Raw genomic sequence first — 72,089 nt, 5'->3', positions numbered from 1 at the left:
ACATCTATGATAAAAAATGATTTGATAGTCACCTATATATAGAACGTCATATTTACGAAGAAACTGCAAAACAGAAGCCATACTCTGGTCATTCATGTATAATGTCTATTGATCAGAAGGCCTCGAAATGTTGGACTTCTTTTTAAAAAAAAAAACGGTCAGAAGGACACAGATATCGAAGTATTGTAGGCGTGTGTGAGTATGATAAAGAGCTTGTGCACGTATATTGTACGATGTTGATTATTATGAAATGCACATTGTTTAAACTAAGGACATAAAAAAATTGAATTGCTGCACGCGTGACTTAAAATGAAATTGGAAATTGAAATCGCTGCACACATGACTAAAACAAAGTTAAAAACTCGATTCTCTGTTAGAGTGATCACACAAAGAGCTATGAAAGTGTACTGCACAGTTCTCTGATAGAGAAAAAACTGTAAGTAAACAAACTGTTTCTTTACACATCACTAAAAGTAAACAAACTCATTCTCTACACATATCACTAACACTAAACAAACTTTCACTACACATCACTAAAAGTAAACAAACTGATTCTCTACATATCACTAAAATTAAACAAATTCATTCTCTACACATATCACTAATACTAAACAAACTTTCACTACACATCACTAAAAGTAAACAAACTGATTCTCTACATATCACTAAAATTAAACAAACTCATTCTCTACACATCACTAACAATAAACAAACTTATTCTCTACACATCACTAAAAATAAACAAACTGATTCACTACATATTACTAAAAGTAAACAAACTCATTCTCTACACATCACTAAAATTAAATAAACTGATTCTCTACACATCATTAAAATTAAACAAATTCATTCTCTACATATCACTAACAATAAACAAACTCATTCACTACACATTACTAAAAGTAAACAAACTCATTCACTACACATCACTAACAGTAAACAAACTTTCACTACACATTACTAATAGTAAACAAACTGATTCTCTACACATCATTAAAATTAAACAAACTCATTCTCTACACATCACTAACAGTAAACAAATTTTCACTACACATTACTAACAGTAAACAAACTGATTCACCACACATCACTAACAGTAAACAAACTGATTGTCTACACATCACTAACAGTAAACAAACTCATTCTGTACACATCACTAAAAATAAACAAACTGATTCACCACACATCACTAAAAATAAACAAACTGATTCACCACACATCACTAACAATAAACAAACTCATTCTGTACACATCACTTAAAATAAACAAACTGATTCACCACACATCACTCAAAGTAAACAAACTGATTTTGTGTACACATCCCTGATTCACTATACGTCATTACAAGTAAACAAACTGATTCTCTACACATCACTAAAAGTAAACAAACTGATTTTCTGTACACAACATTGAAAGTAAACAAAATCATTCTCTATACATCACTGAAAGTAAACAAACTGATTCTCTACACGTCACTGAAAGTAAGGAAACTGATTCTCTACACATCACTAACAGTAAACAAACTGTTTCAGTACGCATCACTAAAGTAAACAAACTGATTCTCTACACATCACTAAAGTAAACAAACTGATTCTCTACACATCACTAAAAGTAAGCAAACTGATTCTCTACACATCACTCGAAGTAAACAAACTGATTCTCTACACATCACTCAAAGTAAAAACTCATTCTCTACACATTACTAACAGTAAACAAACTGATTCACTACATATTACTAAAAGTAAACAAACTCATTCTCTACACATCACTAAAATTAAATAAACTGATTCTCTACACATCATTAAAATTAAACAAATTCATTCTCTACATATCACTAACAATAAACAAACTCATTCACTACACATTACTAAAAGTAAACAAACTCATTCACTACACATCACTAACAGTAAACAAACTTTCACTACACATTACTAATAGTAAACAAACTGATTCTCTACACATCATTAAAATTAAACAAACTCATTCTCTACACATCACTAACAGTAAACAAACTTTCACTACACATTACTAACAGTAAACAAACTGATTCACCACACATCACTAACAGTAAACAAACTGATTGTCTACACATCACTAACAGTAAACAAACTCATTCTGTACACATCACTAAAAATAAACAAACTGATTCACCACATATCACTAAAAATAAACAAACTGATTCACCACACATCACTAACAATAAACAAACTCATTCTGTACACATCACTTAAAATAAACAAACTGATTCACCACACATCACTCAAAGTAAACAAACTGATTTTGTGTACACATCCCTGATTCACTATACGTCATTACAAGTAAACAAACTGATTCTCTACACATCACTAAAAGTAAACAAACTGATTTTCTGTACACAACATTGAAAGTAAACAAAATCATTCTCTATACATCACTGAAAGTAAACAAACTGATTCTCTACACGTCACTGAAAGTAAGGAAACTGATTCTCTACACATCACTAACAGTAAACAAACTGTTTCAGTACGCATCACTAAAGTAAACAAACTGATTCTCTACACATCACTAAAGTAAACAAACTGATTCTCTACACATCACTAAAAGTAAGCAAACTGATTCTCTACACATCACTCGAAGTAAACAAACTGATTCTCTACACATCACTCAAAGTAAAAACTCATTCTCTACACATCACTCAAAATAAACAAACTGATTCACTACACATTACTAAAAGTAAACAAACTGATTGTCTACACATCACTAAAAGTAAGCAAACTCATTCTCTACACATCACTAGAAGTAAACAAACTGATTCTCTACACATCACTCAAAGTAAACAAACTGATTCTCTACACATCATTCAAAGTAAATAAACTGATTCTCTACACATCACTCAAAGTAAAGAAAATGTGATTGATTGATTGTATATTGTTTAATGTCCCACTCAAAAATTCTTCACTCTTAAGGAGACGTCACCACTGCCTGTGAAGGGCTGCAAAGTTTAGGCCTATGCTCCACGCTTTCTGACCCGGATACCCTCGAGAGAAAAAATTGTGAAACACTGTACCCGTCACAAGTAGTAGTGACTAACATAGTCACAAGTAGTAGTGACTAACATAGTCACAAGTAGTAGTGAATAACAAAGTCACAAGTAGTAGTGACTAACATAGTCACAAGTAGTAGTGACTAACATAGTCACAAGTAGTAGCGACTAACATAGTCACAAGTAGTAGTGACTAACATAGTCACAAGTAGTAGCGACTATCATAGTCACAAGTAGTAGTGACTAACATAGTCACAAGTAGTAGTGACTAACATAGTCACAAGTAGTAGCGACTATCATAGTCACAAGTAGTAGCGACTAACATAGTCACAAGTAGTAGTGACTAACATAGTCACAAGTAGTAGTGAATAACAAAGTCACAAGTAGTAGTGACTAACATAGTCACAAGTAGTAGTGACTAACATAGTCACAAGTAGTAGCGACTAACATAGTCACAAGTAGTAGTGACTAACATAGTCACAAGTAGTAGCGACTATCATAGTCACAAGTAGTAGTGACTAACATAGTCACAAGTAGTAGTGACTAACATAGTCACAAGTAGTAGCGACTATCATAGTCACAAGTAGTAGCGACTAACATAGTCACAAGTAGTAGCGAATAACATAGTCACAAGTAGTAGTGACTAACATAGTCACAAGTAGTAGTGACTAACATAGTCACAAGTAGTAGTGAATAACAAAGTCACAAGTAGTAGTGACTAACATAGTCACAAGTAGTAGTGACTAACATAGTCACAAGTAGTAGCGACTAACATAGTCACAAGTAGTAGTGACTAACATAGTCACAAGTAGTAGCGACTATCATAGTCACAAGTAGTAGTGACTAACATAGTCACAAGTAGTAGTGACTAACATAGTCACAAGTAGTAGCGACTATCATAGTCACAAGTAGTAGCGACTAACATAGTCACAAGTAGTAGCGAATAACATAGTCACAAGTAGTAGTGACTAACATAGTCACAAGTAGTAGTGAATAACATAGTCACAAGTAGTAGTGACTAACATAGTCACAAGTAGTAGTGACTAACATAGTCACAAGTAGTAGCGACTATCATAGTCACAAGTAGTAGTGAATAACATAGTCACAAGTAGTAGCGACTATCATAGTCACAAGTAGTAGCGACTAACATAGTCACAAGTAGTAGCGAATAACATAGTCACAAGTAGTAGTGACTAACATAGTCACAAGTAGTAGTGAATAACATAGTCACAAGTAGTAGTGAATAACATAGTCACAAGTAGTAGTGACTAACATAGTCACAAGTAGTAGTGAATAACATAGTCACAAGTAGTAGTGACTAACATAGTCACAAGTAGTAGTGAATAACATAGTCACAAGTAGTTGCGACTAACATAGTCACAAATAATAGCGACTAACATAGTCACAAGTCGTAGTGACTAACATAGTCACAAGTAGTAGTGAATAACATAGTCACAAGTAGTAGTGACTAACATAGTCACAAGTAATATCGACTACCATAGTCACAAGTAGTAGTGACTAACATACTTTGTTTTTAATCCTTATAGGACCTATGAGATTGATCATTGTTCGTTATCTTCACCTTTTTATCGTACTGTTTGCGGGAAAAATACCAAGAAAAAAGAAATATTAAAATCACCTCATTGTGTAAGCAAAGGACAGCTGTTAATGTTTGATCCAAAAGGTGTTAGGTAAACATGTCTTGTTTATTACTATGAATCATACAGTTCATAGGTTTAATGTACATACATGAAATAATTAGTACAAACATACATATATGTACATAATCATCTGCAGTGTCACATGTGCACAAAACAAAGCAAGAAAACAAACAAAACCCAAACAAACAAACAAGAAACTAACCATGACTTTTAAAAATCAAGTTGGGTATAATAGTGAGGACACGCTCTTTTGAACATATAATTAATTTTCTGCTCTTAAATCATATAGTATATTAATTTTCTGGTCTTCATTTAAACGTTCATAAAGATATTTTTCCAGTTTACATAATTCTGTAACATTTGTTGATGACAAACGTTGAACGTAAACATATAAGGTGAATGCATCACTGACAGGGCCGTAAATTACATGGAGGCGGAGGAGGCAGCTGCCTCCTCCAACTTTTGAGCCAAAAAAAATTAAAATTTAAAGTTCATTAGAATTTATGTTGTTTCCAATAACTAAGAACATGATACCTCCCTTAAAAAGCATTCCAAATCTTTCTTTTAGAATGAGTTAGTCAAGTAACATCTTAGAAGGCCCTAGAATCAAGGATTTTGCACGAAACGTGTTCAGTGTGCACAAAATGTGCTCAGCGTCTGGGGGCCTGGGCGGCCCCCAGACCCCCGCCTAATTTCCTGCCTCCTCCAAATTGAAGGTTAATTTACGGCCCTGACTGACGTCATTTCTCAACGAGCTCTCTAGAACAGAAAAGTTTATCTAAATGTATCACTTTATGGTCAAACGTGCTTTCTAGAAAACAGACAGAGAATTTTATATAAATGTATAACTTTTAGGTCAAACGTGCTCTCTAGAAAACAGAGGTTTATCTAAACGTGTAACGTGGTCTAGGGCTGTCTCCTTCTAATTAGAACATTAACGTCTCTCTAAAACCGATTATAGAAATCTTCAGAGATCCATAGACGTCATCGACAAAGAAAATGGTTTTATTTTCAAACGAATGCAACTTAGGAGACTATGGGTGCAAGAACTTCTAGATTATGACATGCATGTATACAGCTATTGTTGTAACAGAACTATTTATGGAATTAATGTGAATGTTAATTGTTCACAAATGCTGAATTTCAGACAGCAATATCTCAATTGATTATTAGCGTATGTTTTATAAGTGGGGAAATCTCTCAAACAAAATTGTGAAATAGAAAAAAATTAATTAGAAAATTATCGGTGTTTCAAAGATGAAACTTTTCAACTTTCATATTCATTACAAGAAGATACATTGTATGTTGTACAATGTATATCAAACAATTAATACAAATTTTACGACGTTTTAATCCGTTCATTACTATATTGAGGTGATATAGATGATTTAATTTGGATGAACGTTAACTTATTTGCTTTTAATTTAGTTATCAATATTGAAAAGACGGATAGAGATGAGAAAGCGGAAGTAGACCCTTCAATACTAAAACTTGATATTTTTGGTTTTGTTTGTTTTACTTAACTTCCAGATATTTTCATTCACATATAGACATCACCAGCTTTACGCGAAGTGCCACAAATTCACACCTATACATGGTACTCATGGCCGCAGTATTGAGGGTTCAGTACGCCTGTCTTAAAACGGGATCTCTGTTTTAAGACCCCGTCCGAAAGTCTGGCGATTTTAACTTCTAAATGCCGAGCGTTTGGCAAAGGAGCAATCACTACCCTATATATTTACATCTTGGGTTTGACGCGGGGCTCGAACTCATGATCTCCAGGTTTTTCCACTGAGCTACCTCGATCAAACTTTTACTAAAAGCATGGCTAGAATAGAGCTGCTACACACAATGTAAAGTACAAAATGAAAGTAATATGCAATGTAAAGTACAAAATGAAAGTGATATGCAATGTAAAGTACAAAATGAAAGTGATATGCATTGTAAAGTACGAAATGAAAGTGATATGCAAGTTCAGCCGACTTATTCTAGTAATAGCTTGTTTGTAGCATTCTTTATTTATAATAAACCTATAAAACGTACAACGTGTCAGACTATTCCGTACTGATGCCATCACACTTACACCACACTATCTGTAAACCACGTGACTATCTATCTGTAAACCCAATCGGAACTCCTCGAATGTCTTGTGCACTCGATATAGATCTATGTCGAGTGCGCGAGACATTCGAGGAGTTCCGATTGTCTGTAAACCACGTGAAAAGTATGACGATCGCTTTAACCTTTATGCACTGAGTTTTACATTTTTAATAATCTTTGTGTTATTAACTATGATAATGCATGACCTGACAATAACAATTTTGAAAGAGAAGAAATTCGAAAACCGGTTATATACACAGGTATTTTTCGTTCTAATTACAGTGTTGCGATACGGCGTGGCATTAATTCAATATGTTTTTAATTACACGTTCGTCTTTAATGACAAGGGTGAGTGGTTGATAGATGTCATTACGTACAATGCTGCGAAAAGGACACTCGGGCTAATCAATAACGGACACGATGGACAACACTATGCATTATTCAAACTGATCATTAATACGATAGTGCTCAGCTAATTGTCCGTATCACTATTATTTATAGATCATTCTTATGATAATTAACGACACATAATGACTGGTTGCGGTAGCTAAGTGGTAGAGCGTTCGTTTCGTAACAGGGGGGGGGGGGGGGGGGGTCATGAGTTCAAGCCCCGCTCGTGCCATATACACAGACCTAAAACGTTAAAATAGGTAGTGATTGCTCCTTCGCCAAACGTTCGTCATTTAGATTGATTGATTGATGTTTTCCGCCACACGCAACAATTTTTCAGTTATCTGGTGGCGCCCAGGTTTTATTGATGGAAGAGAGAACCCAGATACAATATACCTGGGAAGAGACCACCGACCTTCCGAAAGTAACTGGGAAACTTTCTCACTTACCGGCGCGAGCGGGATTCGAACCTGCGCCGACAGAGGTGAGAGGCCGTGTGCCATGTGATTTTGAGCGCGATGCTCTAACCACTCGACCACGGACCCCCCCACCCCACCCCACCCCACCCCACCCCCACCCCCACCCCCCGTCATTTAGAAGTGATAATCACGAGTCTTTCGGATATTACCTTAATACACAGGTCCAGTGTCGCAGCAGGCGTTGGCACGATAAAGAACGTTCATTGCTACGTACGTAAACGCTAAACAGACAGGTACATGTAGATCTAAATTTCTGGTACTTCATCTACAACTTGTGATGTCCCGTTTTGTGTGGAAAAATTTCGATGGGACTGAAAACAAACAAATAACCAAATACATACATACGGCACTGAATAGTATTCAGTTAGTAAAGCCGCTCATACTTTATTTGTTATTTCAAATTTGAAAATTATGTATAATGAAAGTACTTCCATTATAAGCAACCATTCAGTATAACCAAGTATTTACTGTAGTTTTACTAGTATTTCCGTTGTAAACAGTCATTCAGTATAACCAGGTATTTACTGTAGTTTTACTAGTATTTCCGTTATAAACAGTCATTCAGTATAACCAGGTATTTACTGTAGTTTTACTAGTATTTCCGTTATAAACAGTCATTCAGTATAACCAGGTATTTACTGTAGGTTTACTAGTATTTCCGTTATAAACAGTCATTCAGTATAACCAGGTATTTACTGGGTTTTTTTTACTTGTACTTGCGTTATAAACAGCCATTCAGTATAACTAGGTGTTTACTGTAGTTTTACTAGTACTTCCGTTATAAACAGTCATTCAGTATAACCAGGTATTCACTACTTTCTATTGTAGGCGGCTCCATTGTCCACGAAACACAGTTCACCTCAATCTGTTCATCGCCTTCATGCTGAGAGCTCTCTTGTCTTTATTGAAAGAAAACCTTCTTGTACAAGGATTGGGTCTGCCATCTGATGTTGAACAGACGCCGTACCAAACTGTCATATTTATAGAGGAGGGACCGGTATGTTCTTTTGTCCACCTGGACCCATCATTACTAGGTTTTATGTCCTTCTCGTCCAATCATTACTAGATTTTATGTCCTTCTCGTCCAATCATTACTAGATTTTATGTCCTTCTAGTCCAATCATTACTAGATTTTATGTCCTTCTCGTCCAATCATTAAGAGATGCTTCACGAAATCCCCAGGCAGTATCTAGTGTCAGATACACGTGATTTGAACAGCGTTTATTTGTCCCAGGTCGATGCGATTTCAATGAAGATTTATTCATCTTTTTTATGAGCATGATTATGATTTTTCTTGAAAACACTATTTCAATTGACATGTTTCTTTTCGTAAGCCCACATGAGCAAAAGCCGAAGGCTCAAGTGAGCTTTTCTGATCAAAATTGTTCCATTTTCTGTCGTTGTCATCAGCCGCTTACAAGTTGTTAAGTTTTGTTTAGAAGTTGAGTAGAATTTAGAATTGTTCTAATGAATGTACACTCCCTCTTCAAACGCTACATGTATAGGCCCCTATACACTGTAATCTAGAAATTAGCATATCATTGGAATAATGAAGAATTTGAGATTTAGTTATGCATTGTACAAATCTTCTCTTTAAGAACCACTGAGTTGATTTCTACCAGACTAAGTACAATGAGGAGTGAAGAAAACTCATATGAAGGACCACATTCTAATCACAGAGGAAATATTGAATGATTACGAAAACAATTGTAACCAAATCTGTCGCAAAACATCTTTGAGTTTAAAGGATGTACATTTCTTCAACAGAAGTACCTCTTCAAAGGGGGTATAAGCTAAAAATTAGGAAACTATAGAAGGGCACTGGGGGATATTTTCCAGAACAGCTTGGCCATTAATTGCTTTATAGACAAGTATCTTGCTTAGTTAAAGTAGCTGTATCAATTTGAGTTCCTTCTAATTGTGGTCCCTGGGGCTATTGTTGTGTCACATATAATAGACATTCAAAGTTACAAATAGGAAAGTTTTTTTTCTTTTAAGAACAGCATATAGTTAAGAACAACATGTATTTTGATTTGGTCAAATAGATATAGAGGTATCGGGGTATTATCATAAGAAAACTAGTTCAATGGGATATAACAGAAAACTTTGGGCGGGGGGGGGGGGGGGGGGGGGGGCAGAGGGGGACATCTTTAGTATTTGTGACTTGCCGTAAACAGTACGTTATTCAGGTGAGCGATACAAGCGCTCATCCCTTCAATCAGATAATTTTATTGATGATAAGGTACATGTATATTGAAATGTTATCTGACATGTGTTGGTAATTATTTCAGCATTGGTAGTGTAAGCTGTTGATTATTAAACATTGAGAGTGTAAGATGTTGATTATTAAACATTGGGGGTGTAAGATGTTGATTATTTAACATTGGTAGTGTAAGATGTTGATTATTAAACATTGGGGGTGTAAGATGTTGATTATTTAGCATTTGAAGTATAATATATTGATTACTTTTTAACATTGGGAGTGTAAGATGTCGATTATTTAACATTGGGAGTGTAAGATGTTGATTATTTAGCATTTGAAGTATAATATATTGATTACTTTTAACATTGGGAGTGTAAGATGTCGATTATTTAACATTGGGAGTGTAAGATGTTGATAATTTAACATTGGGAATGTAAGATGTTGATTATTTAACATTGGGAGTGTAAGATGTTGTGATTATTTAACATTGAGAGTGTAAGATGTTGAATATTTAACATTGGGAGTGTAAGATGTTGATTATTTAACATTGAGAGTGTAAGATGTCGATTATTTAACATTGGGAGTGTAAGGTGTTGATGATTTAACATTGAGAGTGTAAGATGTTGTGATTATTTAACATTGGGAGTGTAAGGTGTTGATAATTTAACATTGAGAGTGCAAGATGTTGTGATTATTTAACATTGGGAGTGTAAGATGTTGTGATTATTTAACATTGGGAGTGTAAGGTGTTGATAATTTAACATTGGAAGTGTAAGATGTTGATTATTTAACATTGGGAGTGTAAGATGTTGACTATTTAACATTGGGAGTATAAGATGTTGATTATTTAACATTGGGAGTGTAAGATGTTGTGATTATTTAAGATTAAAGGGAACGTAGGGTCAAAAATCAAATTTTGATATGTGAAAACTAGTACCATGCAGACAACAAAATCTAGCATAGAAAAAATAATTGCTGCTGATAACAAGATTTAATCTGTCATTTACACTGAAAACTGAGCTGAATGGGAGAATCTCTTATCATGGCGGCTGATGACGTGTATGCGGCAATTCATTACAACTGCTGTGCCTAGTACTAAATGGGTTACAGAGTATCTATGATCTAAATGTCGGGAGTTCAAGCGAAATTTTGCACTGTGGTCAAAGGAAAAGGAATACATGTATCTACCTTTTAGCATCCCTGATCTCCCCCCAAAACTATGAACATTGTGCAATAATTGGATACATAACCTTGGAAATGAATCTTTTGTTTCTGAACGGCATTTTGAGAAAGAGTCTTTTAAAGAGGATATCAGGGTAAGTATACCAGTTATATTTGCTTTTTACTTAGTAAATACTAATAATTCTTAATGTGTATAACCAGAGTTTATTTACAACAAACTTTTACTTATATAATAATTTTCTAATTTAATCTATCCTTATCCAGTGAACATTTTGTACAGGCTAAATATGAAGGGATGGGTAAACACTGCTTTTTAAATATTCAAAGTTAAATTAATATCTATTTAAGTTAAGATATTGGGATACACACCAAAACCTATTAAAAAGAAGATGCAGTAACTGAAATATTTGATGGCAGCAAGTCTAAGAAATAAGAGAAAATAGCTCAAAAAGATGAGGAAAAGGAAAAGCAGGATACATGTAATACTTTCAAAAATCATCACAGCACTAGCACATTTTGTATTATACTATTGTTTTTAAAGAAATTGAAAATGTACAAGTAAACAAATGAAGTATAGTATATATGAAGTAAGTATATATAATTAATTAGTCATTATTTTTCAGCTAATTCATTTTCTTTTGGAAACCAATGAAAACTCATATGCAGAACCTATTGACCAACCTGGACTATCAGCATCTAAGGAAACAGGTAATTTGATGCACTTCTCTATTAAATGATTAACAAAGTTTTACAACCAAGGTCATTTTAATTCCCCCTGTGCAGTTAATCTTTCAAGTCTTGACATTTATACGTGGCAATTACTGCAGGGGTGTAGTGATAATCAACTGATTTGTGCTGTATACAGATTCACATTGTAAGATTCTCTTGTAAACAGATGTACTAATAAATCAGAAAGAGAGAAAACTACTATGAAAAATAAACTCTTTGTTGTGTGAAATACATGTACATGTACATGCACTTTCATGAAAATTTATTACTAAAGTTATAAATTAATAGTTTGATTTCATTTTTATATTTTCAGCTCAATGAAGACATGAATAGTGACAAAAATATCCCACTCTCAATCCATATTGAAGAATAAATCAACTTTGTGCAACATATACAGATAGAATTGCCCAGTCATTGTCCATCATATGTGCTAAGGAATGTTCAAGTGAAGAATGAAGAAGTGAAGATAATGAACAATCCTGTATAAAGAATACAAAATTAAAAGTTTAAGAATTAAGAGTGTCGTTTTCATCAATTTATCCCAATGCACTAGTGTTTTCATTTGAATCTGCTAATAATTCCTCTTCATTATAATCAGGCTCATATTGATATCCTTTGCATTCAGACATGATCAGATGCTTTCACTGAGAGGCAATTGCCCAGTATACGTCATAAACAGATGGGATTGTGGGAAATATCTTAAAGAGTGATAACTTTATCTTGCAAAATGGCAGCCTCCAGCAGATGGTGTGTAGCTATATTTAATAGCCGATTTCTACACAACAGATTACAATCAAATGGAAATAACCAGTGGACTTAATTACTAAATATTTAGTATTTGAAATGTGAAAATATTTTTTTATACCCTACGTTCCCTTTAAGAGTGTAAGATGTTGTGATTATTTAACATTGAGAGTGTAAGATGTTGATTATTTAACATTGGGAGTGTAAGATGTTGATTATTTAACATGGGGAGTGTAAGATGTTGATAATTTAACATTGGGAGTATAAGATGTTGATTATTTAACATTGAGAGTGTAAGATGTTGATAATTTAACATTGAGAGTGTAAGATGTTGATTATTTAACATGGGGAGTGTAAGATGTTGATAATTTAACATTGGGAGTATAAGATGTTGATTATTTAACATTGAGAGTGTAAGATGTTGATAATTTAACATTGAGAGTGTAAGATGTTGATAATTTAACATTGAGAGTGTAAGATGTTGATAATTTAATATTGGGGGTGTAAGATGTTGATAATTTAACATTGGGAGTGTAAGATGGTGAATATTTAACATTGAGAGTGTAAGATGTTGATTATTTAACATTGGGAGTATAAGATGTTGATTATTTAACATTGAGAGTGTAAGATGTTGATAATTTAACATTGAGAGTGTAAGATGTTGATAATTTAATATTGGGAGTGTAAGATGTTGATTATTTAACATTGGGAGTGTAAGATGTTGATTATTTAACATTGGGAATGTAAGATGTTGATTATTTAACATTGGGAGTGTAAGATGTTGATAATTTAACATTGGGAGTGTAAGATGTTGATAATTTAACATTGGGAATATAAGATGTTCATTATTTAACATTGTGAGTGTAAGATGTTGATTATTTAACATTGAGAGTGTAAGATGTTGACTATTGCACATTGAGAGTGTAAGATGGTGAATATTTAACATTGGGAGTGTAAGATGTTGATAATTTAATATTGGGAGTGTAAGATGTTGTGATTATTTAACATTGGGAGTGTAAGATGTTGATTATTTAACATTGGGAGTGTAAGATGTTGATAATTTAACATTGGGAGTGTAAGATGTTGATAATTTAACATTGGGAGTATAAGATGTTGATTATTTAACATTGTGAGTGTAAGATGTTGATTATTTAACATTGAGAGTGTAAGCTGTTGATAATTTAACATTGAGAGTGTAAGCTGTTGATAATTTAACATTGGGAGTGTAAGATGTTGATAATTTAACATTGAGAGTGTAAGATGTTGATAATTTAACATTGAGAGTGTAAGATGTTGATAATTTAACATTGGGAGTGTAAGATGTTGATAATTTAACATTGAGAGTGTAAGATGTTGATAATTTAACATTGAGAGTGTAAGATGTTGTGATTATTTAACATTGAGAGTGTAAGGTGTTGATTATTTAACATTGGGAGTATAAGATGTTGATTATTTAACATTGGGAGTATAAGATGTTAATTATTTAACATTGGGAGTGTAAGATGTTGATAATTTAACATTGGGAGTGTAAGATGGTGAATATTTAACATTGGGAGTGTAAGATGTTGATAATTTAACATTGGGAGTGTATAAGATGTTGATAATTTAACATTGGGAGTGTAAGATGTTGATAATTTAACATTGGGAGTGTAAGATGTTGACTATTTAACATTGGGAGTATAAGATGTTGATTATTTAACATTGGGAGTGTAAGATGTTGATAATTTAACATTGGGAGTGTAAGATGTCGATTATTTAACATTGGGAGTGTAAGATATTGGTTATTTAACATCAGGAGTGTAAGGTGTTGATTATTTAGCATTTGAAGTGTAATATATTGATTACTTTTTAACATTGGGAGTGTAAGAAATGATTATCTAACATTGGGAGTGTAAGATGTTGTGATTATTTAACATTGGGAGTGTAAGATGTTGTGATTATTTAACATTAGTAGTGTAGCATGTTGATTACTATTTCAGCATTGGGAGTGTAAGATGTTGATTATTTAGCATTAGGAGTGTAAGATGTTGATTATTCAGCATTAGGAGTGTAGCATGTTGATTACTATTTCAGCATTGGGAGTGTAAGATGTTGATTACTATTTCAGCATTGGGAGTGTAGCATGTTGATTACTATTTCAGCATTGGGAGTGTAAGATGCTCTTCACTATCTTCTATTACGTCCTGATGGCCAGCTACATGTGGATATTTGTGGAGGGTCTTCACTTGCACACTCTAATAATGGTGTCTGTGTTCTCGGAACGAAGCAGCGTTAAATGGTATCTGTGCATAGGATGGGGTGAGTTGTCCCCTCTAATATCAGTCTATGTCATGGATTTTTTTTTTTTGATTTTTTTTTTTGCGGATTTTATGTCCTTTCGAGAATTCCTCATTCATACAGTGACGTCACCATCTTTAAAATGTAAGAGCTCCTCTCTTTGACCAGTGAATGTTCTAATTTTAATCGCTTAGTGTAGCAGTGGCGGATCCAGGGGCTGGAACCTCCTCCCCCTTTCAACAGAAAACTTTGCGTAGAAAAAGGTAAAAATAACACATTTGAGGGTGGAACACCACCCCCCTTTAAAAATCTAAATTAATAGTATACCCCCCCCCCCCCTTCAAAGATTCCTGGATTCGCCCCTGTGTAGGAACATTCTCTACATTTTATTATTGTATTAAAACGTCTTAGATTTGACACAATACCGGGATAGAGAATTTAACCTAGAGAAGGAACAGAGTGAACTAAGAAAGGTAGAACAAATAGAGAATTTAACCTAGAGAAGGAACAGAGTGAACTAAGAAAGGTAGAACAAATAGAGAATTTAACCTAGAGAAGGAACAGAGTGAACTAAGAAAGGTAGAACAAATAGAGAATTTAACCTAGAGAAGGAACAGAGTGAACTAAGAAAGGTAGAACAAATAGAGAATTTAACCTAGAGAAGGAACAGAGTGAACTAAGAAAGGTAGAACAAATAGAGAATTTAACCTAGAGAAGGAACAGAGTGAACTAAGAAAGGTAGAACAAATAGAGAATTTAACCTAGAGAAGGAACAGAGTGAACTAAGAAAGGTAGAACAAATAGAGAATTTAACCTAGAGAAGGAACAGAGTGAACTAAGAAAGGTAGAACAAATAGAGAATTTAACCTAGAGAAGGAACAGAGTGAACTAAGAAAGGTAGAACAAATAGAGAATTTAACCTAGAGAAGGAACAGAGTGAACTAAGAAAGGTAGAACAAATAGAGAATTTAACCTAGAGAAGGAACAGAGTGAACTAAGAAAGGTAGAACAAATAGAGAATTTAACCTAGAGAAGGAACAGAGTGAACTAAGAAAGGTAGAACAAATAGAGAATTTAACCTAGAGAAGGAACAGAGTGAACTAAGAAAGGTAGAACAAATAGAGAATTTAACCTAGAGAAGGAACAGAGTGAACTAAGAAAGGTAGAACAAATAGAGAATTTAACCTAGAGAAGGAACAGAGTGAACTAAGAAAGGTAGAACAAATAGAGGGGTGCCAATTTAACAAGAAAAGACAAGTACTGTGTGTGCATAGTTACAGTGACGAGTCTAGAAATTTCTGAACGGGATGCAGTAAAAGATTGGGGGTCTGAGAGATGTCTTGAAGACCCCAGTAGTCCGGGGGTGGCAGGGGCTGAATCTTCCGAGTTCCAATGAAACAAAACGTATGTACAAGTATATGTTAGTGTTTTTTAAAAAAAAAAAATGGATCAACGTTGTGAACGGGCGGGGTTTGAGCGTTGCCCTTGGATCCGCCACTGAATAAAATCTTATACAACCAGGCACTCATATCAAAATATATGTTTAAAATGTTTTGCCCCCCCCCCCCCCCCCCAATTAATATATGAAATATTTCAACATTGTCTTATCAGTCAAATTATTGTAGGGCTGTCGCAGAGCCAAGCCTTTGTAATTACTCAAATCCTTAAAATGTCTAAATCGCAGATCCGGAAGTGACGTCATCATCAAATATCAAGGTTCAAATATTGAAAGCTTCAAGTTAATCGACCTTGCTGTGCAAAATCTGCTCTCTTTTTTTTTGCAAAGTGCGTTGACTTGGTCCCAAATGTAATGCACTAGTCTTTTAATGTTTTTCAAAGTGCGTAATTTTTCAAAGTGCTTTGTAACAGCCCATGCATAAGACATGTAGCATTATTTTGTATAGAAATAAAATAAACTAACACGGCGATCTAGGTCGGTATTTGGAGTACCGCCAGACTCCTTTCTCTATTGGCAATTCAAGCTTTTCGTTCAGCATATGGACATGGACATGTAATACACGTAGAAGAGTTTAATTGTGTATTTTTACGTGAATGACATAAGTTAGAAACAGTTTAAAGGGACATGGACACGATTTGACCTGAACATTTTATTTTTCCATTTTTATTGTTCACAATACTTAACTAAAGTATTTCTAATGGTCAACCAAAATTTGAATATCAGTTGTTGAATTACAGGGGAGATAGTTTGAAATGTAAACAAGGCTCGTGTCATGCTTTTGTTTACATTTTACATATAGATGACTTAATAGAAAATAGCATGTTAAAAAGAAAACGAGATGTGCCAAACACTAGAAAATATATGATTGTATTCAGAATTAACTTCTGAATTGAAAAAAAAAATAATCTGCTTTAAACGAACTTTTACTTGTATAGTTAACCTACATGTATGTAATTAAAAACATGACACGAGCCTTGTTTACATAACAAGGAATTGTGAGCTCTGTATCTCTCATGTACCTTGACAACTGACTTTCAAATTTTTGCTAACCATTAGAAATACTTTAGTTAAGCAATCTAAACATAATAAATGGAAAAGTGAAATTTGAAAATTTTCAGCTCAAATCGTGTCCATGTCCCTTTAATATCAATCAAAGTATTTATATTTTCCTGCCAATATACATTCTGTTTGATGTAGATCTGAACTCCTTTTAGCGAACCGTCTTTAAAGGGTTTTTTCCCTTCTTCTTTTCCTAAAACAGTATTAAATCAACAGATTGTAGTACTTGCTTGAATTATCTCTCTTTGATATCCGGGATGGGATATTTATTTTTCAATGATTAAAAAGAGGATTTCAGCTTCAATTGAATAATCCAGTATCTGAAATCTTATATTTCAAACGGCTCTACTCGTTTTATATCTGTTTTGAAATCCAACCATATTGCTTTGATGTCTTTGAATTGCAGTAGAATAATTCTATCCATTTCATAAAATTATCTTTGAATTTGAATTTCTAAATGAAAGGGTATATCAAAATCTGTAGAAAGAAAGATTGCTTTAATTTGGTGTTAGTTTCATTGCTGTAAAATCTAGAATTGACAGAGTATTTACAACCATACATAACGTCCCTTGCTAATTATGTAATGATTATAGAGATAGATTTTTATTATCAGTCTATTCATGTTATCACACTGATTTTCTGTTTTGTGATATTGTTAAGCTTAATAGTCTATACTTGTTTGGTGATGTTGGGTGTTCTACATTAAGAATGAGTGAAATATTTGATGACATTTTGAAATAAGATATTCTTTACTAATATTTCCTACAAACTAATGGCGAGTTATGAATAATGAACATCTAGTCAATTAAACACATGAATTTGAACAACAAGAAACAAGTGCATTAATGGACAACATTATATCTTGCGACAATTGAATATGAAGAGGTATTTCAATTTGAGAACAGGAGTGGATTTTTTTGTATTTATTTTAAGACATTGAGATCATTTTCTATAATTGACAAAGTTCATCGACTTGAATACTAGAAATGTTTAATTGTTGTTAAACTACATGTGTTATAACGAAATACACTTTCTAACTTACAGCATTTCGTTTTTGCAGATGATAGAATTCGAAATTAAGATCACAACAAATAGCGGTATTATCATACCGGGTATACTGTCACTAATATCACAGCAAGTAGCGGTACCATTATACCGGGTATACTGTCATGAACATTACAACAAATAGCGGTACTATTATACCGGGTACACTGTCATGAACATTACAACAAATAGCGGTACCATTATACCGGGTATACTGTCATGAACATTACAACAAATAGCGGTACCATTATACCGGGTATACTGTCATGAACATTACAACAAATAGCGGTACCGTTATACCGGGTATACTGTCATGAACATTACAACAAATAGCGGTACCGTTATACCGGGTATACTGTCATGAACATTACAACAAATAGCGGTACCATTATACCGGGTATACTGTCATGAACATTACAACAAATAGCGGTACCATTATACCGGGTATACTGTCATGAACATTACAACAAATAGCGGTACTGTTATACCGGGTATACTGTCATGAACATTACAACAAATAGCGGTACTGTTATACCGGGTATACTGTCATGAACATTACAACAAATAGCGGTACCATTATACCGGGTATACTGTCATGAACATTACAACAAATAGCGGTACCATTATACCGGGTATACTGTCATGAACATTACAACAAATAGCGGTACCATTATACCGGGTATACTGTCATGAACATTACAACAAATAGCGGTACCATTATACCGGGTATACTGTCATGAACATTACAACAAATAGCGGTACCATTATACCGGGTATACTGTCATGAACATTACAACAAATAGCGGTACCATTATACCGGGTATACTGTCATGAACATTACAACAAATAGCGGTACCATTATACCGGGTATACTGTCATGAACATTACAACAAATAGCGGTACCATTATACCGGGTATACTGTCATGAACATTACAACAAATAGCGGTACCATTATACCGGATTTATGGCCATGAACATTACAACAAATAGCGGTACCATTATACCGGGTATACTGTCATGAACATTACAACAAATAGCGGTACCATTATACCGGGTATACTGTCATTAACATTACAACAAATAGCGGTACTATTATACCGAATATATTGTCATTAACATTACAACAAATAGTGGTACCATTATACCGGGTATACTGTCATTAACATTACAACAACTAGTGATGCTATTATGCCGGGTATAATGTCATCAACATTACAACAAATAGCGGTTCTGTTATACCAGATATATTGTCATTAACATTACAACAAATAGCAGTACCATTATACCGGATTTATGGCCATGAACATTACAACAAATAGCGGTACTATTATACCGGGTATACTGTCATTAACATTACAACAAATAGTGGTACCACTATACCGCGTATACTGTCATTAACATTACAACAAATAGTGGTACTATTATACCGGGTATACTGTCATTAACATTACAACAAATAGCAGTACCATTATACCGGGTATACTGTCATTAATATTACAACAAATAGTGGTACCATTATACCGGGTATACTGTCATTAATATTACAACAAATAGTGGTACCATTATACCGGGTATACTGTCATTAACATTACAACAAATAGCGGTACTATTATACCGGATATATTGTCAATAACATCACAATAAATAGCGGTTTTATCATACCGGATATACTATGAATGACATCACAGGCACACTCAAATTCTCCAGAATCTAGGTAAATTCCATTGCTAACAAATTGTTAACTGTATGACAATAATTCTTCACTTTGACATCTTCCCCTATCCTGCTTAGCGCTATACAAGAAAACTCATTTTGCGTCCGTCATTTAACTTTTCACGGGTGGTTTTACTTCACTCATTGAAATTTCAGAAAAGCAAAATATCATCAGCTTTGGATTTTTTGCGTAATTGGACATAGAATCGTCAATAAATATCAATGATTATGGTATAAGAATTGTGTCTAGAATTTTGTCTGAACTATTAAAGGAAAAAATTGGACTGAAAACTACAACAATGATTGCTGATGTGAAATATCTGTGTGCAATTATTTATGGGGATATCCTGATGAACTGGAGAAATGATTACAGCCCTTTATTATCATAGTCATTTGTTTTAAATGAGTTTCAAAGGATCAAGGGTTGTATCTCACATGATTACCTATAGAATAAAGGATCAAAGGTTGTATCTCACATGATTAACTATAGAATAAAGGATCAAAGGTTGTATCTCACATGGTTAACTATAGAATAAAGGATCAAAGGTTGTATCTCACATATTTACCTATAGAATAAAGGATCAAAGGTTGTATCTCACATGATTAACTATAGAATAAAGGATCAAAGGTTGTATCTCACATGATTACCTATAGAATAAAGGATCAAAGGTTGTATCTCACATAATTACCTATAGAATCAAGGATCAAAGGTTGTATCTCACATGATTAACTATAGAATAAAGGATCAAAGGTTGTATCTCACATAATTACCTATAAAATAAAGGATCAAAGGTTGTATCTCACATGATTAACTATAGAATAAAGGATCAAAGGTTGTATCTCACATGATTAACTATAGAATAAAGGATCAAAGGTTGTATCTCACATGATTAACTATAGAATAAAGGATCAAAGGTTGTATCTCACATGATTACCTATAGAATCAAGGATCAAAGGTTGTATCTCACATGATTAACTATAGAATCAAGGATCAAAGGTTGTATCTCACATGATTACCTATAGAATCAAAATGTTTACTACAGTGAATTGAGATAAACATGTACTAACTATTATATCAGAATACGGTGAAACACAGTATTGTACACCATTAGTGGGTTATTGAGATGAAGTAAATGAGAAATGAAATACTCGCTGTTTCGCTATAATGTCCAATATGTAGGGTGTTAACATGTATTGATACCGAAAAATTGGAACAGTCTGTGTAACTCGCAGGAAGTTAACACTACCAATGGACGTCGTGCAGGGTCACGTGCCATTTAAATCATTTCTAGACTATTCGTCTTAGGGAACTAATTATGATCAGCAGATGAGATAATTGATTTATTCGCGAATTTTCAATTTATGAAGTAGATACGCACTGGATATTGAGGGAGTGTTGTAAGGAAGATGGCTGTCTTTAAACAAAAATTGATGAATGATGTCTTCTCTTATACAGTGTGTTTCAAAATTAAAGTATTTATTTATTATATTAGTTTATTGAACTTGTTTACGGCATTTGTCATTGTGTTTGTTTGTCGCTTATTGTTTCTGTGTATTGTTTTGTTTATTGTAATTGTTTATTGTATGTGTTTATTGTTTGTTTTTATTCCAGCTGTGCCCCTTCTCTTCATCATTCCATGGGTTGTGATACGAGTCCTGCTAGAGAATGTTTAGTGAGTATACATTTACAGACGGACATAGATAGATAAATAGATAGATAAATAAATAGATCGAAGGAGGGAGGGAGGGAGAAAGAGAGAGAGAGAATATTTAGTGTGTATATAAATGTTAGCTAATGTTTGGTGGGTATACTTAAGCTTTTCCATGTTTCGAATACGATTGCAAAGGTTGTAGTATAATTCAAAGAATAAAATTGCATATTTTTCAGTGCAACATTAATAGAACATTGTTTTGATATTTAGAGTTACCTCGCTTTGTGTGTAACAATTTATAATGAGCTGCAGCTCATAAGTTCCAGTCTAAATGAAAATTAATCAATCAATCAATAGGAAAGCCAGTTTTACGATATCTCATTTTATGTAGGGAAACGTGTTTTCTTTTTAAATAATTAAATCATTGAAATGTTACGATAACGCCACTACTTTGAATCGGGGAAAAAAGAAAAACAAAACAAAAATTAACAATTAATACACAGATTTGATTGAATTTGTGAAAGTATGTCTTTGCACTATGGTGCTGGCCTTGAGACACCAGAGCTAAGTAAATTGTCTATAAATAGATAATATACTAATCGTGTCTATTTCTGACTTGTCCAGGAATGAGTTCTTTGTGTATCTTAGAGCTATCATGTGTTTTTATTTGTAGTTGTTGGAATACCAACCCCTCGCCCGGGTATATGTGGATATTGAAGGGTCCGGTGGTCCTAGTCACTGTTGTAAGTATTCCAGATCAGTGATATAAGGTTTAAGGTAACTCCGACCTCATGTGACGTCATGGGTATTTTACAAAATCTTTAATTCATTAAACTGTGTGCATAATAGAAAGAATCATTGTTGGAAATGTATTCACTGGGTACGTTAAAAAAATTTGGAAACTATTTGACACTAAAAAAAAGTTTATATTTCCTAGGAATAATCATTATTTTTTAAATTGTCAAGGGAAAAAACTAATGTGCTGTTATTTTCTCTATTGCATGTCTATTATATAATGATTTCCACGAGATACAAAATAAATCTATGGATTTATATCTATAAATTTGCAGCGTTTTGAAACTGTTGATTTTTTTTTTTCAAAATCATTTAAACCAGGTTTTGTTTAAATTACCTTTTATGATTATAAATACTGTTTTACGAAAATGTGCCATTTTCTAGATTTGATATATATTTCAGTTTATGTATGCCTGACATCTTTACAAATAGGTGGTACATGTAATATGCTTTTTCTTTGGTTATTGAGCAACCTATACTAAGTGGAATACTGGTGACAATTAAACACCGATTCAATATGAGATGAAGTCAGGTGTATGGGGTTTGACGATATATTTGAAGAGGGAATAGAGCTGTTTCACTAAGTCACCCAATAAGACACAACGCTTTGGCCTTCCTATATGTCGCATCGATCAAGTTGGTACGCTGCGGTTAATTGAAAAAACAAAAACAAACAGATTAGACTGAAACCCTTTCAACGTCCTCATAATTCATATATAATGTGACGCTTTTAAATGAAATCACGCAAATGGCAAGGCTTTCTTTTTTAAGCCTATTTTAGTAATTTACAAAGATTCATCAGAATAAGAATCGCTAAGTTTAGGTATTTTCTTTATGCGTTGTACACATCTACTCGGTCATGACAAAGTTGTAATATTTCTCTGCTAAGTGGTCGGTAAAAATGTATCAATACATAAGGAATTCGCCCGACATCGTGTGCATTGGTTTCCAGGAGACAGAAGTAGTCAACGCATTAACAGTTGAAATTCTGTTATCCCTAACATTGATAAAGTATCTTGCAGGATACCTGAGAGGAGTATGTGGTTTTTATACGCCCGTCTTAAGACGGGCCGTATTATGTTATGGCCTTCATGTCCGTCCGTCCGTCCGTCTGTTAGCTTTTTCGTGTCCGGCTCATAACTTAAATACTATAAGGCCTAGAATAATCAAACTTTGTCAGTTGATACATCTTGGGTAGAAGGTGTGTCGCACATTAAAACCAGGTCGCTGTGACTTTTAATTAAGAAGATATGGCCAAATATGGTAAAACCCTGTCCGGCTCATAACTTGAAAACTATTTGATCTAGAATCATGAAACTTGGTCATCTTATGCATCTTAGGTAGAAGGTGTGTCGCACTGTACTTTAAGGTCACTGTGACATTTAGTTGAAGTGATTTTTTGAAAAAAGTATGTTATAATTGGTACAATCCCTACTCATATAAGAGTTTTGTAGAAAACCTCATTCAAAAATGTTACATCAAGAAAACACATATTTTTTTTATGATATGCTGTACAGCTTTTTTTTAGCCTATGTAATGTTTCCTTTGTTTCTAACAATAACATGAGAAATTCCACTTGTCCCATGGGAGTAGCATGCAAAGGGCATTTTGACAAGACTAATTAATGAGTTTTGTGTAGAGCATCTCTGATCAACATGATCAAGCAGGTGTTATCTTTATCTCTAGGGAATTGGGCAGAGAGATCTTAGCCTCTTAATTGCAGATATACCAGAAATTATTTGTGAAAGTGAATTTGTTTGTTGTGGTTAGTCTTTATTTTCAAAATTAATTTGACATTGTACTATATAATTTTTAATTTTTTTTCTCAGCAACCTTTATGCAGAGTATCATTTCTCACTAAGACAACAAATGGTTGCAATATGTATAAAGGCCTATTTTAATGATTAGTATTTTGATGTTTTGTTATGGCTGTGGCATTGTTCAGAAAAAAAATACACAATGAACAAAGCTGCAGATTGGGCATTTGTGTAAATCTGAACAGATGAAATAGTATTGCAATAACCATATTAAAAAATGTTAATTCAAGAAACTACACATTCTTCATTATATACACTGTACTATACAGCAGTATATAACAAACAAATTATTTCTTTTGTGTCAGTAACAAGAGAAATTTCCCTTGTCCCATGGGTGTAATTATCAAGCAATTCAGGAGGCATTTTGCTAACAGAAAAATTGCATTCTGTCAAATTACAGATTAATTAATGAGTTTAGAAGATTTCTGTTACAGCAATCTGATCAAGGAGGTGCTATCTATATCTCTTGCAATCGGGAATTGGGCAGAGGAATCTGGCCTTCTAATTGATCTGTCAAATTTTAGAACAGTTCTAATTGGTAGCCATTACTTTGAAAGTTAATTTGGTATAAAGTTTAAGAATTAATATGATATTGTAAAATATATTTTTATTTTATATCTCAACAACAAGGTGCAGATTGGCATGTCTCACTAAGATGACAGTTTTACAGTCTAAGAATAAACATAATGACTAATGTTTGATGTTTTATTACGCTGTGCATTGTTCTTCATTCCTTAAAATACAATGAGCAAAGCTGCAGATGTGCATTTCTCAAGTCTAACACAACCAGTTGAGAAATATATGGTGTATTATTTTTTTTTTAATTAATAACTACACCATAGGAGATGCACCAGTGTTTGAAATAACCGTTTTTAATCTATATTTATTTATATTGACATCACCATGCATATTTTACTTTTATACTTGAAGATTTGACAAAGGCAGATACTGATATATGTATTTTTTTATACGTTGAATAAATCAACCTTTTTGAGTACTCCCATTTATTGTAAGTTGTTTGTTTGGATAAAGGGCTATCTTGCACTTTAATCATTTCATTGAAAACATTTGGGAAAATGTTTTTATATCCTTTTAAAAATCATTAAGCGTACATTATCAATATTTGAAGCAATGTCACATGAGGCCATAAAGTGGGTAAGATTCTTAAAGGAAGGTTGACATTTGGTTCCATGCATACCTATCTCTTCATGGTGATATGTTCATGTTAACAATATGTGACGGGCGTATCATGTGCCGTGGCGGTGCACTTTATTGGTATAATTGCTCTGCTAACCACATTTGTAAATATTTGATTACAGCCTTGCTATCTTCACACTTCTAAACATTCTTGCCAAACAAATATTACCACTATATAAACATAGACTTGCTCAAGTCTCTATGTTTAATAATCATTAGATCTCTTTAATACTTTTTAATAATGCCAAACATAGATTTATGTTTGGTGACATTTAATTATGGTAGAGAGCAGATATTTAGACTTCTGAAACACAGACAAATTTGAACGAGATGATAAATAAAAACAACATAGAGACCTGAGCAAGTCTATATAAACAATGAATTCCATTTTAATGTCATTGGGCTCACCAACATATTACCCGCCAATGTCAGTGCTATACATTGTAGACCCAAATCCGTCAAATGTTTGATCCGCCACAACAGGCTTCATGGTATATTGATTTTAGTATCTGGGACTAAATATCAGCACAAGCATTGTTCAATTTGTACACTGAATTGTGTTATGTTGATATCTTGCATCCTGTCATCTTTCATCGTGAATATCACCGATGGTTCAGTTTGCATTCGACGATCCTTTTCTTTTCAGATAAATTTCATCTTTTTTATGAATATACTTCGAGCATTATTTACCAAGATGAAGACTCCTATTTCAAAAACTGCAAAGAAACATAAATATAGGTAACTGTTTAACATTATTTACCTATACTTAGTAGCATTATTTAGTACCTTTATATTGTTTCATCATTTACCTATATTTAGCAACATCATTTACCTATATTTAGTAACATTGTTTACCTATATTTAGTAACATTATCTACCTTTATCTAGTTACATTATTTACCTATATTTAGTAACATTATTTACCTATATTTAGTAACATTATCTACCTTTATCTAGTTACATTATTTACCTATATTTAGTAACATTATTTACCTATATTTAGTAACATTATCTACCTTTATCTAGTTACATTATTTACCTATATTTAGTAACATTGTTTACCTATATTTAGTAACATTATCTACCTTTATCTAGTTACATTATTTACCTATATTTAGTAACATTATTTACCTATATTTAGTAACATTATGCTAGAGGTTTTCTTTACAACTAATATACACAATGAAGATTTTAATGAAAGTCATTAAAACATTTTGTTATCTCGGTTATTTCTTTCAGGCGATTGGCTAAATCCACGCTGGTACTAATCCCATTATTTGGCGTACATTATGTAGTCTTCTTAGGACTCCCAGATCAAAATGTGGAACCGCAAGCAGAAGTTATAAAACTCTATTTTGAAATGTTTTTAAATTCTTTTCAGGTAAGTAATGTTTTGTTTCACTGGTTTTCAGAAGAAAGCATGCATACATGCATATTTAATATCAAATTATTGTGTAGCTCCCAGACGGTAAGTACAAGGGCATCAGACGGAAGACCTACAGATCCATACGTTGAAGCAAAATGTACATGTAATTTACAGTATATTTTTTTCTGCGCTTGTTTTAAGCATCATTTCTTCGACTGCAGTTTCCCACTGGAAAATTCTGACTATGAATCAATGCTGATTCTATAGTAATAAGCTAAATCATTCTACGATCTGATGCCCCTATCTTTACCACTGCGGAGCTACAGGACTACAGCTTAATCATTCTACGATCTGATGTCCCTATCTTTACCACTGCGGAGCTACAAAACTACAGCTTAATCATTCTACGATGTCTAGGTTCCTTATATGATATTGGAAACTGTAGTACTATGGTTTGCTGTTCTGTGTACTGGGTGAAATCTACTACTATTCTTACTACGTTCCTAAACTTTATTTCATATTTTCTTTAGGGTCTACTGGTAGCAACGCTGTTCTGTTTTATGAATAACGAGGTATGTTATAAGAATTAGTTAACCTATTGGTCCTAACTACTGTTGTGATGATCGTAAATGTTTTCTTCGTTTGATTGTAAAGTGAAAAGATGATGATAACGAACAGTGATCAATATCTTAACTGCTTTAAGGAATACAACAAACGCGGACCCCTGGCTATACCAGAGGTGGAATCAGGTGCTTAAAAGAAGTAAGCATCCCCTGTCGACCGGTCACACCCACCGTGAGCTCTATATCAGTTTTACGTCTCATTAGAGAACGAATATCACTCATGTAATTTTTTAGGGGAAGGGCCCCCATTCTTCACCCAAGCAGAGATATATATATATATATATATATATATATATATATATATATATATATATATTATATCTAAAAATTTTCATGGCCAAAATCATTGCCGTTTTATACATTTTAAAGTTACTTCCTGTAACTGTATCTGTTTTCCGTATATTATATGGTCTACAGAAGGTGTGGATTTCAAGTATGTATCTGTTTCCTAGTTACTTTATGTGATTATATGATCTAACGAACACGGCCTCTCACCTCTGGTCGGCGCGGGTTCGAATCCCGTTCGCGCCGGTAAGTGAGAAAGTTTCCCAGTTTACTTTCGGAAGGTCGGTGGTCTCTTCCCAGGTACATTGTATCTGGGTTCTCTCTTCTACCAATAAAAACTGGGCGCCACCAGATAACTGCAAAATTGTTGAGTGTGGCGGAAAACATCAAAAGAAGTCGTGGATTTCACGTTTGTAGCTGTTTTCTAGTAATATTGCATGATGATATGGTCCAGAGAAGGTGTGGATTTCACGTGTGTAGCTGTTTCCTAGTAAGATTATGTGATGATATGGTCTACAGAGGGTGTGGATTTCACAAACTCTTTCATTTAGACGTGCATTCATATAACCTTGTAATTGTTCCGACCTTGTAAAAAAGAAAAAGTAATGAATGTGTAAAATAGTTGAAAACATCAATAATTAAACTGTTGAAAGGCTAAGATAACGAACAGTGATTAATCTCATAACTCCTATAAGCAATGCAAAAAACACGGGCCCCTGGAATAACTAAACTTTCTAATTCGTAAGGCATTACTTTTTAATCTTAGATCTGTATGTAAAGCATAGTGCACCTGAACGAGGTCATTTTCAATTGTGGCCTTATCCAATAAGGGTCACATAACAATGACTTTGAATATTCAGTTCACCAGGTATGCCGTCTGCCTTTAGTAATGTTTAAAAGGATATTTGCTCTTGGGGGCGTAAGATATAAGGCTTCAAGCTCTGTTCAAGTCAAGGGTTCTGACCTTTGTGTAAAGTCAAGGGTTCCGACCTCTGTAAATTAAAGGTTTCGATCTCTGTAAAAATCAAGGGTTCCGACCTCTGTGTAATCAAGGGTTCCGACCTCTGTAAAATTAAGGGTTCCGACGTCTGTAAAATCAAGGCGTCCGACCTCTGCGTAATCAAGGGTTCCGACCTCTGCAAAATCAAGGATTCCGACGTCTGTAAAATCAAGGGTTCCGACCTCTGTAAAATCAAGGATTTCGACCTCTGTAAAATTAAGGGTTCCGACCTCTGTGTAAATCAAGGGTTCCGACCTCTGTAAAATCAAGGATTCCGACCTCTGTAAAATTAAGGGTTCCGATCTCTGTGTAATCAAGGGTTCCGACCTCTGTAAAATCAAGGGTTCCGACATCTGTAAAATTAAGGGTTCTGATCTTTGTGATCGAACAAAGATACACATGATACGATTTTATTTTATTTGTAGGTTCAAATGGAGATCATGAAGAGGTTGTGTAACAGAGGTCCGTATTACAGATACCGGCAATATTACAGACAGTCCAGCCAAGGCGGTTCCTACAGGTGTGTGTGTCAAAAAAACAACCAATCACAAAACGGGTATAAATTTGATTCAGCCAGGCGGTCCTCTGGGGACAATAGCAGCACCTTACTTTTAAATTCGACTAAATACCCACAAGACTCTTGTTTCTGTAGGTGGCACGTGGATTCTAGGGGGCACCTTTGCAGACATTTTGTTAAACATGATGATAGTTTAAAGAGAGTTCAAAGTTGTTTATGATATACCAATTATTCAACGGTTATTTGTGAATCATATCTGATATTTCCATTCATGTTTTAGTATTTCCTGTTGAAACATTAAAATCCTTTAAATAATTTCTTAATTTTCTTTGTTGTCTTTAACTATTCATGCGAAATATGCAACCAAAACACAAATTTAAGATGTATCAATAAAATGACAATAGTTACTAGGTGATTGATTGATTGTATCTTGTTTAACATCCCTCTCGAGAATTTTCCACTCATACGGAGACATCACCAAGACCGGTGAAGGGCTTAAAATTTAGGCCTTTGCTCGGCGCTTACGGCCATTGAGCAGTGACGGTGTACCACATCTACTGTGACATGGGTCATCCGTTTTTACGGCCATAGAGCAGTGAGGGTTCTTTAGCGTGCCACACCTACTGTGACACTGGTCATCCGTTTATAAGGTCATCTCCAAGGACCCGTGACATTCACACCTGATCCCGAGCGTTTGGCGATGGAAATGTTACTACCTGTTTTAACGACATAAGTCTGTCACGGCCGGGATTCGAACCCCGACCTTTCGTATACGGGGCGAACGCTCTACCTCTAGATCACCGCGACGGTTGATAAACACGATGATGATGGTGATGATGACGGACATTCATGTACATGCATCAGTGATTTAAAATTACATTGAATACTTTTCACTATAGTCGGCAGCTATCACTACGGTTTCAAAACGAAATAAAAAAGCATATGAGCGAAATGTTTCATTTTCATAATGTCGATTCTTACATCTCGAGAATTACTTTTGTGTGAAAAGTTCATTGCATAGCTAATTGGTCAGTGTGGTCAACTGTCATTGTCAAGTTTCAGTCAACCGTCATATCAACTGCCACTCTCAACTGTCATATCAACTGCCACTGTCAAGTTTTAATCAACTGTCATTATCAACTACCAAGTTTCAATCAACTGTCATTATCAACTGCCACTGTCAAGTGTCAATCAACTGTCATTATCAACTGCCATTGTCAAAACTGCCATTGTCAATTGTCAATTAACTGTCATTATCAACTGCCATTGCCAAGCTTCAAATGTCATCCCACTTTAGCATGAAAATAATTACCTTACAGAAAATATCTAAATGTTTTGAATATGAGTAATATATCCTATTGTAAAATACATAAGTATATGACAAAAACAGATACTGCTGTACAATTTTGTAGAAGGGTTCTCGTGCATGTGCGAGGGTCTTACTGAAAACAATATATCAACAAACGAGAAAAGAGTATAATGTATAGCGTCAATCCTTGACGGAATTAATCAGTCCGCATTACATTTCACGCATCATGTGTTTTCCGTCTTGTGTGATAACGCATGCGCTTTACGTTCACATATGTTGTAATTTTATCGGGTGGATAATTCAATATTGATGTATAGAATTTTCATTATTTTGTGTTCTTAATAAGACTGTTACTTAATGTATGTTCATCGTGATTACTTCAGCTAGTATTTCTATAACAATTTGCATTCAGTGCGGTCCAAGTTGCTTTTAACGTAGTTCCACCCTCCTGTGACGTCATAAGATTTCACAAAGGCAATGATTTGATAAGATTTATGCATGACAGGAACATGGAATTTTGTTGGAGTCTTTTTCAATTATAGTTGTATAAAAAATCTTGTTAATCATAGAATATTTCATAAGTCTAAGTTATATATGAATAATCAATAAATAAATATATATTTCAAAATATTGGATCCAGGGGCAATAACTCTGTTTTCATTAAATTATTTATCAAGTCCATTATGTGATAGATTTCCTTTATCCTTCGCACACATTTTGTATATTTTTTAAAAAACGGTTTCATGAAATTGTTATGAATTCAATACTATTATATTGTTTTAACCAGTTTTTGTGAAATTTTGATAATGCTGTTTAAGGTTGATCGATCCTCATGTGATGTCATAGGTTTTAGCAAAATCTTCATTTAAATAAATTTTGCGCATGATAGAAATATATCTTTCAGAGGAATTTCATTCACTGAATAAAATAAAAAATCTGGTAAACTTTTGATACTGAAAAAGTTTTTATTTTCCATAGATAATCAATTATTTATAATTTTAAAAATGTTGTCAAGGGCAATAACTCCTATGTTCGAATTTCCTCTACTGCATGTCTATGACACAATGATTTCCCTAATATCCACAATTAATTTTTATATATCTATGATTTAGCTGTTTTCTTAAACTGTTGACATTTAAAATTTGCCATTTCATCAAGTTTTTGTTAATTTTCATTATTCTGTTTAGCGAGAATGTGTGATTTTTTTTATGTTGATATATATATATATATATATATATATATATATATATATATCTGTTTTTGTATGTCTGACATCGTTATAAGGTGGCAACATATCCATTTTCTTTGGTTATTGATTAGATTAAACTATATTGAGTGGAAATTAATACAGTTTTTCCACTTTTAACCATTCATATTGATAAGTCACATGAGGATCGATCCACCTTAAGGAAAATTGCAATTTCCTGATGTTCATAACAGGTATGTGTGCTACTTGATAAAAACTTTATTAATACCGCAACATACTTAATTTGTTACCTTGAAGTAAAACCTGGATCTTTTCATTGGTAATATGTTGCACACCCAGAAGTTTGACTACCTCATACATAATGTCATTGTACATGTGGACTACATGAAAGGGCAATCTAAACAATATGACTATCAATTTTATATATTCACCAGTAACACAAAAGTAGAAATTGTAGAAAGTTTTAAATTTGTTATACATCAGCAAGATTACTCATCAGATTCTTGATAACATGTTCCTATGTTCTTTTTGTTCACTCACGGCGAGACGTCACCAGCGTGTGGTTTTTATACTTGCCGGTATGCATCATATTCAAGGTCATACCAATGAGGGTTCTTCATCGTGCCGAAGGATCCGTGATCCACCCTTTAAGTACCTGACGCATGTAGCCCATCCCCCAAGTGCATGACCTGTGGCCCCATCCCTAAGTACCTGACGCATGTAACCCACCCCTTAAGTTCCTGACCCGTGACCCAGCCATCAAGTATCTGACAAAAGACCATTCACTACCTGAGTTTTGACGTACAGAGGGTAATGAGGAAGGCCACTACTCCAGAAACTATATACACACGATATAAAACACCGTCACCCATCCGGAAAGTATGGGTCATCTAAATCATTTATAGTTGTGTGCATCCTCAGATACATGTACATCATTCCTGTGGTCAAATTTTCATCGAAATGGGCCATTTCAAAAACCGCTTTCATTCTGCAAAAGCACTATACCTTGGCTATTCATCTGTACAACATGGTTTGAAACTAGCATCTAAACCATACATACAAATCACCCATGGTTTTGCAGCGTTTTGTTTTAGACGGACATGCTTGCTGGAATAACTGTAACCTGGTAAACTCCAGGGAAATGATTAAGACAATGAACAGGCGCGGACTCTGAGAGGGAATCCCAACCCCTGATTTATTAAATACCATATGCATACAAGGGAGATAAATGCAGTTTCGTTTGTAATATACGAAATATTGACCCCACGTATAAGATGGATCCGCTGGGAATAATTTATGAGAATAAAACATGTCATCAGGAAATCGTTTATGATCTGTACTTTTGCATCAACTATGTCAATGTTCTAAGGGGTCAGATTTTCTCTCTAAAATGCTTGACCTTTATGAACAGTATGTAACATCCTTAGTGTAGTAGCGGTCAAGAGTTGAATTATTTCTGATTTCTAATTTTAAAAACATGTTACGGAAACCATAGTGACGTAGTGGACAAATGTGGCAGGTGTAACCCGTTTCTAACATCTGTCGCTCAATATAGAACAGGACATTCCTCAGTGTGGTCAGAAGGCACTTACAGGTCAGAGGTCAATAGTAAGTGGAACATCTCTCGAAATAAGTGAAGTCACGCCTTGATCAGATGAATGTTTGATGAGAGGCCCTGACATTTACAACGAATTAAGATCGCACACCCTAGAAATTTTTCCCCTGAGAAATAGCACATCGTCATTATAATCTTTTTCAACCATGAATGAAAATATAGATATCAGCAGGACTTGAATTGTATATTCCTTTTAAATCTAATTGTCTAGCTGGGTAGCTCAGTTAATCTAACTGTCTAGCTGGGTAGCTCAGTAAATCTAACTGCCTAGCTGGGTAGCTCAGTAAATCTGATTGTCTAGCTGGGTAACTCAGTAAATCTAATTGCCTAGCTGGGTAGCTTAGTAAATCTAATTGTCTAGCTGGGTAGCTCAGTAAATATAATTGTCTAGCTGGGTAGCTTAGTAAATTTATTTGCCTAGCTGGCTAGCTTAGTAAATCTAATTGTCTAGCTGGGTAGCTTAGTAAATCTAATTGCCTAGCAGGGTAGCTTAGTAAATCTAATTGTCTAGCTGGGTAGCTCAATAAATCTACCTGCCTAGCTGGTTAGCTTAGTAAATCTATTTGCCTAGCTGGGTAGCTTAGTAAATCTAATTGTCTAGCTGGGTAGCTTAGTAAATTTAATTTCCTAGCAGGGTAGCTTAGTAAATCTAATTGCCTAGCTGGATAGCTCAATAAATCTGCCTGCCTAGCTGGGTAGCTTAGTAAATCTACTTGCCTAGCTGGGTAGCTCAGTAAATTTAATTGCCTAGCTGGGTATCTCAATAAATATACCTGCCTAGCTGGGTAGCTTAGTAAATCTACCTGCCTAGCTGGGTAGCTTAGTAAATCTAATTGCCTAGCTGGGTAGCTTAGTAAATCTAATTGCCTAGCAGGGTAGCTTAGTAAATCTAATTGCCTAGCTGGATAGCTCAATAAATCTACCTGCCTAGCTGGGTAGCTTAGTAAATCAACTTACCTAGCTGGGTAGCTTAGTAAATCTAATTGCCTAGCTGGGTAGCTCAGAAAATTTAATTGCCTAGCTGGGTAGCTCAATAAATCTACCTGCCTAGCTGGGTAGCTTAGTAAATCTAATTCCCTAGCTGGGTTGCTCAGAAAATTTAATTGCCTAGCTGGGTAGCTCAATAAATCTACCTGCCTAGCTGGGTAGCTTAGTAAATCTACCTGCCTAGCTGGGTAGCTTAGTAAATCTAATTGCCTAGCAGGGTAGCTCAGTAGATCTAATTGCCTAGCTGGGTAGCTTAGTAAATCTAACTGCCTAGCTTAGTAAATCGAATTGCCTAACTGGGTAGCTTAGTAAATCTAATTGCCTAGCTGGGTATCTCAGTAAATCTAATTGCCTAGCTGGGTAGCTCAGTAAATCTAATTGCCTAGCTGGGTAGCTCAGTAGGTTAACGTGTCGACTGTTGATCCGTAGATCATAGTTCGAGTCTAGTAGGGGTTTAATTTTTCTTTTGTTTACTTTATTCTAAATCTGTAATTTGTAACTAAATAAGTTGAATTTAAAAGCTTTCAATTATTTTTGGCGTGTCCTCCACTTTGCATCTAAATCAGATTTCTCAGCTGTGTCACTCCTCCTCACCTATAACACAAAACAGTGCAAACCAAAGCATTAATTATAGTACTATAACATGTTTACTTTCTCTTCCCCTTTAATCAAATTCAATTGTTTACTATGTTTAAATTTGCATACATAATTAGGAGAGCAGTCGGTTAAGTTTGTTTATTTAACATTTCCCGTTTTTCGAAAAATTATGCACGTTTAAATCTTAAATGAATTATGTCAGTTATTTCCCGTGCCATTAAAACACCATTCTTATGATGTTTATATTTATAGCAATTAAAAATAGAAGTGGTTTTATCATGGGAAGTCTTATGGGATTAAAGATCAATATTTCCCTAATGTTCGAGATCTTCAAAACGATTAGATAGGTTGATATTTTACACATTAAAGATTTAACAATAAATTTGCATATTTTCTCTTCCTCAGGTGTCTGAATTATTTATTTGAGCTCATGTCATATTAGTTTAAGTTCGTGCAGCACATAAGATAACATCGTCATCCATCTCTGCCAAAGACATACTTATGTAACTGTCTCTACACTTTCAATGCCAATTCTTCTCACGTACGTGGCTGAAAATTATCTCGAGTTTGTACGTAGTAAAAGGAAAATTCACACAATGGTGATCCAAACTGAATAGAAGGTGTAGACTAGGATGTTTATCTTGGGCTGTAATATTTACTGTCGCAAGTAACCGGACATAATTAAACGAGTCTCAAATAACAGTTCACTACAAGTGTCTAGATGAGCATCATCATATGTTGTGTACGTTGTGTATTATACAATTGTTTAGATCAATCATTTGACTTGCTGTAAACACATTGAAATAAATACTGTAGGTATAACTTCTCCATGTTTCAATCAATGTCCATTTTTGTTGTTGATTTTACAGCGCTGAAGAAATACGGTAAAGAACGATAACTCTTCAACCACGAAATGGGTATCACACAAGCACGTTTTCTTCTTCCTAAATCACAACAATTTGACCAGATCAAATTATTCGAGTCTACACAGAGCGACATAGAACAGGAAGAGAAATAATAAACAGGCATGTGCATGCTCCATTCTTTAATTGCCTCCTGGTCGGCTTTTGACAACGAACATAAGAATTATTTATTATTTATTATTTTAGCGAGTCTTATTTTCGCTGTATTGTACGAACCTATTTCGAGGACAAAAAAATGAATTTCACAACTGGTCCCAAAGAAAAAAAAACCCAACTGTGTGACCCTGTTTTCAACTTAAACAAATACAAACTCGTCACATAACAATTTATTTTAAAAACCCACATATTTGTAACAAAGAAAATTGGTTATAAGAACTGTACAGTATATTATTTAAAAAGTGAGCACTAGTATAAAAGATTAGAGTTACTGTATAAAATGACTTATGAGCAATAAAAAATGCAGAGTAACTGGAATGACGTCATTTCATGTCAGTATTGCACAACACCGGATTTCTTTTGCAAACAATAACTATTATTGTATCTGTTCATGGTACAAACACACAGTACACATGCGCATATTCTCCTTGATATAATTATTTCCCAAACCAACGTAGACTCGACTTCCTGTCATTTCAACTGATAGTCCGGCACATTTCACGTTGTGTAGCATAGTCCAACACATTTAATGTCCTGTAGAATTTTAGTCCATGGTCCAGCACATTCGATGTGTACAATTTCATAACCAGGGCCGTAAGTAGGGTTCTAAATCAGGGGAGGCAGGGGATTGGGGGCCGCCGATTGACTTTACGACTGAAAATGACACTTTTTAAATCCCAATTTATCATGTTTGTGTTTCATTTGTACTATGTAAAGAATCGTAATATGGTGTCAAAGACAAAGGTGCTTGTCTTCATTTTAAACATATATCCTATAATATAACATTTATATAATTTTATTTTCTTTTTTGCCAAAAAATCAGACGAGGCAGTTGCCTCGTCTGCCTCATCGGCAGTTACGGCCCTGATAACAGTAGGAGCTATGTTGGCTTGGAAATATTTTTTTAGTACATGTCAAATTAAATGATATGTGTGATAAAGTGGTTTTAAAAAGGGCGCACCATGGTTTTTTTTTTCTTTCAGATGAACGTACGAGTGAACACGGTCATATACAAATTGATTATTGCAGTGAACACAATGTTTTCTTACAGCTACAGTAAAACATCATCAAAATATTCGTTTTATATACACATCATATAATCAAAAAACAAATGAATGGCAACTCGGCACACACCATTTCTTCAGTTCTCTATCGGTTGCGGTTCAGTGGTTACAGCGTTAGCTTTGTGAACGGGAGGTTGTGGGTTCGAGCCCTGTTTGTGCCTTGGCTGCGTCAAAGACGTCGAAATAGGCCGCAGGTGAACCTCCTAATCTATTTTAAATCAGACTTCTTAGATCCGCGCTGTATACTTTGCGTAAGTATACGGCGTGGATCTAAGAAGCCTGATTTTAATTAGATTTGTGAACCTCCGCTAGACGCTCGGCATTTAGAAGTGAGAGTCGCGAGTCTTTAAATATTTGAGGTCTGTGTTGCGGCAGGCGTTGGTACGTTAAAGAACCCTCCCTACTACGACCGTAAACGCTAAGCATAGGTCTCACCTTCAGCTGGTGACGTCTCTACATGAATGAAAAATTCTCGACGTCACGTAAAACAAAGAAATATACAAAACTTTAGCCCCAAGAAACTTTAAAGATGGCGTTAAATATAATGAATAAATCTACAAACTTTTAATTTCCCTCTGGATACTAGTATTCTACCCTTTTAGGTAAGAAATACACTTTTCACAAAATCATCAAGGAAAAACGATCATCCTATGAAACCTCTTATTTCACATTTGATTTTCCCCGAGAAGTAAAGAAATGGTGACCGGCGCCGATTTGCCACTTGGAACTCGACAAATTCATACAAGAACGTGTTACTTATAAAACATTCAAATATATTCATTTCGGAAATTTCTAAATATACATGTAAATTGGGGAACAAAATATTAACAGTATTTAAATTGTAAACAAAATAATATTTACAGATTGATAGATACTACATGACTTCAGTGTGTATTGTTCAAAAGTAGAATCATTTCAAATATTATGCTTCGGATATGCTCGGCAAATTACAGCGTCCCCTATTGGAATCTGCACTTCGGATACTCTCGCGCCTGGCCCCAATACTAGTTAAGGGCTGGGATTCACCGGCTGAAACAAGACTCTCAATCGTTTGTGATTCTTTCATTTCAGTTGTATTCAGTAGTGACTGAGCTACTTCTCTCTGTGTTGGCGTGACGTTTTCGGTCACGTGCTCTGACGTTTTTCTATCACGTGATACAGACGTTCGTCTGGTGTAAATGCTGATTTGCCTACTTCCTCGTCTGATTAATCCTCCGATGGAGGTGCCTAGGGTCAGCAGACTAGATCGTCGACCTTCGTTGATGTATTTCAGTTGCGAAATTTTCTTCTTGAAGCATTTTATGACCTGAAATATGAGTACAATGATCAGATTTGTCACGCAAAACAGAGTAGATTATGAATGAAAAAGAAAATTGTAAAATATTACTTGTAATTTATAGAATTAATCTGAATCAGCTATTGATATGCGGAAGTTATATGTAAGGATACCCACCTCTCTGTTGAAAAAGCACAACAGCAAAGCAACACATGCTCCCTACAATCATAAACGAATTTTGTTAGAACAAACTCCTTAATCACAAGTTACCTGGGTAAGACACAACTACCTAATCACAGGGTACCTAGGTTAGTCTAACAGAAGATTTACACCTAATCACAGAATAGCTAGGTTAGTCTATAACAGAAGATTTACGCCTAATCACAGGGTACCTAGGTTAGTCTATAGCAGAAGATTTACACCTAATCACAGGGTATCTAGGTTAATCTATAACAGAAGATTTACACCTAATCACAGGTACCTAGGTTAGTCTATAACATAAGATTTACACCTAATCACAGTGTAGCTAGGTTAATCTATAACAGAAGATTTACACCTAATCACAGTGTAGCTAGGTTAATCTATAACAGAAGATTTACACCTAATCACAGTGTAGCTAGGTTAATCTATAACAGAAGATTTACACCTAATCACTGGGTACCTAGGTTAGTCTAACAGAAGATTTACACCTAATCACAGGGTATCTACGTTAATCTATAACAGAAGATTTACACCTAATCACAGTGTAGCTAGGTTAGTCTATAACAGAAGATTTACACCTAATCACAGTGTAGCTAGGTTAGTCTAACAGAAGATTTACACCTAATCACAGGGTACCTAGGTTAGTCTATAGCAGAAGATTTACACCCAATTAGAGAATGGTCCTAATGAATTTGAGAAATTTGTAACATGAAATAATTTGTGGTACCTGATAAGACGTTACCACAGCAACTGTCACACGATAAACGATGTGGTCGTGTTGAATGGGAAATAGTAACTGTTGTACCCCTAACAGCGGCACGAGAATTAGGCAGGCGCGGAGGGTTTTCCTGAAAGTATGTTGAACAATAAACAATTTATTTATCTTTCTAATTACAACAAAAGCCATTTTACAATATCTCTCTCTCTCTCTGTCTCTCCCTCTCTCTCTCTCTCTCTCTCTAATTAATGTCAGGAATCCCTGTCCCACTCTAGGATATATGCACGTGCTGTCTTCACGTACCTTGTAACATATCAAATAACATCGACAAATTCAATGTAAACAAATTACAAACGTTTGAGTAAGAGCATGCACTTTTGTGCAATACAATGTCCTCCGTACGTCAGAGGATGTCCATTTGATAATTGTTTATATTGACATTGACAAGCCACGGAAAGTAAACAAATTACCACCACACCATAACAATGATAATCACAAAACCACACACGACATTCAACAATAACAGACTATACTTGTATTTACATTTCCAATGTTTTTTCCTTCGAAATCTTTACAATGATAGCCATTCCCTTATGAATGCGTTGCGTGTGTGAACAATGCGCGTATGGATTTTGATACATGTAAATATAGTACGTCTACTTAACTGGCGGGAATTCCAACAGAAATGAAAGTAGAATATGAATACAAATTTTGAAAATACATTGGAATAGAACTGCAACGCTTCACGAGGGTGTGCTTTTCGTGAAGCGTTGATGTAAATCTGCGCTTCTGGGATTCGAGCTCGTTAACGCATTTCGCAATATCATTTATGATACTTTCAAGTAATTCAAGTGAATCTGATTGGTTTGGAAGCATTTGGGGGAAAAAAAACAGTTTTGCCCTTTGAGAACATAAATCACGCTCTCGCGGTGTTAATATCTAGCAAAGGAAAACAATACTTGACAACGGTGATATTAAAATTATTATATGCGCACACATTGTGCGCGTACCGTTCATGGTAGATAGACGGTAAAGCGGATGTTTGCGACCGTCAAATCAACATTAACAGTAGCAAATAATTAAAAGATAATATATATTCCCATTCTAATGCAATTTCGCTTGATATCAGTATCCTATTTCGTTGAGTTTATGAAATTTATATGTTAAGAAAAGTTTATGCTTAACATTATATTTTTGTGTCATTCTGTAAGCTTTAAGTTTGTTTAAAATACTATTTAACGGCCTAAAACCTTAGTGTACATGTTTTGCTTTGTTGTATACATCGGACAAATAACGACATTCAGATAATAAAACAGTGCTCTTAGTTGAGGGTGACATTGAAATTTTCGCCCCTCGAAAATCATTGCAACAGCGGCTTCGCCAATGGTTTAATGGTTTTCTTGAGATGAAAATCCTCAGTGTTACTATCAACTACATAGTACATCTAGAATACCGCCATTGACAATAGCAGGAAGTGGCTTTATCTCCAAGGGACGTAACTCTGAAATACAAGTTAACATGGATCTAATTTGAAAGTGTATCTCTCTGTAAGCAAATCAAGGTTGTTTTCGAAATCAAAACGTTAGCGCACAAAAGAAAAATTACTAGGAAAGTTGGACAGGAAACATGAATTCAAAATATATTTATAATGCAATAATTGTGTACTGTAAAATACGCGTTAACATTTCTCGTTCAATTTTGTCATTCATGATGAAGATAGACGCAGTAACATAGAAGAAAGTTTGATCTCCACTGTTGATAAATCATCAGAAATGGATACAGAGAGTAAACACATGCTTGTGAAGTTTAAAATACATGTAGTTCGTCTATCAGGTCCGAGTTCAGCCTCCTTATCAATAAAGGATCTAGTACAATATCACTCCACACGGTGAATACGGATAGACAGTTATAGGATGACATATCTGCGCATGCCCCATACGCTTTGAAATTGTACCAATTAGATAGAGAATTCTATTAGCAGATTTTTATCTTTGAAAACAAACATCTTGTAACTTAGCAGATTCATGCACTGAATGTCTTATAGTGTTCAAGTGCTGTCATACAAGGGTGTGCCGAAACGACTTGAAACGAAGTCAGATTTTTATAATAATATATCTATACTTGTAAATGCAAATAAAACAATCTAAAATTAACTAAAAATATTCTTAAAAGAATAATATTACATGTATACAGATTTCTTTCTGAGAAAGAAAATAAAAGTCACCGCAGTATGTGCATATGTATATGTATGATAAATCCTGATTATTTTAACAAAACGTTAAAACCCAAAAAACCATCTTAAATTGTCTCTTAAATAAATGCTGTCAAAGAACATTACCCCCAGATTTCATCTTGCTCTATATTCTACTATGACAGAAAGCCACACACACAGTTGCTTGCGACTCTTACCGAAGCTGTGTTGTCTCCCCTGTATTAACTGCCCGGATCTTCACGATAACTATCCTCATCACGTTGATTAGAATGACCAAATTGACCTGAAATCAAACAGATATTGTGAATATAGTTTCGATTGATTGAATATTGCTTAACGTCCCTCTCGAGAATATTTCACTCATATGGAGATATATAGTTTCGAATGAAGTATGAAATTCCCCGGCTTTGATTAAGGAAATGGTGCTGGTTGACAAGTACAGAAACTCTGTTTCATAGGTAATCATTTGAGTCAAGTTACGAAGCGACCGATACATGATATGCTCAAATAATTCTGAATCAAAAACGTAGTACCTGGAGATGGCGGAAGGGGTCTCTTTCACCTTTCTGACAACTTTCGTTTTTCATTATTTTACCATGCGAAGTTAAGATAAATTGGTTTGAACTTCAACTGATAATTTGAACACCCGCTCCCTACGATTTATGATTTCAAAGTTTCATAAGTAAAAGAAAATATATATTCTTTTTTTATTGTTTTTTGTTTTTACGTATTAAACATTTTCGAAAATTATGCGTCAACTTTTCCGATGACACTCCTTTGAAAGAGAAGTGAAATATATTCTGCTGATACAGAAAAAGAAATTACACACCGCTGCTGATACATGATTGACTTTATGAAATGATATACAGGCGATAAAACACCAGCTCATTCTCAGCTCTTAAATATTCTAAAGGCCCATGTCACGTTTTATTATATAGGTCCATGTCACGTTTTATTATATAGGCCTATGTCACGTTTTATTATATAGGTCCATGTCACGTTTTATTATATAGGTCCATGTCACGTTTTATTATATAGGTCCATGTCAAGTTTTATTATATAGGCCATGTCACGTTTTATTATATAGGTCCATACCACGCTTTATTATATAGGCCCATGCCACGTTTTATTCTATAGGTCCATGTCACGTTTTATTCTATAGGTCCATGTCACATTTTATTTTATAGGCCCATGTCACGCTTTCAAGAACACATTATTATGATTACAATTCATCAAACTTATTTGGTGTGTAATTATATGTTTATTTTCTACTGTTAAATGTCATAATTATTTATTATTATTTGACACTTGTATGAAGTACTCTCTCTCTCTCTCTCTCTCTCTCTCTCTCTCTCTCTCTCTCTCTCTCTCTCTCTTACACTTCTGAAACAACTGGTGTAGTATTGCCAGTTTAGGTCGTTGTTAGATAGACTTATTTCGGGATAAAAATAATCTTTGATACAAATTTTATTCTCTGAATCCCACTCACAGCGAGAGACACGATACAGGTACTGTGCAAGATCCACATCAGTTTGTTATAGCCCACGTCTCCTACCCAGCATCTGCAATGAAAGCCGTGAATAATTAATAACTGAATGAGCGATTATTCAAATATATCTAGACAAAGCACGATGATTAGTGGTAACTTTACACTTCGACTTTAATACGCCTGAATTTACGTAACAGACAAGTTACTTCCATAACGTTAATATCATATCAATGCATGCATATGTCATAAGGAAATCAGCACTTACTCGCTATCCACAATCACATGTTCCTTGTCTCGGGTTTGAAATATGAGTTCATCTATATCAGCAGTAGTCAAAAAATCGAAAAACCGAAAGTCGGGAAAATTTGGAAAAATTAGTAAACATGTATTTTTTTTTTCTCTCGGTAAGCTTTTTGAATTTTTTTTTTAATGATTGTTGATATCAACAAAAAATATATGTTTAATCAAACGTTCGATGTAAACAGTTTCTCGAGAAACGAAATACTTGTTACGAATTTTTGGATTTTCGATTTTTTTCTTCTTTCGCCAATAGATATAAACAAATGTGTTACTATTGATTTAAACCGGGGACAGAGAATATTAACAGCGAGTAAGTGTTGATTGCTTATGACAGATACATGTATCAATGTTAAAGTTGTACTTTGATACTCAAATAAGCCTGAATTTCCGTAATAGACAAGCTATTGCAGCTTGTCTAATACGGAAATTCAGGCTTATTTGAGTTGAAACGTCGGTCGAAGCGTAAACCGTCAACCGTTTCGACACTTAAACGTTTTCAAGAATCAAAACGTGTCCACTTCTCTAAAAGTGAATGGACGCATGCGCGCTTGGCCTAAATACATATCATGGCAAGAAAACGACTTTGGAAGACACGGATTTGCCATAATGATCTATATGTACAAATTTTCCTTAATCAACCTCTAAAACATAATTTATCTCTTTAAAAGCTTGTTTAATAGATATATTGTGTATTTCGGGTTTTAAATGAGCCTTATCGGAATTTCTAGAGAAAACACAGTATTAGGATTCGTAATTATTTTGTGCTCTACGCAGAAACCATTGCATGTACTTATCATAACGCATTGATGTGTTTTTCACTTATGCTATTATTGTAATATATATTACATGTATTTGCAACCTACATGTATAAGCAGAACTGCTTTTGGAAATAAACAATACAGTACTTAAACTGTACATAGTTTGTTTTCATTGTCAGAGTATTGACGGATATAAGTACCGGTAAATCATATACAAATTCATAACGATTATTCAGATAATACACAGAGTACAAGCTGAATAAATATCAAAACAGGAAAACGACATTGGAAAATATCCCGTAATCAACCTTGAAAATATTCCGTAATCAACCTCGAAAACGTCCTCTCTCTCCTTTAGTAAATCAATCTGATTAAAATCAGATCCTATGATCCGCTCACTTACCAGATCGCTACACTAGCGATCTAAGTGAGCGGATCATAGGATCTGATTTTAATCAGATTGTTAGTAAATATATTGTACATTTCAGGTTCTAAATGAACCCAATCGTAATTTCTATAGTAAACATAAAATGTGTAGTACACACATTCAAAATATTTTCATATATATTTAGTTAGCAAAGACAGAGCACTGACATATTCAACAATAGTTTTATGAATTGAACTGTTGTTTTCATTATCTAGAATATAAATAGGCATGTTTTATCGAATACACGTACATAATGCGTAATTATATGTGCTCATGGAAATCAATAATTATGAATCTCGTATAAAGTAACAACCCATTCACTAGATTAGAGGGATATATTCCCCTTTTTAACTTGAGTAAATATTGGTTGATTGGATAATATCACACGGGTATGAATCATGGGTATAGGCTATGTATTAGGCGCAGTGGCGCGGGTACACTTACTGTACTCTTCCCACAGGCTCTTTGGAACTGGCATTCAATATTGCATATATTGACATAGGCAAAATGGGGAAAACTGTGAAAGAAAGAACTGCATTAGTTCTTGTCCATTTAACATAAAATCAAACCAAAATCCTGTATCGAAGTGGCCATAGTATGGGACTTGCATAAATTGATGGTAATGGTCTGCTATTTTGTTATATTGATTCTTTGATATTGGACGTAACTATATATTGACATACCCCAACCTATGCAGAGAGACACCAAGAGCAATTTTTGCTGGTTAGTGAAGGTCAGAACAATAATAGAATGAAGATAAAATCCCTCAGCAAACAGCCAGGCATAGTTACACATCTGAAAATACTCCTTCAGAATCCATAACGAAATGCACCAAATCTGAAACAGAGAAAACACAAATCCCGTGAGATCACACCTAGTCACGAGAGATTGTAGGGACTTCACTAACTTAGAGTACTATTTAGGTATTATGATTTTGGATGACAGTAGATAATCTATGGTATATGGACCCCATGTGTGGTGCCTCAGACTCCATTTCTTTGTTGTCTTATTATTTCAATCGTGTAGATTCGTCCAAGTTGTAGGGCAAAAACAAACAAAAAATTAGACCCATGAGCTCAGGACTGTAGCAGTATGGATTCTTCACCATACCAACGCCTGACTTAATATGGGACCTTCATTTACAAGGCTCATATCCCAAAGACCTGTGACTTATTTGTGATCAGTGGCGTAGCTTCCATTGAGGCAACCGAGGCAGCTGCCTCGGTATATAAAAAAAAACAACACCTTTTACGTTGTTAAAATGTCGATAGCTTCTAGGGGGCTACGCCCCCCAGACCCCCTGCCTCGGTAATATTCGAACCCAAGCTACGCCTATGGTGATGCCGGGCGCTTGGCGGGGGAATAGTTAAATACATAATATGATAAATGTCAAAGGCGCTGCGTCAAACTGGAAATTCGAGGTTGTGATGTGAATGTCCTATCCACTAAGTTACTACAATCAGTCCGATCAGAGTGTAACTGTTACAAATCATGACCACGTGGTAAAACAAATTTTTGAAGTATTTTTTCCCCCGCTAAACGATATAAACGATACCAAATTTGATTTACAAAGTTAGAGTACTTTATAACTTCAGCGTTTGGTGTTAAAGTCATTTCTCTTTCCACATTTGAATGGTTTCAGTTTACCGAATTTTCCATTGCGACTTCAGGCGTGACGAGGAAGCTGAACAGTAGCCACAGTAGACCGTACAGAATGTAGGACAGGAAGAGGTTCTTGTGTATCGTCACTCGTGTGCAGTGTAGTTGTCTGAAAAAACCCATAAATGACCAAATAATTTGTGTTTCCTCGTTTAGCCTTGGAATTGTAGAACGGCAACACAAAGAGAGCTACTGATAGTCTCACGAGGACCTGAAACTGACCGTATGTAAAAATATAAATGTACAGATAACGAGAGATTTGTATGTAACATACACCAGAATAAGTTAGAATTCACATTAACGGATTATGAAAACAAAATGAAATTTGTTTTTTGTTTTTATATATTTGAATTTTACTTTCACCTCTGTTGGAATTTCAATTATTGTTGAATTGATCTAGATTTATTGAAACTATAAATGAGGTGGTCAACCGAAGTTAATTTGCCAATTATGTTCTGTAATATTCATCATTGTATGTGTACCTTAACACGCATGTATATATAAATTTTATTGTGATTATTTATGTATTTCTCTATGTCATGTTCATTGACTTGTGAGAATAAATGAATTGAAATTGGAATTCCCAGCCGTTAAAACAGTCGTACTATATTTATTAAGATTCATACGCGCACTCTTTACATTCATATAAAAAATGCTATTATCTTAATTGGTGAAGATATCGAAGGTACAAACATTGGAAATGTAAATACTATGTGTTGCAACGGTATGTATACCCTCGCTACGTGTTCTAATTTGTTTAAACAATGATGGGTCAAACTTAGAATGATGCGAGGGTTCCGCAAAACCTGAAAATATCCTGTACATGTATTTATCCTTTATAGACACTTGACCGAATAAATCAATCAAATTAGTTCTTTCATAAAATCTAATACAAGACATTATGTTTTGTATAATCATTAACAGTTCAAATTATACAGAAAAGCAAGAACCCCATGGACCACATCGCTCACCTGAACAGCAATTCCTAGCAATAAACAAGCTTGAGCAAAACTTTCATTATACAAGCAGCTTGGTTCAGAAAAAAACAAACTTTTAAAAGGTAACGACTAAAAATCCATTCATTGTTAAACTTAATCATTAAAACTTGACTACAAATTAATTAGATATCATAATTATACCCTTGTAGACGGGTATGGCAGTTCCTATTAACAAATTTCATCTAAGGAGGCTTTGTGCCATTTAGTTTGGTTTCCTTTACATATAAAACTTTGATCCTCTATAGTGACTCCACCCTAACTCCAGGGCTCATGATTTTACAACCCAATGGTTCTGGAGAAGAAGCTATTCCTATATATCAGCATGTAAAATTTTGATCTCCAAATGTGGCCCCATCCTACCCTCAGAGGCCATGATCTGTACTTTAAATCTACTCTATACCAGGAGACTTTCACTTAAATCTCCACTCCTATACCCAGGTGTTTCTTGAGAACAACATTTTTAAAGATTTTCCTTATATATTCACATGTAAAACTTTGATCCCCTATCGTGGCCCCTACATACTCCCGAGAGTAATGATTTAACAAACTTTTCTGGTTCGAGAGAAATTTTGAACGGCCCCACCCTATTTTTGCATTTTTATTAATTGTATCTTACTTAACGGCCCTCTCAAGAATATTTCGCTCATATGGAGACGTCATCAAGACCGGTGAAGAGCTTCAAATTTAAGCTTATGCTCGGCGCTTACGGCCGTTGAGCAGTGAGGGTTCTTTAGCGTGCCACACCTGCTATGACATGGCACATATGTTTTTAAGGTCATCTCCGAGGACCTGTGACATTCACATCTGATGCCGAGCGTCTTAGCGATGGAACTGTCAATACCTGTTTTAACGACTCGGGTTTGTCGCGGCCAGGATTCGAATCCCGACCTTAAGCATGCGGGGCGAACGCTCTACCTCTACCGCAGAGGTCTGCATTCTTGTGATTGTTTTCTCTTTGAAGAGGACATGATCCTTCAGTTGAAGAAACTTGAAAGACCTTTACCCAAGTATGCATTTTACTACGCTTGATTGAAATTGGCCCAGTGGTCCTGGAGAAGATGAAAATGTGAAAAGTTGACGACGACGAAACCAACGACACACAACGGAAAGTTTTCATCAGAAAAACTCACTTGAATCTATGGCTCAGGTGAACTAATTAGTGCATTATTCTAGATGAAACTGTGATCAATCTCAACTCCTATAAGGAATACAAAATAAAGAGTTGGGTAAACACGGACTACTGGACATATCAGAGGTGGAGTCAGGTGCCTAGGAAGAGTAAGCATCGCCTGACGACCAGTCACACCTGCCTTGAGCCCTATGTCTTGATCAGGTAAAAGGAGTAATCCGTAGTCAAAATCAGTGTGTCTAAATGTAATGTTATATTTTTATGCTATATTCATCTTTGCACACCTATTTTAATGACAGAAAGAGTGTATCAATTTTGAAACATACACGGTGTTTTGTATATCATATCGCTTTATAAACGAAAACACGAGTGTGGGGTCCTTAACCAGGAAACATAAACGTAGATGCAGTGTGATGAGATACTGGCATTTGACGGCATGAGGTCGCTTTTTCATAGTCCAGAAGTGATCTCTTTGCATAACTACATGCAAGTCTATTTGTATTCCACTTTTATGATAAATAGTAACAAAAACAAAACTCACCTCAAGCAGTTAAACACAATCAAACACTCACCTGAAGCAGGTAAAAACAATGAAAAACTCACCTGAAGCAGGTAAAAACAATGAAAAACTCACCTGAAGCAGGTAAAGACAATCAGCGCGATGCTCAGTAACACGAAGGAGAAGATGTATCCACTTTCATACACATAGTTTATACTCTGTAGGTTCTGTAAAATACAGAAGTAACATGATCGAGGGTTCCGGATTGATTTCATGTACATACAAACCTGAAATTAATTTATTCATGAAATTGATATTGTTTACTAATTGCTATTAACATGAAGATACTTTTAATCTATCTACGTCATTTTAACAGAGAAATTTTATTTTTGAAAATACATGAGGGTATGAACTACTATGCTCCCCTCCAGCATACCCGTAGGTGAGTGGATCAGGGGATGTAATCTTAATTAGATTGGTTTACATCTGTACCACATTCATGGGAACGTGATTATCCCTACACTTTGTAGAGATATCAAAGGCACCACATTGGAAATCAAAACATTGCATCATATCTACAAGAAACATGCTGATACTCAGGCGTTGACTGTCGAACTGAAGTATCGGGACACCAGAGATATAATTTTGCATCTACTCTGTATTTTCATTAATTAATTAAATCTATATGTTTTGTAATTAAGTATACCACTTCTTATGGTTAATATTTTATCTGTCATACATTTTTAACATTACTAACTCACCAATTATTACATTATGCATCTTCAGTTTTATACACATAATACATACTATCGAATAAGAATTATGGAGCCATGTCGTGCTATAAGCTGGATCTAGCTACAGAAACATGGTACAGGGTATGAGGTGTAGCACCTGATGACGACCTCAAAATTCTTGCCTAATGACGATCTCAAAATTGTTGTATGGCAAAATTTATAATTAATAACTAATAACTAGTAGCACTCTATTATCAAAATTTTCTTTGGCGACCCTACCCTAATTCTTTTCTGTATATATTTTAGTTATTTCACATGTATATACATACCTACATCCCTATTACTATTACCTGTTACTAATATTACTAATTATGTAATAATTCTGGTATATTTATTTCGGTGTATCTTGATTTATTTGGGCGAAGGACGGAGACTCGTGCGATTACTAATTATTACCTTCTATTAGAATCCAAATAAATTAAAAAATATATTTTCAATATTTAATTTTATATTTACTTATACAAAAATTTTAAATTTTAATTTACTTATTGAATAAATTAAATATATAAATAAAAAATATAATTTATTATGAAGAAAAAATATTTTAATTATTTAATTTTAATTTACTTAATTTTTTTTTTTAAATTCTAATTTATTGAATAAATTAAATAAAAGTTATTATTAAATTTATCATATAAATAAAAAATATAATTAATTTCTTACTTTTTATTTAGTTTTGTGAAATATAAGTTACTTCTTTATTTCATTATGATTTATGACATACGACCACATGTATGTGTCCGGCCATCAAAAGACAGTACCGCAGTCATCAGACGTGTTGGTACACGATGGTCCTTATTTATTTATATTTATTTATTTTTAAAACCATGGGACAACCCATACGTCCCATACGGAGCATATGTATGTTACTACAACACACTTCAACTTCACTATGTTGGTGCATTTGGGAGGTGTTGGAGGGTGAGGCTGGATCGCAATGAGATGGATAGTATTATGGCAGATAATACAGTCACCAATCGGTTAACGATATATAGTTAACCAATCCTACGAATATCAAACAAACAAAGCATTACTTCCAAGGTGGTCCATCGAATAGCGACAGTTACTCTACACTCTTGACAGTACTTTTGAACGAGTTGAGTTACTGTTATTTATACATATTATTTACATCTTAAAATTATTATTAAATTAAATATAAATATTTTTTTTCCAATCTAAATATCATTATGTTAAATTACTTTACTATTAAAATCTTAATTATTTACATGTCCTTATAATTCCATTAAATTTTTTTTTTTTTTTTTTTTTCCAATCTAAATATCATTATGTTAAATTACTTTACTATTAAAATCTTAATTATTTACATGTCCTTATAATTCCATTGATAATTTATGCTTATTCAATATTCAATGCATTCATTAGCTTAACCTTCTGTTTTGCTTATTATTGATATAATAGGCCATCGTACCGTGGTTTCAGCGGGTGAAACGTCACAATAACACAAATTACGTTGTATGAGCGGTTTCAGTGGATGAAACGTCACAATGTCACAAATTACGTCACAAATTACGTTGTATGAGCGTCTTCACAGCGGCTGCCACGTAACTAATCTATTCATTCGCCATCTTCAATTTGCATGATTTATAGCTTCCAATATCATTCGTAAGTTTCCTTCCGGTTGGTGAGTAAAAAGTTTTACTTATATGTATAACTAAGGTTTTATCATGCATGTTTACAAATATGTAAACAATTTCGTATGTTTATATGCATGTTTACAAATATGTAAACAATTTCGCATGTTTATAAGTATGGAAACCACTAAGCATCATTATTCTACTGTTGAATTTTTATATGCTTACTAATATATAAACAACTACATGTGTTATACTTATATAAACAACTAAGCATATAATTCGGGCTTTCTATCGTGTATATCTATATGTTTATCAGTATGTAAACAATTACATATATAAATATCGTAGCATATTAATATTAGGAATATAAACTTTGCGTTTTTATCGTTTTAGTTTATATAAACATGTATGTTAAAGTATAAATGCAGCTATACATCAAATCCAGGTATATTATAAGTACATGTATATGCAAATATACATAAAATTCAGGTATGTTATTATACGTATGTATTTTGTAAACTTCTCTTTTTATGACAAACATTTAGATGCAATGTCGCAGTTTGTATGTATGCAGGCCTGCTACATACTATTATATTTAATATATGTAAGCTTGTTGGATGTATGCGATTTGTGATTTTGCATCTACTCTGTATTTTCATTAATTAATTAAATCTATATGTTTTGTAATTAAGTATACCACTTCTTATGGTTAATATTTTATCTGTCATACATTTTTAACATTACTAACTCACCAATTATTACATTATGCATCTTCAGTTTTATACACATAATACATACTATCGAATAAGAATTATGGAGCCATGTCGTGCTATAAGCTGGATCTAGCTACAGAAACATGGTACAGGGTATGAGGTGTAGCACCTGATGACGACCTCAAAATTCTTGCCTAATGACGATCTCAAAATTGTTGTATGGCAAAATTTATAATTAATAACTAATAACTAGTAGCACTCTATTATCAAAATTTTCTTTGGCGACCCTACCCTAATTCTTTTCTGTATATATTTTAGTTATTTCACATGTATATACATACCTACATCCCTATTACTATTACCTGTTACTAATATTACTAATTATGTAATAATTCTGGTATATTTATTTCGGTGTATCTTGATTTATTTGGGCGAAGGACGGAGACTCGTGCGATTACTAATTATTACCTTCTATTAGAATCCAAATAAATTAAAAAATATATTTTCAATATTTAATTTTATATTTACTTATACAAAAATTTTAAATTTTAATTTACTTATTGAATAAATTAAATATATAAATAAAAAATATAATTTATTATGAAGAAAAAATATTTTAATTATTTAATTTTAATTTACTTAATTTTTTTTTTTAAATTCTAATTTATTGAATAAATTAAATAAAAGTTATTATTAAATTTATCATATAAATAAAAAATATAATTAATTTCTTACTTTTTATTTAGTTTTGTGAAATATAAGTTACTTCTTTATTTCATTATGATTTATGACATACGACCACATGTATGTGTCCGGCCATCAAAAGACAGTACCGCAGTCATCAGACGTGTTGGTACACGATGGTCCTTATTTATTTATATTTATTTATTTTTAAAACCATGGGACAACCCATACGTCCCATACGGAGCATATGTATGTTACTACAACACACTTCAACTTCACTATGTTGGTGCATTTGGGAGGTGTTGGAGGGTGAGGCTGGATCGCAATGAGATGGATAGTATTATGGCAGATAATACAGTCACCAATCGGTTAACGATATATAGTTAACCAATCCTACGAATATCAAACAAAAAAAGGACTATTGATGAGATACATTGTATCTTTACATGTACCACTGCTAAATGATACTTAGTACAAATTAGTTGCACGAATACATCACATGTACAAGGCTCAAGGTCGTTTTCTTCACTCCTACAGAGATGTGATATAAACACGATATAGCTTATGCATTACAGTTCTTTTCAGATTGGTTGTTTTAACAATGAAATACTATATAAAAAAATATAATCCACGCGTAAATACGAAATATATATCTCTCTACTGAATTGCAGAATTTTATAAATGAATGTTGAACAGAAATAAAACAAGAGGTACTGTGAGCAATGCTCACTAAGAATACCCCCCGCTTACCCCAATCTCCCAAAGGGTGTTGTTAATAGGTATAAATTACCTCTTTCCTGAGTGTAAAAATATGGCATGCCTTTGTAGAGGAAATGGAAGATATAGTCCGAACACAAATCCATGGTATAAACCTATAATTTTGACCTTGAGATCAAAGGTTAAGGTCATAAAGAGGTCATGGATGACACAAAGTCTCATGGTGATACACCCATGTCTTATGGTATGATTATGTCAAAACCCTATAATCAAATTTGACCTTGAGGTCAAATTTCAAGGTCATATAGAGGTCATGAAGGTACCCGACACATCGTCTCATGGTGATACACTCATGTGTCAAATATGGTATGCCTGTGTCAAAGAACAAAGAAGTCATGGCCCTGACACGAATCCATTGTAAAAACCTTTAATTTTGACCTTGAGGTTAAGGGTCAAGGTCATACAGAGGTCATGAAGGTAACCGACACATCGTCTCATGGTTATCCACCTGTGTGCCAAATATGGTATGCCTATGTCAAAGAACAAAAAAGTTATGGTCCGGACACGAATCTGCACAGACAGACAGACGGACAAACGGAAGGACGGACAGACAGACAGATAGACAGACAGAGTGATTCCTATACCCCCCTGAACTTCGTTCGGGGGTATAATAAGAGGGCTCAATCAAGGGACGATATATTTCATTGTTTGGTTCAGTATTACATGAGAGGTGAAGATAACGAACAGTGATCAATCTCATAACTCCTATATTGATTAATTGATTGATGTTTTCCGCCACACTCAACAATTTTTCAGTTCTCTGGAGGCGCCCAGTTTTTATTGGTGGAAGAGAGAACCCAGATACAATATACCTGGGAAGAGACCACCGACCTTCCGCAACTGGGAAACTATCTCACTTAACGGAGCGAGCGTGATTCCAACCCGCGCTGACCAGATGTGAGAGGCCGTGTGATTCTGAGCGCGATGCTATAACCACTCGGCCACGTAGCCCCCCCCCCCCCCCCCCCCCCCCCCCCCCCCCCCCCCCCCCCTCCCATAACTCCTGTAAGCAATACAAATTAGATAGTTGGAAAAACACGGACCCCTGGACACATCAGATGTGGGATCAGGTGCCAAGGAGGAGTAAGCATCCCCTGTCGACCGGTCACACCCACCGTGAGCCCTATATCCTGATCAGGTAAACGGAGTAATCCGTAGTCAAAATCAGTGTGCCAGGGAGATGAGAAGAACGGATTGTTATAGTAACGTAGTTACGTTACATGTGTTGTCTACAAATATATTGATGTGTGATTCCTGTGTTTTACTGTGATTGAGTAATTCACCAAGAAAGACGGACAGACCGGACGTGGAGACGGACGGACCAGTAGAGGAGAACGGACGGGAAGACGAATAGACCGGAAGAGAAGAACGGACGGGGAGACGGACAAACCGGAAGAGAAGAACGGACTATCACAGTAACGTAGCTACACCATGTACCTCATATTCTGACAGATCAGCACATGTTATGTAATTTGTCCACGACTGATTGATGTAGGGGTTGATAAACCAACTTCCGTCATCCATACACCTCCGGTGCGACCGCCCTAAAACAGAACATGCATGTATACCAGATACAAACTTATTGAGTTTAAACTTCAATGTATAATTTAGAAAAATACTAAAACCTGTTGTGATTACATGTAACAAACAGTTTAGATGATTTGATTAACACGGGTTATTTAAGGTAGCTCACTACACTACACTCTCTGTGACACTACGTCACAAGATGGCGATTTAAATGTTTTGTGAAATTATTTGCATCTATCGATTTGTTTGTCTATCATCGTAGCTCAGTGGTTAAAACATTGGGCTGGTGAACCGCAGATCTCGAGTTCAAATCCGCTAGTCTTTTGTTCATATGTGTTGAAATCATTGTTTTGAAAATCGTGTTTTTATCCAAAGCATATTTTTTGCCCTTTTTTGCATATATACTTATTTTATATCATCATATCTTTAATGAAATCACTTCGTACTGATTTGAGAAACTATTTCAGGGTGTAGTGAGCCACCTTAAGATTTAAACTTTTTACTAAAATTTTCCGTTAAAAAATCCCCTTGCTTGATTTTCCAAGATGTTGATATATTGTACGCTTAAGAAGTAACTAAAACATTGCTGCACATTTGAGACTACATTTCTTCCCACAATTCTTCCCAAATTGTAGTACAATGTATTCAACATGAGGGACTGAGTACGGGCTAATGCTATCTTACCCAGAGGTGAGAAAATCAGTCAATATTGTATATGAGGGACTGCGTGCAGGCTAATGGTATCTTACCCAGAGGTGAGAAGATCAATCCCTGCGGATGAGACCTCGGACAGCCCCCGATGGCTGTGGTGTTGGCCAGTGTGTAGTTCCAACAGCTGACGTAATCAAACACCTTCGGACAATATACTTTCCCTTCAAATTATAATATAATATTATAGACTCAATGATGAAGTGTGAGAAATTTAAATGTCATAATATTTGTAGAATTAAATTCTACAAATATCATGATATCTGAGAATTATATGATATTATTCGGATGGTGCGTCATTCATATCACAGGTATTATTTCAACAAACATTATTATACAATTGAAGAATTCCCAGCTCTCAGACTGGCTGAGATCAACGACAACAAAAAATAAAATTATATTCACCTTCATTTGTTTTCGATATGAATAAAACATTTATTTATTTAATTATCTATATTTATTTTTATTTTTTGGTCGTCCCATAATTAGGTTTTGCACTCTGGCCGTATATGAAGATGACCAACCAAATATATCGTAGGTTCTAGTAGCCGATTTTGATATTTTGAATTATTCAATCATATAAAAGAGCGATTTCTGACAGTGTTCTGGGTCAATACGACGCTTCAATGTATCGCACCGGTAATTGTCCAATCAAAATGAACTTAGACAATTGTAGTTCCATATATTTAAAAGAATTTTTTTCATGCGCATTTTTTCTCATTTCTTCTTCTTTTCTCTTAATTTTTGTACCCTTGATTAGGAAATTTTATGTAATTTATAGAAATAACCAAGTGTATTTAAAGGAACTATTTGATGTTGGTAGCTGAGGCTACTTCCTGAGGTGCACTCCGGCTGTTTACACACATGTGAAAAACACGAGGATTTGAGGGTAGTCTTGTTTGCGGGTAATTCTTTCCCCCTGAAAATGCAGCGTAGGGTATTGTTTTTCCGTTGTCAGCAGACGAGACAGGTAACATAGAACATTTCCGACTACTTCATTCGGCATTAATTCTGCAAACTGATTTTTAATGATTTTTTTATTTACTTCTATTTTAAGGTAGCTCCATCCTCATGTGACTTATCAATATTAATGGTTAAAAGTGGGAAAACTTTATCAATTTCCACTCAATTTAATTTGATTTAATTAACAACCAAAGAAAATGTATATGTTGCCTCCTTTTTAAAGATGTCAGACACACAAAAACAGAAGTAAACATCAACATCAGAAAATCCCACATTTTCGTTAAACAGAATAATAAAAATAGATAAAAACTTGTTGAAATGACAAAACTTAAATATCAACAGTTAAAAAAAAACAACTGCTGATTCATAAATATGTATAGATTAATCATGGATATTAGGGAAATCAATGTATAATGGACATCCAGTAGAGGAAATTCCAGCATAGGATTTATTGCCCTTGACAACATTTTTTTAATCATAAATAATTGATTATCTATGGAAAATATAAACTTTTTCAGTTTTAATAGTTTATCAGATTTTTTATTATATCCAGTGAATAAAATTCCTCGGAGTTCTATCATGCACAAAGTTTAATTTATTAAGATTTTTGCAAAAACCTATGACATCACATGAGGATCGATCAACCTTAATACATGTATATAGTGAAAATAATCACCAGTGGTACAATATTCACCGCGACCTCTGGGCTTAATGAATGTAGTACTTTTCAGGTGGCCAAAGAATCCTAATGAATGAGAAAATGTACATAATTAACAGTTAGAAGAACTCTTTATTGCCCAAGACGTACGACTCATTTTATGGCTTTAAATTTCATACACTTCAAAACAACAACTGACTGTGACAGGACTACACGTAATACAGACAATATGATACAAGCAACAGTCGAACGGGCAACTCTGGAATACAAATTGTTCCAGAGTTGCACCCCCTTTCCGATTTGACTATGAAGTCGAATTATATAACAGAATGCATTAAGGAAGTTAGCTCCTGAGATTCTGAGCACAGCTGCGCAGGATGCTACAACTAATTATTTACTGGTTCAATGCTGATCCTATTGGTGCACACATACATGTATTACACATCTTTTACTGAACCAGTTGAAATTTTTTTGTGTCAACTGGAATTTTGAAAGGGTTTGACAGGGGCTATATTTTGTGGCGGAAGGATTGATTATCAAAAAGTTCTGAATCTGCATGATATTACAGTTTCTGTTTCATTCAATATATCTTCTATTCTTATACTCCTATATGTGTATTTCAGTTTTATAATTCATGATACAGGTAGTTCAAATGTCGTAATTTACCAATTTGTTTGATATATTTTTCCAAACAGAAAACCGATTCTTAAAAAAGTTTGAATTAATTTGGTCGAAAATTTTGTATAAAAGTTCAGTATTTTCGCAAATAATTTTAAAAAATTGATCTTTAACTCCCACTTTTTTTGTAAGTTCCAATGTAAATTATAAAACAAAACCTTGAAAATTATGTGAAATTTTAGAAATTGATATTACCTTTAATTTGTCCTTTTAAACTCGAATTTGATATCATGAATTTTTTCGTATATAAGTACAAAAGGTCATTATTCATTTCTATTTCAAGCATTAAATTTTTTTAAATCTGTATTGTTAGAAGACATGATTACGTATGTATTTTATGTAATGATTGATTTGTGTTGCTTATGTTGTGTAGACAAATAGAGTTTAATTGAATAAATCTTAAGTCAATTTTAAGTGCAAAAAAGTCGTGTTTAGAAAACTGTATCTCAATAAAAAAAATTGTGACCCCCGTTTTGTTTGTTTTTTTTTTTTTTTGTTTTTTTTTTGTTTTTTTTTGTTTTTTTTAGGTTTTTTGTGTTGTTTTTTTTTTTTTTTTGTTGTTTTTTTTTTTTTTTTTGATTTTTTAAATTTTTTTTTTTAATTTTTGTTGTTGTTTTTTTGGAGTTGTTTTCTTTCCTAATTCTCCTTCAATGTAGAAATAAAAATATACACTCCCCAAATATTGACATTACTCCAAATTCTCTAAATCAAAAACTCTTGGAGAATTACTTTATGAAGCAATTTTCTCCCAGCTAAACTGATCGGCATAAATAATTTCCTTAATTACGAAGTCCTTGGATGTTGTGAATACTTCATAGTTGTTTAAATTCGAAGAAGGAAAAGCAGACGACTTACAATTACTACATATCAATGTCAATAATATTTTTGAATATATTGTTTTACGAAGTTCCTTAAAATGATACATTTTATAATGTTGAAATCAACATATGAAAATCAGTAATATCGATAATGTGCAAATGTCAAACATCGATAGGATAAAGGTAACTATCATATTTATTCATTACAGCAATGCCCTGGGGATCCGGGTTAGAATAGATAACACCTTGCTTGTCGTAAGAGGCGACTAAATGGGACGGTCCTTCTGATGAGACCGCAAAAACTGAGGTCCCGTGTCACAGCAAGTGTGGCACGATAAAGATCCCTCCTTGCTCAATGGCCATAACCGCCGAGCATGGGCCTAAATTTTGCAGCCCTTCACCGGCAGTGGTGACGTCTCCATATGAGTGAAATAATCTCGAGAGGGACGTTAAACAATATTCAATCAATCAATATTCCGTACAGCGAAATTCGTATTTTAGCGCCTTTGGTGCTGATAGCAGATCGTCAAATCTTAAATACGCGAAAATAAGTATTCTTGTCATACATAATCATGAATTAAATTATAAATGGGGAGGAGCAAAGCAACTGCAATATCTTCATAGACCTTTAGTGTTTGTATCAAAATGAAAATTAAACACGTACACCTATTAGATGCTCTTATCGTTTCCCCAACCACAACCCCGATAGAAACAATCATTTGTGAGATGGAACTCGGCACCATTACATATGTAAAATGGTGATGAAAATACCCCAGGACAAAATATCCTTTTAAACTGACATTATACTATTTAAAGAAATCGTCGTTTTAGATTAGTGAGATCCTGTTTATATCAATGTATAATTTCTTTTGTTTTTTAACATATTTTATTGATCAAATCAAAGGGATTGGGAACAATTTCTAACAACTTACTAGTCCCTCTCTTAAAAATCTACAGTATGGCATGCGGGTAAATAATTAACAGGTAAAATGTACAATAATTAGACGAATCTACAAGTTTCATCTATGAATTTGCAAACAGCTGGGAAAAAATAATCCCCTTCAGAAATAGTTGAAAGCTGTACATTACTTTCATAATAATCTTAAAAAATTTGAATAATTAATGGTTATCTCCTGTATAATTCGCGCACTTGACATGGTCTAATTAGACTGTCAAACCGTACCTTTAGCGTGTGATATCGTTTATTTCATCGACACGGAGTATTGCACTTGTCGCAATGATTTATTGATGTGCTCAGATTCAGCGAATTATTTTTATTTTTAGTGTCATCTTAAAAGATAATGTTTTACACAGTGGTTATTTCGAAAGCATCATGTTTCAATAATGCAAACTCGTGCTGTCTAGATCAATTTTCCGAGTGTTTCGCATCACAACCCTGTAAAACAGATTTAATTTAACTTCCACTATTTCTAATTTTGAAATATTTCTGGTTCTACATTATCCAAGATTATTTGGTCAGTCGGTCGGTAAAATCGTTTGATTTTTTTTTACCTATATGAAATGAAAAACTAGAGTACCGGTAGATATGAATCTGTTAATTAACATCACGTTCGGGCAAATGCTACTGTTTCCATACATATAAAGGCATAGTGAATTTTAAGAAATTTTCAAAATAAATTTCTGGGGTCTGCTTTACAAAAGAACTTACAACTAAGACTAAAATTGTTAAAAATTTCTAAAAATTTGTCAACTTATTTAATTTTGTGAGATTATACTTAAATAAAACCACATAGCTCTTCATATTCGCAGTAAAATCACAATTTAATCATTGTAAAGAATAAAATAAACTACAAAATATCGTAATCTTAGTCGTGGTCCTTAGCGAGCTTCAGAGAAATACCTCCGAGTTCTTTCTGAAGTCGCTTCCTTACTCATTGTAATTTTCTTAGGGGTGGGTGTCTTTTTATTTAACTATTCATATATGTATATATATATATATATATATATATATATATATATATATATATATATATATATATATATATATATTTTATTTTATTTTTTTTTTTTTTTTTTTTCTTTTTGCTACTGACCAAAATTCCGTTGCAAAAGCCGTCTAATTTGAGACACCTGTACTTTGAAATACCAGTAAAATTCTGAATTAAATATTTAAGAAATGTAAGAATTTTAGGGATAGTACATCGGAAAATTTATAGTGATATCAGGATGGTTGTCCGGCGTCGTGTTAGGTACTACTTCACAGAAAAACGCATCTACATAGTTAAATTTTTGGACGCTTTGTTTCCGGACTGAGAAAAGATAAGAAGAAGAAGAAGAAGGGAGTTTACAGTGTATAGTGTTACTGACCGTCATCTGGCTGTGGCTGCTCCAGAAGGTGGCGACACTGAGAGAGAACCTCGGAGTCGGTGATCTTTGCTAGCAGATCTTTCGTTATATTCATGTTTTCTGACAGTTTTCAATGTATTTTCGAAATAATTCGATCTCAGTTTCATTGAAGTAGCACGTAATTCCAAGCTTGTTTCCCTGCGGCACACCGCGACTGTCTTTAAGTTTATGAAACTGAAATACACATCACACCTGACTCTTTTTATTAGTGTTTATCTTGATATTTTTGGATCAATTCTTTTAAAAGAAATTGCATCTTCCAGTAGGTCACGTGGTTCAATGTGCGCCATATCCAGCGCTTTGTGAATTATGTTCACTTTTTGTTTCTGTGTCAAACCTAAAGGAGCTGAAGATATCCATCTTAAATTGCCGTTCTGGGACACATCAACCTTGTCTCGTTGTCGTCTGGGGATTGGTTGAGAAAAATCTTCAAAGCTGGACTATTCTCCTTTATGTTGATGTCATTTTGTGTTTGAATCAGTCATCTTTCCGTTATTAAATTCTAATCTCATTCAGTTGAATCGTGATCCAAATCACACCTCCTTTGTCCTGATATATTCTGTTTGCATTATACAATTCTGAAGAAGAAAAAAACAGTACAATATATTATTGATAAAAAAAAAACAATACCAAAGCACCGTTCTAAGAGCGCAGATGTGCAGCGTCACTTATGACGAAATTAACCACGAAAAGAGACATTTTCCGTTTCATTCAAAAACTGAAGTGCAAGATAAGAGTAATGGAATGGAACAAAGACGATGATGAAGAAAAACTAAACGCTACAATATTCACTTAAAAATAGTAATTGATTAGAATTGATTAATGGAGTAATTGATTGGGGTATCGGTGTTCGATGGTGTAGGTGTCATTGACGCCAAAACGACCAGGCTTCATTTTCCGATAATGTCATGGTGATCGATATTCCAAGAGAGAGAGAGAGAGAGAGAGAGAGAGAGAGAGAGAGGGTATCGTTTTGTTTTAGTATAACTTATCGTTCATTCTTGTGACCGAAAAGCCATAAAGATTCACTTAGTTTCGGTAACCGTTGCAGTTCAAAATACTTGGACTTTATAAGTGATCAATACAAATTTAGATCTGATTTCCCTCAGATTTGTCGACTATCATGAATGTCATTTTATCCCTAAATTTGTAGTACATGCAAAATAAGCCAAATCCAGTCTTTAAAAACATGCGTTAGTCTGTTCTTTCAAACTGCCATGGCGAGGCTTTTGGGTTCTTGGCCACCTTGGTTCACATCAGGGCTTTGTTGTGGGTCGACTGGGGGCCCCAAAGATTTCTCTAGACTCCCTGCCTAATACGGAATATTGGACCCATTATTCGTCTCCGCGATTCTATCGTGATTTTACTATTTGATATGCCTAACGAGATCTCGATTTCTGCGTTGACTTAGGCAACTCTTCAGTGAGCAAGAACATGTGCATTTTAACTATCGCATGCAATCGGAACCCCTCGCCCTCTAATCTTTGCCCGAACATAGGTTTATATAATGCGGTGTTTTTTCCCTATCATTGCATAGCGGTCGGTTGTTATAAGGACTCATGAAAATCTAGCAAGCTGAGTAAATATCCACATTAGGCAGGCGAAACATCTGGCACTGTTATTATGTCTTTGTGGGGGTGGGTGGGGGTGTATGTTGCTACCACATGAAGAAATTTACTCATGCTTTCAATACTCAAACATTCGCTTACAACTTCTGAAACATAATCTTTGTATCAGGCAGATATTTTTGAATCTTAAAATGAACCGTTCTTAACCATCACTAATTTGTATACAAGAGTTGCCCAAGTAACGCAGATTTTTCGTTACCTCTCTTTTTTTTTCTTTGTCAAAATTTTATAGTTCCGATATTCCGTATTGGCGTACACACATTTGACTTAATACGCCATTGATATTTCGTTGTCGTTCAATCCGATGCAGAACTGATGGTCTCGAGAGGGGTTGGGACAGACCAGAGAGCTACAGATCCACCTCTTATAAAAACCTCTAAAATATCTCATTGCCACCACATTTTAATTATGAAAAAAATCCTTCCATATTTTCCAACTACGCTTGTGTTCAAAGATATTTTCAAAAATTCATTAAAGCCCTATGCGGACCGAAAACAAACGGCTACAAATGAGTTCGTTTACTGGTGTAGTCATATCAATTTACCAGGTATTTTTTTTTAAACATTAAAACATATGAGCGGAAATGTAAGAATACAACGATATAAGCAATATAAGACTTCAACCGTGCGCAGAAAAGATGCGCAGTAAATGACTATTTGTTATTTCCTTGTTTAAAGTCCCTTCGAGATATTCACTCATTGACATCTCACCAGCTGTAGGTGAATGAACGTGCCAAGGGGCATTAACTGTCATTTTGTCACTAAAAATTTAATTCAATGAAAATCACTCCATCTTTCATATGAAAGGTGAAGATATCGAGCAGAGATAAATCCCATAACTCCTATAAGCAACACAAAATAAGGAGTTGGGCAAAAACGAACCCCTGGATATACCAGAGGTGGAATCAGGTGCCTAGGAGGAGTAAGCATCCCCTGTCGACCGGTCACACCCGCCGTGATCCATATTTCAGTAATATCACCAGTATTTAATGATTTCAAACACTTTTTACCTCAAAGCAGGCACACGGATATGTGGTTTTGATGAATAAATAATTATTGTCTTGCAAGACAATAATTCTTCCTTATATATTTCTTTACACTAAAAGTGGTTATCTAAAGTAGTTGTACCAGCAGGCTTCTTTTCTTTTTATACAAAATAAATGTTCTTATTAGTCATTAATTATATAAAATATATCCCTATGCCACCGGGAAATTTTTTTTTTTTGGGGGGGGGAATGGTTGCCATAACTTTCACAGCTAATGCCCCTTTAAAGTCATATTCGATATATCCTTGACTCTCACTTCTAAATGCCGAACGTTTGGCGGAGGAGCATTCATTACCTATGTTGACGCGGTCCTGGCAGATAATGTGATTTTAGTGGTTGGATCACTACCTATGTTAACGCGGTCCTGGCAGATAATGTGATTTTAGTGGTTGGATCACTACCTATGTTGACGCGGTCCTGACAGATAATGTGATTTTAGTGGTTGGATCACTACCTATGTTGACGCGGTCCTGACAGATAATGTGATTTTAGTGGTTGGATCACTACCTATGTTGACGCGGTCCTGGCAGATAATGTGATTTTAGTGGTTGGATCACTACCTATGTTGACGCGGTCCTGGCAGATAACGTGATTTGTTGATTTATATTCTCTCCCAATTCTCCCAAACAGCTACAACTGAAGCCATATGAAATAAAAGTCGATTACAAAATCCTGCAGTCAATTCCTTATCAAGTTTCATAGTCGACAAGGTTTAAAACAGGCAAAATTTAGATTTTAATTTGATCTTCTCAAAAGGACATTTATTAATTGTAAAGGACAGTGATCAATCTCATTACCCCTAATGAGGAATACAAAATCAAGAGTTGGGCAAACACGGATCCCTGGGCATACCAGAGGGGGTATCAGGTTCTTAGGAGGAGTAAGCATCCCCTGTCGACCGGTCACACTGTGATCCATATATCTTGATCAGGCAAACAGAGTTATCCGTAGTCAAAGTGAGTGTGTAATGAACGGCTTAACAATAGTTATGAAACAAGTCAGGCAGCAACTGACCCAATGACAGATTGTATCGTGCAATAACAAGACACATTATACTATAATTTCCTGAACTGTAGAAAAATTGAATCAATCCTAGTGGTTAGAACATTTGCTTCAAAACCGGAATCGGAACTCCCAATCCCTGCATCGCGTTGAACCTCATCATCTAAAGCCACAGCTGAAATGTATGCTGATCAGAGAGGTTCGTACATTTCAGTCGTGACTTGCAACGAGAGTTAAATCTCGGACGTTTTACATATGTAGTGACTGTTTCTGTGTCAAGCAATAAGAATCGCGAGTCTTTCTGATATAAAAACAGAGCGTGTCACGACAGGCGTTGGTACGATCACGTGTTCCCATGGCTACGACTGTATACCTCACCTGTAGCTGGTAACGTTCATAAATCAGTGAAAAGTTCGCGAATGAAATGTCTAGTTGGTTGTGTTTTAAATCATGTTGAGAATTTTTTATCCAATATTGAGACGTCACCAGTTGTAGGTGAAGTACCACAAATTTAGACCTATTTTTAGCGCTCAGGGCCGTAACAGTGAGCGTTCATAAACGTGCCAACGTTTGCCGCGACACGGGACCTTATTTTAACAAAGTTTCTTTTTGGGGTCAGTGTATTTGATTGATTGTATCTTGTTTAACGTCTCGAGAGAGAGAGAGAGAGAGAATTTTTCACTCATATGGAGACGTCACCAAGACCGGTGAAGGGCTTCAAATTTAGGCCTTAGCTCGGCGCTTACGGCCATTGAGCAATGAGGGTTCTTTAGCGTGCCAAACCTACTGTGACATGGGACATCCGTTTTTAAGGTCAACTCCGAGGACTTGTGACATTCACACCTGATGCCGAGGGTTTGGCGATGGAACTGTCACTACCTGTTCTAACGACTTAAGTTGTCACGGCCGGGATTCGAACCCCGGCCTTCCGCATGCGGGGTGAACGCTCTAACCTCAAGAACTCCGCGGTGGTTCAGTAAACAATTTCGTTGAATGAAACGCACTACCTGACTGTAGCATAACCGAATCAATTTGTTATAGAATTTTGTAAAACTATTTGTGTAGCTTTTAATGTTGCTAAAACAGATATTTACCACAAAATGTTCCTATGAAACCACCTTTATGTTAATCTAATTAGAATTAACTGTTTTTAATCCGAAGCGTTGGCGGAATGAAAATAGCGACTTTTAATTACATTGCCTTTATTTTTGCATTGTTCACACATCTTTCCTAGTATTTGAAAATTCAATGGAAAATTGAAATCCATTAAATTTGATTTTTAAAAAACACAACAAAAATAGGTACCTGTTCCTTGCCTCGCGTTTACACCATGATGTTGATTATGAAAAAATTCAAATTCCAAAAATATATCAGATATCAGATATAGATTACGGGAAAATCATTGTATATATGTGTTCAGGTGGTATACTTGATGACAGATAAAATTAAGGAGAATGTTATAATTGTATTGAAAGTGCGTGTAGCATCAAATGAGATCAAAATTGATTCAAATAAGACAGTATTAACGGATGAAAATCAATGCAGAGAGAGAGAGAGAGAGAGAGAGAGAGAGAGAATATAAAAGTACAATGAAATGGAGATCAATGATGTTAAATAAGAGCGTATTCGTTTCTGGGTCAATTTCACTAACGAATCGCTTGTTTACTATATATGCATGTAACTTTGCTACAAATCTCCGGGCACCATATGGATATGGTGTTAAATTAATGAAGGAGTCGAAAACTTATTACTTAGTTCAATGAAATTCGTTTTTAATACCACGTAAAACAAGATCATCTTTAATAATTGACGAAGAAAACAAAGGAAAACCAAATTTTAGGGCATCCCATTTATAAATATTTGCAGTCACTTCGAAAGAAAAGAAAAGAAAAACGTAAAAGCAATTGATAGTTTTTTTTACAGTTCAAAGAGCACGGTGGCAATAAACTGAACATCTGATATTGCGTTAGGTCAATGTTGTCGTAAATCAAAGGCTTCAGTGCTGAATGATACAATGCTAGTATTGAAGAATTTCTTTAAATATCTCGAGCTTGTATCATAGGCAGCAAAATATGTTCAACATTGTGTTTTCTAGTAAACAAAGTTTCCAAACAGAGATATCGAGTCCAGCTACAAACAAATTTAAACAGGGCGATTTCATCACTAAACATCACTAGTCGAAGACTTATCGGCCACTTGAGTATTATTTAAAAGTATCACTCGCCCCACAGACCTTATCAGTCACATGAGTATTAGCTAAAAGTACCATTAGCCCCAAAGGGCTTTGATATCGAAAAAACAAATTCCTGTACTGCAGGAATGAGCGGGTTCTAATATTCTGCTAATAACAGTATAAAACAAAGATTAAATGCCTACATGTATATTGATGAAAGACTTTATATAATGTAATATATGTAACATTAACATGATATGAATGATTTGGACCCGTCCTAGGGTCTAAATCCTGGGGTTGTGAAATTCACAATATTGGTACATCCTTTTCTACTTTTTCTAAATATGCATTTAGTTTTTATAGCGTGTCAGCAAATTTGAACAAGTCTTTCAAATGATAGACAATTATCATAATAATTGTGACCCCATCCTTTAACCAAAATCCTTATCCCAGGGATCATGAGATTTACAATTGTGGTAAAGGAAAGGACTGTCCACTCCTTATTAATATCGCATAAAAAAGAATTGAAATAGTAGTTATCAAGAACTTAAAAAATTTCAATTGCAATGGGTCACCTGAGTGTATTCAGGTGCTCTGAAAATACTATAAAATGTACTAATTCTTAATCCCTTGAGTGTACTCGGGTGCTCTGAAAGTACTATAGAAGGTACTAATTATTAATCCCATGAGTGTATTCAGGTGCTCTGAAAATACTATAAAATGTACTAATTCTTAATCCCAACATGAAAAAAGTGGTGTGATATTTCGGTTGCTTCTTGATGGCTAAACGTACATGTAGATACATGTACATTCAAATACGCGTAGATGTAAATATGTGTTTTTGTCCATATTCTAATACAGGAAGAGATATAGAGAAAGAAAGAGAGGGGGGGGGGGAGATAGAAACGGAGAAAGAAAGACAGAGAGAATATCTCTGTCAGGACTATAAATATAATATGACTTTGCTGAACATCTGCGGTTAAAAGCCGCCAGATCTCTATAACTTCTTGAATTTAAAACACTTTTCAGACAACATCCTCCGACAATCTGATTTAAAATGAAAGCCTGAGACATAATGTGTGTTTTTAATCCATTAGCTAGTCTCAGGTGATGAATTTCCTAAGACACACGCCTGAGATAAACCAAGCTTTTAACATCTTCATTTACTTTTAAAATGTTCTACGCAATCGATTTCAATTTATTTGCATCGTTATAAGAGTTGATATGTGCTGTTTACAAAGACCTTAATATATTTGTTTCTCTCGCGTCTCTGTGGGGAATTTTTTAAATGTTTCGCATTAAAGGTGCTGCTTTGCAACACATTGGAAACCTAAGTAACTATTGAATTACTTGTTTACAGAATTTCAGTCGCTGAATTTTTTTTTCCTGAAAAGTACATGTATCTTTCCGACCGGTAAGCCAAATGGAAAATGTGTTGTTGGAGTATCTCTCCGGCTACTAAGAAACCAAGGTTGTTAAAGTATCTCTAGATCTCCGACTACTAAGAAAGCAAATTCTCCGATTAATAAGAAAGATCTACCGAGGTGAAATGTGGTAGTTTGTTTGATCAACAGCAAACTAAAGGAAAGAAAAAGCGTACCCCGACACAAATCAAGATATATTGTCCACGACTGACCAATCCGAATCATACATTGTTAGTATATCATATGAAATATTATTATCATCATCATCAGTATTGTACTTAACAGATACAGGTAAATAAAAAAAAATGTTGTACGCCTTTGTTCTATGAACTACGCTGACGAATGGATTTAAACTGCAGACTGCCCTGCTTCAAGTGTTTTCTAACTTAAGTACATCGTACATCGACGTTGCACACCCTTTGGCATGTATATTTGTTTCATACCAAATGATATTGTATTTCTCCGACCATTTCTTTTTCTGTAGCATTTCTGGTTTTCAGTTTTAAAAAACCGCCCTCGTCAACTCTCGGATGAAACGGTAGTTATCTCTTCACGTTAGCTAATATACCGAGGGTTCCGAAAGGGTGCACAGTATCGATGCGCGATCGATGTACTTTCGTCTAACGACACAGCCTTTGTGTGGGGTAACGGTAAAAAAAACTGTTTGTGGAACTGATTCGTGAGGAATAAGTTTACATGCATTTGTTTAGTGTATTAGGGACTATTTCAAATACTGGAAATTACAAGAAAAACGAAGTTCAAAGCAAAAAAAAGGGAGAGGGGGTCATATTTAATGCTAAGATTTACATACATGTACGGTTAACAAGTCCCTGTGGGTGAATATGAATAAAAATGATAAGCCGTAAAACTACTGTACATCTGCCGTATTAATTGGATATTACCCTAATAGTTAAAAAAAAAAACGTGCTTTATATCAAGCTTTATAAATTATGTTTACACTTTAAGCAAATTATGGAATTGAGATTTATCGGATTAAAAGTAATCAGGCTAATTTCCTATTTAATCATTTCTTCTCCGAGTCGGATAGTAAACGCCCCATTTCGTAATCACGTGTTGTCCCCAAGATGATGGTAGAACGACAACAATGGATGACCTGCTACCTGTTGGCGGAACACGTTCTACGACAGAAGACGGGCGGTTAACAGGGTAGAGAGAACCCACTCTGAGCAATGGAAATGGAGTAGAATTTCAAGTTTAACAGTCATTATTCAGTACGACTACATACTGTAAACGAAATCTTCATCTCCCATGATGTTTCTAATATTTTCTCGCGCGCGTGCGCTCATCTACCATACCCGTCATTCCTTTATGAATATTAAATGCGTAATTAGAAAATCACCATTTTCCCCTTGCATCGAATAGATCAGCATTCCTTTAATACCAGTATATAATTGTCGAAATTGCCAAATATTTATTTTCATACATGTAGTTTATCATACACACAGAATTTTAACATTGAACAAACTACAGTTTGATACGGCAATTATACATTTAACAGCTTAAAGTTTAGCGCATGCACGTGCTTACACACAGTTTGTAAATCCGTATCTTTAATTATTTCTACAGCATACCACTGACCCTAGCTACAATAATGTAGCCCTCTTCGATTTGACGTTTTCGGGAGAGGACTACTATTCCATAGGATCTTCGTAATGGTGCAACTAATTTCATGAATAACCTGTAACAAGCTACGTTTATTTGTCTCCAATGCTGTTTACACTAAAAATAGTACCAACTTTGGGCTTGGGCATGTCTAATGAATGTGTTTTTCATTAAATATGTACAACATGCAAAATTCTTCGTCTCCTCCGCCATGCTTGTTATCGCGAGATCTCGTAGGTGGATCTACTGACAAACCTAAATATTGACAATCAGCGCCAAAATTTAGTTACTCAAATCACTCCAACAAAGAAAGGAAAATCATAGAATTACATTCCGCTGTTCGTTCTTCAACTTGATATCAAAACCTTTTCAATATCGGTGAAATCGCTTTGTCCTCCGTACTACTCTATTGGTGTAAACAATACCTTATATGGGCATATGCAAATAACTTGACAACCGGAAACTGAAATTTCAGTATATCAAACATGGCGCACAAATATGAATCGAGAGATTGGAATTTATCGAAATTGTTGAAAACGGTAGAATAGGGCCTCACAAATCGTAAGGTGCAGGTTGTAAATTTATATATTGACTAACAAACATAGAATATCATTTTGTTAACGTAAAGAAAGCCAGCGAATGCTTAGAACGATTGAAAATGTTGCGAAAGTGAATCATTCCCGCATCTGCACCATTACGATATCATGAAGATTTGTTGTACCCCCCCCCCTCCCCCCGAAAAAGGCGGAGAGGGCTACATTACTGCTGCTACACTGACCCCATAAAAGCTGGAATGAATTGAGGAATTGGAGTAAGCGCAATACGTTCCCAAACAGCTGCAGCTGTATGTACAACGTTTGAAAATGATTTTTTGTAAACAGAAAGCACATTATGTTTTATTACCATGTATTTATGATATTTATATACTCGTCTTCATTCTGACAAAATCAAATGTGCGCCATATGTGCGAGTAGTAATTTCTTCAATAAGCAAGCATGTGGGTCATGGGGTCACGAGGTCATAAGGAATTAGAAATATAGGGCAATATCAGTAAAAAAAAAAATTATAAGCGTCCATTTTTTGTCTCCAGTAGAACAAAATTACAGCACGAAATGATTTTCAGAACTACGGACAAACATACAGTGATAGAGCAGAGTAAATGTGCATGATAGTAAAAACTCATTACCCCTTTTAGGGCCATTTTAGATGTTCTACCCCTATGATCTTTTCTTAAGGAAGAATTGAGAAATTGGATGATACGATACCCATGCTCTACTTCATCACTTTATCACTCCAGCGTAAAATGCCTTGTAGAAATTTCCAAAACGTTTAAGCAGTAGTTGTAAACAAAATTCCTTATAATTATATTAGCATTAAGATTCTAGAGGAAATTTAGCGTATCGTAAATGTTATCGAATTTACCAGTGTTTATGAATTCTGCACCGTATCCAACGCAGATACATGGATATTCATATTGTTTTCCTGCAAATTAAAACTAAATTGGTGAAAATGACTGGATTTATACAACTAATAGTTGCCCTAATGGAATTTCAAAGATTGTGACTACTACTTTTTCTGATTTTATTATGTCATAATGATGACCTTCCTTTCGAAAAGGGGGCCTCCGTGGCGCTCAAAATCACACGGCCTCTCACCTCTGGTCGGCGCGGGTTCGAATCCCGCTCGCGCCGGTAAGTGAGAAAGTTTCCCAGTTTACTTGCGGGAGGTCGTTGGTCTCTTGCCATCGTATCTGGGTTCTCTCTTCCACCGATAAAAACTGGGCGCCACTAGATAACTGAAAAAATTGTTGAGTGTGGCGGAAAACAGCAATCAATTAATAAATCCTTTTGAAAAAACAAACAAACAATGACGATGTGGTCTTTGTTCGTACAGGAGTTAATATCGTAATTACGAGGACGGAATGGAATATCCAATACGAGGACCGAATGGAATATCTAATACGAGGACCGATTGCAATATCTAATACGAGGACCGAATGGAATATCCAATACGAGGACCGAATGGAATATCTAAAACGAGGACCGAATAGAATATCTAAAACGAAGACCGAAT

The 72,089-nt window shown here is 34.6% G+C and overlaps 2 protein-coding genes and 1 long non-coding RNA gene across 4 annotated transcripts in view; 2 read left to right on the top strand and 1 right to left on the bottom strand.

Moving 5' to 3' along the window:
• LOC125665699 (secretin receptor-like) overlaps positions 1–29,632 on the top strand; it is a 101,205-nt gene extending 71,573 nt beyond the window's left edge. For both annotated transcript variants that reach the window (XM_056152409.1, XM_056152411.1), the window contains exons 6-13: positions 8,481–8,649; positions 14,652–14,808; positions 21,676–21,736; positions 22,389–22,458; positions 26,171–26,262; positions 26,764–26,905; positions 27,421–27,462; positions 29,224–29,632. In XM_056152409.1, the coding sequence (XP_056008384.1) occupies positions 8,481–8,649; positions 14,652–14,808; positions 21,676–21,736; positions 22,389–22,458; positions 26,171–26,262; positions 26,764–26,905; positions 27,421–27,462; positions 29,224–29,535 (1,045 nt within the window). In that variant the 3' untranslated portion in view covers positions 29,536–29,632. The remainder of the gene's footprint in view (positions 1–8,480; positions 8,650–14,651; positions 14,809–21,675; positions 21,737–22,388; positions 22,459–26,170; positions 26,263–26,763; positions 26,906–27,420; positions 27,463–29,223) is intronic.
• LOC130051090 (uncharacterized) lies at positions 10,738–12,285 on the top strand. The gene is made up of 2 exons (XR_008799510.1): positions 10,738–11,745; positions 12,080–12,285. It is a non-coding gene; the product is annotated as an uncharacterized LOC130051090 (long non-coding RNA).
• Positions 29,633–36,271: 6,639 nt separating the features above from the next.
• Positions 36,272–61,703, bottom strand: LOC125665700 (corticotropin-releasing factor receptor 2-like). The gene is made up of 12 exons (XM_056152408.1): positions 61,083–61,703; positions 55,679–55,801; positions 54,840–54,946; positions 48,975–49,066; positions 46,202–46,322; positions 45,238–45,391; positions 44,999–45,071; positions 43,070–43,142; positions 41,778–41,863; positions 39,378–39,498; positions 38,627–38,668; positions 36,272–38,479 (listed from the first exon to the last, which is right to left on the bottom strand). The coding sequence occupies exons 1-12, from the start codon at positions 61,174–61,176 to the stop codon at positions 38,096–38,098; spliced, it is 1,470 nt and encodes a 489-aa protein (XP_056008383.1). The 5' UTR covers positions 61,177–61,703; the 3' UTR covers positions 36,272–38,095.
• Positions 61,704–72,089: the final 10,386 nt, after the last annotated feature.

This window comes from Ostrea edulis, chromosome 10 (assembly GCF_947568905.1).
Source record: "Ostrea edulis chromosome 10, xbOstEdul1.1, whole genome shotgun sequence".
Lineage (NCBI taxonomy): Eukaryota > Metazoa > Mollusca > Bivalvia > Ostreida > Ostreidae > Ostrea > Ostrea edulis.
The sequence above is the reverse complement of the archived record's forward strand: the minus strand, read 5'-3'. Positions and strand labels throughout refer to the sequence as shown.

Bases quoted from the DNA above. Each gene is read 5' to 3' on its own strand.
- LOC125665700 (XM_056152408.1), bottom strand. From the start codon at position 61,176: ATGAATATAACGAAAGATCTGCTAGCAAAGATCACCGACTCCGAGGTT. The intron at 38,669-39,377 runs GTACCACAAATT...TTATGATTGTAG, and splicing joins CTGTGGTAACGTCTTATCAG to GGAGCATGTGTTGCTTTGCT. The intron at 38,480-38,626 runs GTGGGTATCCTT...CTCATATTTCAG, and splicing joins TGTGCTTTTTCAACAGAGAG to GTCATAAAATGCTTCAAGAA.